This window comes from Salmo trutta, chromosome 35 (genome assembly GCF_901001165.1).
Source record: "Salmo trutta chromosome 35, fSalTru1.1, whole genome shotgun sequence".
Lineage (NCBI taxonomy): Eukaryota > Metazoa > Chordata > Actinopteri > Salmoniformes > Salmonidae > Salmo > Salmo trutta.
In genome coordinates, this window is record NC_042991.1 from 33985186 (window position 1) to 34056624 (window position 71439).

At 44.4% G+C, this 71439-nt stretch overlaps 4 protein-coding genes across 6 annotated transcripts in view; 3 read left to right on the forward strand and 1 right to left on the reverse strand.

Annotated features, from left to right (window-relative positions):
• LOC115175120 (adenylate kinase 7) overlaps positions 1-5872 on the reverse strand; it is a 6591-nt gene extending 719 nt beyond the window's left edge. Inside the window, exons 1-17 of the mRNA XM_029734326.1 lie at positions 5768-5872; positions 5503-5661; positions 5016-5130; positions 4247-4341; positions 4040-4150; positions 3860-3943; positions 3676-3764; positions 3454-3544; positions 3240-3317; positions 2897-3046; positions 2495-2623; positions 2141-2246; positions 1516-1644; positions 1329-1385; positions 1052-1249; positions 635-855; positions 203-361 (exon numbers count right to left, since the gene is read on the reverse strand). Of these exons, the coding sequence (XP_029590186.1) occupies positions 203-361; positions 635-855; positions 1052-1249; positions 1329-1385; positions 1516-1644; positions 2141-2246; positions 2495-2623; positions 2897-3046; positions 3240-3317; positions 3454-3544; positions 3676-3764; positions 3860-3943; positions 4040-4150; positions 4247-4341; positions 5016-5130; positions 5503-5661; positions 5768-5854 (2058 nt within the window). The 5' untranslated portion in view covers positions 5855-5872. The remainder of the gene's footprint in view (positions 1-202; positions 362-634; positions 856-1051; positions 1250-1328; positions 1386-1515; positions 1645-2140; positions 2247-2494; positions 2624-2896; positions 3047-3239; positions 3318-3453; positions 3545-3675; positions 3765-3859; positions 3944-4039; positions 4151-4246; positions 4342-5015; positions 5131-5502; positions 5662-5767) is intronic.
• Positions 5873-15959: 10087 nt separating this feature from the next.
• LOC115175121 (actin, alpha cardiac) lies at positions 15960-24340 on the forward strand. The gene is made up of 8 exons (XM_029734327.1): positions 15960-16084; positions 19356-19509; positions 19751-19879; positions 20252-20447; positions 21099-21260; positions 22213-22404; positions 23238-23419; positions 24085-24340. The coding sequence occupies exons 2-8, from the start codon at positions 19381-19383 to the stop codon at positions 24226-24228; spliced, it is 1134 nt and encodes a 377-aa protein (XP_029590187.1). The 5' UTR covers positions 15960-16084; positions 19356-19380; the 3' UTR covers positions 24229-24340.
• A 3897-nt stretch (positions 24341-28237) lies between these two features.
• Positions 28238-40702, forward strand: LOC115175122 (neuroendocrine protein 7B2). 3 transcript variants are annotated; one of them, XM_029734329.1, is made up of 6 exons: positions 28238-28386; positions 29013-29241; positions 32438-32587; positions 39298-39410; positions 39738-39791; positions 40120-40702. In XM_029734329.1, exons 1-6 carry the CDS (start codon positions 28270-28272, stop codon positions 40222-40224), a joined length of 768 nt encoding a protein of 255 aa, XP_029590189.1. In that variant the 5' UTR covers positions 28238-28269; the 3' UTR covers positions 40225-40702. The 3 variants fall into 3 exon arrangements, with proteins under 3 accessions (XP_029590189.1, XP_029590191.1, XP_029590190.1); XM_029734331.1 differs by having other exon boundaries at positions 28255-28424; XM_029734330.1 differs by lacking the exon at positions 28238-28386 and adding an exon at positions 28809-28883.
• Positions 40703-40744: 42 nt separating this feature from the next.
• On the forward strand, positions 40745-42336 carry LOC115175123 (gremlin-1). Its single transcript, XM_029734332.1, has 2 exons — positions 40745-40916; positions 41118-42336. Exon 2 carries the CDS (start codon positions 41124-41126, stop codon positions 41670-41672), a length of 549 nt encoding a protein of 182 aa, XP_029590192.1. The 5' UTR covers positions 40745-40916; positions 41118-41123; the 3' UTR covers positions 41673-42336.
• The last annotated feature ends 29103 nt before the right edge of the window (positions 42337-71439 follow it).

A 71439-nucleotide genomic window follows, 5' to 3' on the forward strand; every position in this document is an offset into this window, starting at 1 on the left:
GAGTAGAAGTAGGCTACTACTCTATTGAATCCATTTTCTTCTATGGAAGACATGGGTTTTGCTTATTTCACCAGCCATCAGTGCTCCGTCTACTGGTCTCTGATACAGTATATTATTATGTCTCTTGCTGGTGACAAGTCTGATTTCTCTTTGTGGGATTAATAAAGTTTATTTAAAAAAAAAGAAGGAATAATAACATTACCAGGAAGTCTATCGGGTCGTCTGGCTTGGCCTTGCAGCACTCCATCATGCCCTCAGTGAGAGAGGGCATTACGTAATTCATCAGGTAGTTCCTCAGGGGGGCGGAGCGAGCCTCCAGCAGCTCATGCTCCTGCCTCTTCACCTCAGTCACGTGACGGTTCTAGAGATACCCACACACAAGTCATGTACAGCTCAGCTAAACAGAAACTACAGCTCCAGGGTTTACATTGTTGCTGGTGGCCCACTCTTCCATGGTATAGGGTGATTTTAAAAGTGTATAGATCTGAGAGGACTGGATAGGGGTAAGCAATGTGGAGATGAGCCTATAAGGATTCCACAATGGAATCAAATCTCAATGAGTAATGTGAGAGAGATGTTTCCTGAAATGCCACCCCATTCTAGTATACTACTTCTGATGCAGCCCATCTCTTACCCACTGCTCTAGCTGGGTGGCCATCTTGGCAGCGGTCTCAGCCTCCCTCCTCTTCCACTCTGCTGTCTCCAGTACCAGGCGCTGTGCTGTCTCCTTTATGGACTTCCTCTCCATCTCCTCTCTCTCCTCAGGGGTGGGTCCGTAGTTCCTGGGACGCCCCACCAGCCTGGTGATTTTGTCCATCACAGCACCGTATTCAGGATCGACGGCATTGTTCACCTCTGACAGACAGACAGACTATGAAAGACTGACAGACTTCCTCTCAATGCGTTGAGTTCTAATCAAAACTATTTACTACACTATTTACTACAATTACTGGTTCTGATAATTACAGTTGAATATTAGGGTTTCAAAATGATTCTATCTATCGCATTATTCTCTTTTGGTAAATCAATATCTACAGTATTTCATCCTTACCAATGTGCTCTGGGTGAATCTCCAGCTCGTCAAAGTAGTTCAGAACCGTTTCATCTTCCACGTTGGCCTTTCGAAATTTCTTCAGCCGGGTAAGGTACTCGTTTTTAGAGTAGTGCATTTTCTCTACCACACTCTCAGGTAGGTTCTGCACCCGCTCCTTTAAAAAGTCATCAGATGCCTCCAGGGAGAAAATGAACTCTGCAAAAGAGACAGACGTGGGGGAATCAGTGATAGCCATGCAATACTGTGCAATTCAGTTAAATTTACAATTACTTACCAGGAATTATCTTCTTGTTGTAGGCAGGCATTTTGGACCTGGGATAATCCAGTTCATCTGGAAAACATCAGTGTTTAAGAGAACAAGCAGGATGACAAAGTTATCTTTTTCATCATTTATTTGTAAAGTATTTTACGATATCATCAACGCTTTAATTGTAAATAATGTTCATTTGATTTATGTTTACCATAGAAGATCTCCTTGGCCTGATCGTAGGACTTGGGGAAGCCGTCGAGGACGAAGCCATGGTTCCTGCAAGGCGTTGAGTTCAGCTTATCGCGCATGATACGGTAAACAAGCCCGTCGCTCAGGCGACCTGCAAGAATAATAATGACATTCATCAATAAGCACTAACCACTAACACTGCTTCAGAAATGTTAGAAAACAAACATCTTCATAACTATGAAGTCAAACAAATTATAGAGATGAGGGGCGGAGTCTAAATTCAATCTACAAACACGCATTCAGGAACAACTCATGGCTGTGTTGTGGAATAATACCTAAATTAAATCTACAAACACACGCATTCAGGAACAACTCATGGCTGTGTTGTGGAATATTACCTAAATTAAATCTACAAACACGCATTCAGGAACAACTCATGTCTGTGTTGTGGAATATTACCTAAATTAAATCTACAAACACGCATTCAGGAACAACTCATGTCTGTGTTGTGGAATATTACCTAAATTAAATCTACAGACACGCATTCAGGAACAACTCATATCTGTGTTGTGGAATATTACCTAAATTAAATCTACAAACACGCATTCAGGAACAACTCACGGCTGTGTTGTGGAATATTAATATACCTTCATTTTGCTCCATGCTGTCCTTCAGAGAGTCCAGTTGGTCCTGAGCGTTACTGACCGCCTCCTCACTCTCTCCCTCCTGCTCAGCCCCATTCACAGCCTCCTCCTGACATATAATGGACAACTCAAATGAATACCTGGATTAATATATTGTAAGATGTTGTTTTACAAAATGGTTCACACACCTATTGATACTGTAGAGCGTACGTGTATTGTACAAGAGAGACCTGTAATATCAGAAAATAACAAGGGTGCATTTCTTTTGATCTACCACAAGGGGGAGACATTTCCTATTTTACAAGAGAGAATAAATGTGAAGAGCTTTACAAGTGTCATTGCTTTGCTTTTACTGACCAGATGTTTCATCTTCTCATCAATGACCTCTTTGAGGTTGATGTGGTGCAGTTTGTAATGTTTACACAGTTTCTCTGCCACGCTGCTCTTCCCTACTGCTGGAGGGCCCAGGAGACAGATTCTGATGGGCTGATGAGAAAACCAAAGAGCATGTTAAATATTTTAACCATTTCTGACTTGAACATGAGTATATAATAACATATAAAATAATATAATGACACTATCTATAATCTATAATATCTATCTATCTATACATTCTCTGTATTGCTGTGTAACGAAGCTTTCCTTCCAATAAGAGACAATAAACATGTTCACCTTCTAAATTGATGCTGGGAAAATCTATTCAGACCCTAGCTAAGAACAGAAGAGGTACAGTAGTTGGTAGTTGATTTGGTCCCTCACCCATAGTAGTCTCAACAGTTTGTATTCCTCCACCACCCGGTTGATGTTATCAATGATGCCAGCCTCCGACACCCAGTGAAGGTTGAAGGTTTCCTTCAGAAAGATTGGCTCTATCCGCAGGTTGACACTCAGGTAATCCATATCAGCGTTCTGGAAAACAAGGTGAAATTGATGCTCCAACATTGACCAGACCCAGATCTACTGCTGTTCTGTCATGGTTTTCCCATGGTCAACCAAGACCACCAAACAGATCTGGGACCAGGTTAAGATATGTTCCAACTGACAACGGTCATTTCTGAATTAGCTTTCCTAAACCTGAGATGAGGGATGAAAACAGACAGACCGTCAGAACATTGGTGAGGTAGGCCTCCTCCTTAGGGACTTTCTTGATCTTCCCTGGACCGAGCACAAAGCTTATTATCTAGCAGGGGGAATACAGAAAAAAAAACACCAACCATTTTTGTAGATCTACAAATCTATTTAAAAAAGAAAGAAATGCAATAATTTTACCAACTTGAAATGATCAACAAGATGTCTGTCTGGCTTAGCCTATTTACCTTCACAATATCCTCAAAAGTATTATTGGAATCATCCACAGCGAGGAAATAATGTATCTTTGGCTTGTGGTCTATTACATTCTGAATAACCCTTGTAGACAAAAGTAGACAATATCATAGAATTATTATTTTTTTTTCTTCACCCAAACTCTAACAGATGCCCTTAAATAAGCAATAATTGAACATCGAGACAATGGAATGGACACATTGAAAAATACAAACCCTGCAAGGTCGTTGACATGAATGGTAGGGATAACATTTGTGCCAGGCCCAAAAACAGGAGCTCTTGAAAACTCTCCCAGCCAAGACGTCTTGAGGAGTCAAGCCAGAGAAAAGAGTGAGACAGAGAACATCCATCGAAGTATTGATAGAACAACAATGTCTCAGTTATATAGTTCAGATGTACCTTGAAGAAGTAGTGGAGGAGGTTTTCTCCCATTCCATACTGAATACCTGCTGCCACAACATAACTGGACAGCTTGGACTTTTTCTGTATGGTAAACAAAAGAGTTGTTGTTTTTGCCATTGTTTTTGTTGTTGTTGACATTGTTGTTGACAATTGCCGAACCCTACCCATTATACTTACAGTTTTGCCCAGTTTGAGCACCGTTTTCTCTGCGTTGGTGTGCTCCTTGAAGTTAGGATGGTGTTTTTTCCTCCTGTAGTCGTCCTCTGTCAGAGGAATCTCCGGGTCATTCTAAGGACAGAAAAGATATGAGTAACATTCAGAAAAGTGTATTGACACATAAATGATATAGTAGTTAGGAAACATAAGATTTGAATAGAAACTTACAGGATCGGCTGGCTTGCTCATTGCCCAGGTCATGACTGATGATATCAAAATGAATATCTTCTGAGACGCAAAACTGTCAATATCTGAGTGAAGAGCTGCAGCATAAAAGGAAGAGAAGAGAGCTTCTTACCGTAGGTACAGTAGGCTATAGGCCATGCAGTATTTGCAATGTAACTCAAAAGGTCCAGTGAGATAATATGACAGTCTGAGAGTAGGGCTGACAGACTGAGAGTAGGGCTGACAGACTGAGAGTAGGGCTGACAGACTGAGAGTAGGGCTGACAGACTGAGAGTAGGGCTGACAGACTGAGAGTAGGGCTGACAGTCTGAGAGTAGGGCTGACAGACGTTAAGAAAAGAACACATCTGGTTCATCGCAGATATTGCTGTGATTAATCACAATGGCAAATTCTGAATTTGCTCAAATTGAGCTGTAATTACATTTTTATTTTTATACAAAAAGCATTACAAGAATATTTACATTTTGATTTTGTCCAAAGTAATGGTTTGCAAAATCAAGCGAATTGATAAAGGTCACTTTTAACCTAAATGTCAACTTGTTTTGACATTGCATTGTTGTTTTTATCTGTATAGATTTTGTATATTTTGAATGCTTTCAGACTGCGATTAAACAAAAAAAATTTTTTTAAATGAGCGCACTAAAATTACAAAAAGTTAACTCGAGTAAAACTGATTAACTCTGACAACCCTATCTGACAGTGAATTTATCATGATGGTTTCATCCAACAGATGGACTGGTCTGTAGCCTACCTGAAATTGCCCAAGTCGCCTCATCTATCAGCTCTGCTGTTGCATGTTCTGAGATGTTGTAAACCACCACATCACATTCCAATAGGCTTGGCAGGAGCTGATCTCGCTTCTGTGACTGGAACGGACATGGAAAGACATCAATGACAGGCCTAGATGAACATTGCATGCCATTGCATAGTGCTGAATGATGAAGTGTGTGGTTATATCAATATTGTATATTTAAGAAATAAGGCAAGAGGGGGTGTGGTATATGGCCAATATACCACGGCTAAGGGCACAACACAATGCGGATACAGCCCTTAGCCGTGGTATATTGGTCATATACCACAAACCCATAAGGTGCATTATTGCTATTGTAAACTGGTTACCAACGTAATACGAGCAGTAATAATAAATGCCTTGTTACCCGTGGTATACCACGACTGTCAGACAATCAGCATTCAGGGCTTGAACCACCCAGTTTATAGTTGGTAATTAGCATACTCACTGTATAACATTCTAATGCAAAACTGGGTTTTTCCCCCTCGTTGTTTGAGATAGTGCCAACAATTTGAAAAGTCCCATCTTGCAGTGTTGTCTCATCCTCAGCGGGACCATCTTCATCTGCCTCCTCCAAGGAGCCGCCCACCATGCAGGTTGACAGAAACTATACACGGTCGCCAAATGTGTCAACAAAAACACTGTCAGCTACATTATGTAATATTTCACCACATCAAACTCTGATACAAAGACTTATATCGTTGCTATTTTACCTTTGCGATACATTTAGATGAATAGGTATCAATATTGTTGACGAAAACTCGTTTAGTTCGGTAACTTCCTTTCTTTTCATTTGCCATGTTTGCCGTTGCTGGGGAAACGCGTTGGGGTTGCTAACGTCACTTCCTCAGCAAATGAAATGAGTGCATTTGCAAAAGTGAGCAATGAGCAAAGACTGAGCACCAAAAGCGTCTTGCTTAAATACCAGTAAATAATAAAATAGATTTTTTTTTAAAATACATCATTCAATGTTCATTTCATATTAGAACAAATGCAATGCATAAATGTAAACTTTTTACCCGGGTTATTTTTGGTGGAGTTTTGTGCAGAAGATAGCGCTTGTTCTCCAGTTGTGGTGTAAAATATTAGCTATTTTTGTCAGTCACATAATAAAACTCTCCTCGTGACTTCTAACTTGTAACTCTCTGTCGTGTCCTGTCATGTGAATGATAAATGCCTTCATCATTTATCTTCCTCTGTGGGAAGGGTGTTGATTGTTTGGTGATTTAAAGTATGTCTTCCTCCAAAACTCACCGCAACTAGTCTTTTAAACTACTCTGTTACGAATAGTGTTGATATTAATGCAATTCACAATAGGACAGGTGATTGTAGGCTGTTATACAGTGAGCTCCAAAAGTATTGGGAGAGTGACATATTTCTTGTTGTTTTGGCTCTGTACTCCAGCACTTTGGACTTAAAATTACACAACAACTACGAGGTTAAAGTGCAGACTGTCAGCTTTAATTTGAGGGTATTTTCATCCATATCGGGTGAGCCGTTTAGAAATTACAGCACTTTTTGTACATAGTCCCCCCACTTTAGGGGACCAAAAGTATTGGGACAAATTCACTTACAGTGCATTCGGAATGTATTCAAATCCCTTCACTTATTCCACATTTTGTTAATTTACAGCCTTATTTTAAAATGTATTAAATGCATTTTTTTCCCTCATCAATCTACACACAATGCCCTATAATGACAAGTGAAAACTGTTTTTTAGAAATGTTTGCAAATGTATTCAAAATAAAAAACAGTATTCAAACCCTTTGCTATGAGGCAAAATTGAGCTCAGGTGCATCCTGTTTCACCAAATAAATTACTGGGAGTTTATTTGTATAGAGTGTGGTACTCTCTTTATTTTTAGAGCAAAAACCAAGCCATGAGGTCGAAGGAATTGTCCGTAGAGCTCCGAGACAGGATTGTATCGAGGCACAGATCTGGGGAAGAGTACTAAAACATTTCTGCAGTATTGAAGGTCCTAAAGAACACAGTGGCCTCCATCATTCTGAAGTTTTGAACCCCCAAAACTCTTCCTAGAGAGGGCCGTGTTTAAAAACATATTCTGTTCTTATTTACAATGGAAATGACTCCAAAATGACACAATACATTATTTACCATTAATTTCTATTGGCACAAAATAATCTGAAACCAAAACAAACAGCAAATGCATCCAACAAATTTGTAGAAAAATATGTCACTGTCCAATTAATTTTGTAGCTCACTGTATGTGCAATGCAACCCATAAACACACACACACACACACACACACACACACCCTCCCCAACCCCCACACACCTGTAGCAGCACAGGACAACAACAGGGTTAGTTAGCGATGACATGGAAACTTCATAAGCACTTCACATATTTATAGAGCTGACACTATCTGACAAACTGCTGGCACGGCTTCATCTGCCTTCAAACGGCTCAACTACCTACTACAGGTCTCTCTTTCAGCACACTGTAAAACACAACTACACAATGGAATGACTGTCAATGACAACACATTGTAAAACACAACCACACAATGGTATGACTGTCAATGACAGCACACTATAAAGCATCATTCCAGACATGGCACCTGGCAGTAAGTTGTAACACATATTCATAGAATAGCAAGGTAGAGTGACAAAATTAGGCAGTAGATGCCACTGGCAAACTGTTTAGATATTTCGATTGAGACCTCAGTTCTTATTCAAATAGGCAATACACTTAAATAACTCAAATAGAATACTATAAGTCAAAGTTATTTTCACCCTTTTCAAATTGCATGATTTCAAGCTCCTATCGTTCACCTAGTCATTCTTTACACACTACTCAACAAGTGGTCTAACTGCTCCTAAATCCTGTCTTTACACACTACTCAACAAGTGGTCTAACTGCATCTAAATCCTGTCTTTGAGAGAGTATAGAGCAGGGGTGTGCAAACTTTTTGGCTCGAGGGCCACGTCGGGATTTTGAAATTCAACGGCGGGCCGCATTTTGGGGGGGACCAATTGTTTGCAGGGGCCTCTGGAGTGGTGCAGCGGTCTAAGGCACTGTATCACAGTGCTTGAGGAATCACTACAGACCTGGGTTCGATCCCATGCTGTGTCACAGCCGGCCGTAACCGGGAGACCAATGAGGCAGTGCACAATTGGGCCCATTGTCTTCCAGGTTAGGGGAGGGTTTGGCCGGCCGGGATTTTTTTGTCCCATCGCGCTCTAGCGACTCCTTGTGGCGGGCCTAGCACCTGCAAGCAGACTGGTGTTTCCTCAGACACATTGGTGCGTCTGGCTTCCGGGTTAAGCGAGTAGTGTGTCAAGAAGCAGTGCGGCTTGGCAGGGTCGTGTTTCGGAGGACGCATGGCTCCCAACCTTCGCCTCTCCCGAGTCCGTAGGGGAGTTGCAGCGATGGGACAAGACTGTAACTACCAATTGGATACCACAAAATTGGGGAGAAAAAGGGGGACTCCTGATACTCTAAACTTTTGAAATGTTTTTATTTTTAAAATCCATCAGATATTGACTGAATTATAGCACATAAAACATGTTACTGGTACTGAGTTCAGGGATTTTGGTGGGAATATTGAATGGAGTTCAGGGATTTTGGTGGGAATTGAGGAATTCAATCTATTGTCATATTCCACTTTTTTTCTTAGAATGCACTCAAATATAAATGTTGTAATGATATCAGGTATTTTTTTTAAATATTTTGAGTTAAAATAAAGATAATGATATGCACCTCAATTGCAAAAACACACAGGGATCATTTGCATATATGAATGTATTAACATAAAGGGGTGGAACAGGGCTGCCACCACCAACAGCTTGCTCTGTTTAGGCCTTCCTGCACTTGCCTGTGCTGTCTAGACTGCCTCGTTAATTACAGTTGTTGTCACATACTGTTGCATCATTCAACAAGTGTGTCAATAGTAGGATAGCCTCTGATTTAAAAAATGTAAAAAATCAACACGCTAGGCTCTAGATTACACCTCTCTACTAAGGGCGAAATTGTGGTGTAGATATTGAGAGGGATTAATATATAGACAGGGAGTTCTCCCCCCATATCACTATAATCTGACTGTTAATTTTCAGGAAATTGCTTTCATTTCAGGGCGTCTAATTTGTAAAAATGTCAACTGTATTGACTATAACTTTTTTCAATTCCACAAAAAATGAACACCCATCAAAACAAAGTTTTCTCTCGTCTCTTTCTTGTCATGTAAATGTCAAGACAATGCATTAAATCCCTGACGAAGCTTTAGGGTTCTTATTGTAATGACCTGACTAGATCATAAAGGAACAATTGTCCAGACAGAGAGTTGAGTTTACGAATTTACGGTTTATTAACCCAACTTCACACAGGCTACTGTTTGGCCGTAGCCCACGCCAAATAAATGAAGGATACCCTACAAAACAACTGTGACCTTCTCTTGAGAAGGTCAGACGTAAGAGAGAGAACAATGGCTAAACCTGGTCTTAACTTCCAATGCTCCGCCTAACCCCCCTCCACAAACCACCAGGATGCCCGGCATCAGAACATTCCAGGCATTCCCGTGATTGGCAGATAGCAGGTTGATTGGCATGTCGGACCCCGCGAACACTGTGTACTGGTCAGTACAACACAACCAACTAATAGCCTAACACATAGCACACAGCTGTCTGTGCGGGTCGCTACATTATAGATGCAACGTAAAGACAATGTGTTCCATTGAGCCCATTTCATCCATTACCAGGGTGTGTTAAACAAACATTTCCATGGTCATAATGTTAACGGAGAAAAAAACAACAGGCACAAGCAAGAGTATGAAAGAGTCGCAGGAGTAAAATTAAAGCAATCAATCCAGCAGGATTTAAGTGACAAGTGGAATTTGCACCCCTCAAACACAGGAAATAGATGGTTGAAAAGGACAGATCCTCAGGTGGGTGGGGCATGCGTGTGCTAATGGTAAAAAGCATTTGAGGCCAACAGAACAGCTGCCAACGGTGATGACCACTGCTGCCATACGCACACACACACACACACACACACACACACACACACACACACACACACACACACACACACACACACACACACACACACACACACACACACACACACACACACACACACACACAATCCTTGTGGGGACCAAACAATCGATTCCCTTTCAAAATCCTATTTTCCCTAACCCTAAGCCTAAGCCTAACCCTAACTTTAACCCCAAACCCCTAAACCTAAACCTGAACCTAATGCCTAACCATAATTGTAACCCTAACTCTAAACCTAACCCCTAAGCCTAAAATAGTATTTTTCCTTGTGGTGAGCGGCAAAATGTCCAACTTGTCCGAATGTTCCTTGTTTTACTATCCTTGTGAGGACTTCTTGTCCCCACAAGGAAAGTAAATCCCAAAACACACACACACACACACACACACACACACACACACACACACACACACACACACACACACACACACACACACACACACACACACACACACACACACACACACACACACACACACACACACACACACACAGGGCAGGTCAGGCCAGGCCAGGCAGCTGTCAGAGACAGACACAGGCAGACATATCCTGGGCCTCCTGCGTTACCTTATAAGGAAGAAGGTCCCTTAAAATAATGACCTGTTTCAGACCTATTCTGATTATCCTGGTCAACTCACTGGGCTTGGTGTCACTTGACCGTGAAACAAGTAAAAAAAAGATTTTACAATGGTGTTCAAAGTGATTTTCTTGTTCCTTTTTCACCCCTGCTGGTATCAGAATATGGTATTTGTTTAGCCTCATTATTGGAGTGGTATTCGGTGTGTATCATTGCTTTGTTGTTTATCTGTTGTCTGCTAGCTCAGAATGCAATGTTTTATGTATTTATGATAAATGTAAAACATAGCGTAGTTTGGCTACATATAGTGTCTAATACATGTTGTTGAATGTCTGATATGTCTCCTCTGTGTCTGTCACGGAAGGATTCAACATGGATGTCAGCGCCGGAACTTTTGAGGGTCATAAAGGTTGAATGAATCAGAGACATATTTTCACTATTGCCATCCTTTTGGTGAATACCCTTCACATTTCACAGCAAACAAATGTATGGTGTTTCATAATGTTTTTATTCTCAAAGTAAATTATAATTGTTTTAGTTTTTTTTCTTAGACTTTAAACGGAAACTGTTGACCCTAGCTGTGAACAGACAGAGATCTGTTGTTCAGATCATCCCTCCACCCTCCCTACAGACAGTGATCTGTTGTTCAGATCATCCTTCCACCCTCCCTACAGACAGTGATCTGTTGTTCAGATCATCCCTCCACCCTCCCTACAGACAGTGATCTGTTGTTCACATCATTCCTCCACCCTCCCTACAGACAGTGATCTGTTGTTCAGATCATCCCTCCACCCTCCTTACAGACAGTGATCTGTTGTTCAGATCATCCCTCCACCCTCCCTACAGACAGTGATCTGTTGTTCAGATCATCCCTCCACCCTCCCTACAGACAGTGATCTGTTGTTCAGATCATCCCTCCACCCTCCTTACAGACAGTGATCTGTTGTTCAGATCATCCCTCCACCCTCCTTACAGACAGCCTCTCCTCATCACGGTATCTAGTAAATATATCCCCTAGCCTCTCCTCATCATGGTATCTAGTAAATATACCCCCCTAGCCTCTCCTCATCACCGTATCTAGTAAATATAGCCCCCTAGCCTCTCCTCATCACGGTATCTAGTAAATATACCCCCCCTAGCCTCTCCTCATCACGGTATCTAGTAAATATACCCCCCTAGCCTCTCCTCATCATGGTATCTAGTAAATATACCCCCCCTAGCCTCTCCTCATCACGGTATCTAGTAAATATACCCCCCTAGCCTCTCCTCATCACGGTATCTAGTAAATATAGCCCCCTAGCCTCTCCTCGTCATGGTATCTAGTAAATATACCCCCCTAGCCTCTCCTCATCACGGTATCTAGTAAATATACCCCCCCTAGCCTCTCCTCATCATGGTATCTAGTAAATATACCCCCCCTAGCCTCTCCTCATCATGGTATCTAGTAAATATACCCCCCCTAGCCTCTCCTCATCATGGTATCTAGTAAATATACCCCCCCTAGCCTCTCCTCATCACGGTATCTAGTAAATATACCCCCCCTAGACTCTCCTCATCACGGTATCTAGTAAATATACCCCCTAGCCTCTCCTCATCACGGTATCTAGTAAATATACCTCCCTAGCCTCTCCTCATCACGGTATCTAGTAAATATACCCCCCCTAGCCTCTCCTCATCTCGGTATCTAGTAAATATACCCCCCCTAGCCTCTCCTCATCACGGTATCCAGTAAATATACCCCCTAGCCTCTCCTCATCACGGTATCTAGTAAATATACCCCCCCTAGCCTCTCCTCATCACGGTATCCAGTAAATATACCCCCTAGCCTCTCCTCATCACGGTATCTAGTAAATATACCCCCCTAGCCTCTCCTCATCAAGGTATCTAGTAAATATACCCCCCTAGCCTCTCCTCATCACGGTATCTAGTAAATATACCCCCCTAGCCTCTCCTCATCATGGTATCTAGTAAATATACCCCCCTAGCCTCTCCTCATCATGGTATCTAGTAAATATACCCCCCTAGCCTCTCCTCATCACGGTATCCAGTAAATATACCCCCCTAGCCTCTCCTCATCACGGTATCTAGTAAATATACCCCCCTAGCCTCTCCTCATCATGGTATCTAGTAAATATACCCCCCCTAGCCTCTCCTCATCACGGTATCTAGTAAATATACCCCCCTAGCCTCTCCTCATCACGGTATCTAGTAAATATACCCCCCCTAGCCTCTCCTCATCACGGTATCTAGTAAATATACCCCCCTAGCCTCTCCTCATCACGGTATCTAGTAAATATACCCCCCCTAGCCTCTCCTCATCACGGTATCTAGTAAATATACCCCCCTAGCCTCTCCTCATCATGGTATCTAGTAAATATACCCCCTAGCCTCTCCTCATCACGGTATCTAGTAAATATACCCCCCTAGCCTCTCCTCATCACGGTATCTAGTAAATATACCCCCCTAGCCTCTCCTCATCATGGTATCTAGTAAATATACCCCCCTAGCCTCTCCTCATCACGGTATCTAGTAAATATACCCCCCTAGCCTCTCCTCATCATGGTATCTAATAAATATACCCCCCTAGCCTCTCCTCATCACGGTATCTAGTAAATATACCCCCTATTCTCTCCTCATCATGGTATCTAGTAAATATACCCCCCCTAGCCTCTCCTCATCACGGTATCTAGTAAATATAGCCCCCCTAGCCTCTCCTCATCACGGTATCTAATAAATATACCCCCCCTAGCCTCTCCTCATCATGGTATCTAGTAAATATACCCCCCTGGCCTCTCCTCATCATGGTATCCAGTGAGACTATACTGTGGTTGCATCCCAATGCCACTCTATTCACTACAGTGCATTACTTTGGACCAGGGCCATACAGGCTTAGGGAAATAGGGTCTAGGGCTCTGGTCCAATGTAGTGCACTACATAGGGAGAATGGTCCCATTTAGGACGCAGACAGAGAAATGCTTTCACATAATCGTGATGGAACAAGGTCAGGCCAATACCTCATAGTGCTGGTTCACTGTCTGAAACGGGACATAGTGTAACACACAACGCCTCGCCATCCTTCCACCATCTCTCATCTCTCCCATTTAGATGACTAGACAGGTGGAGGTATCTATACTGTCATGATACATTTCTAAAACAATGTGACCTTTTGTACTTAAGAGAGACTCCAACAATGACAGTTGTGAAGTAATGTTGTCGTGTGAAGAGATTCACCAGGAGATTTACATTTACATTTACGTCATTTAGCAGACGCTCTTATCCAGAGCGACTTACAAATTGGTGCATTCACCTTATGATATCCAGTGGAACAACCACTTTACAATAGTTTCTCAATATGTAATTAACCTAGCTATTATTCTCCAACATAGGTACAAGAAGAGTTGTAGGAAGCCTTGGTTTTAAACAGTTATCTTGTGTAAATGCTTAGAATAGACATATTAAAGTAGGTTGGCTACAGACGTTCCCTTTGGGAACATCAACATCACAACACACACAGTACAGCAGCTACAGATGGAATACCGCAGTTCAAAATGGCGACGGTGGGGGGTCCTCGCATTCCTATTGGGCCTTACCGGCCCAAGATTCTATATTGAAAAAACCTTCTCTGTCTCCTGATAAGATACAAAGCCAGAGTGTATGGGGGGGGGGATGGAGGGAGGTGACTAATAAGGAGCTGGGGCAGAGTACGTTACTTCCGGAAGCTTCCACAATGTGCAGCCGCCGACCTCTGTTACCCAGCATGCCCCTAAAAGGAGAGAGAGGAGCCAATCGGAAAGAGGCTATCACCCGGCTGCTGCCACAGGCTGGCCCCAAGACACGTTGAGCCAAGCAGACGGAGAGAGAGGAGGGTCTGGACTCTGGACACTGATTGTTATCCCCCTCCTCTCTCCTCTCTCTTGGCTTCCAACCCCCCCACTCCTCTCTCTCTCTCTCTCTCTCTATCATTCTCTGTGTGTCTCTCTCTCTTTCACTTCCCTCCCCCCTCTTAACTTCTAACCCCCCTTCCTACCCTCCTTTGCCCCCTCCTCCTCTCAGCTGTCTGGCATATTTTTGGGTCCTCACTCTCAAACATTCCACAACGGCTCTTGGTTGGCAAATATACACAGGCACTATCCCTCCACAGACACTATCCCACCACAGACGCTATCCCACCACAGATGCTATCCGACCACAGACACAATCCCACCACAGATGCAATCCGACCACAGACACAATCCCACCACAGGCCCTATCCCACCACAGGCCCTATCCCACCACAGGCCCTACCCCACCACAGGCCCTATCCCACCACAGGCCCTACCCCACCACAGGCCCTATCCCACCACAGGCCCTACCCCACCACAGGCCCTATCAGCAGACCCCCTAGGAGGTCTAAAGTTACACCCCCACATCATCTACCCTCTCTGACAGACACCCCATATCTCAGCTTAGTCATTATAACGTGACTGTATCTCGGTCATGGATAGGAGGATAGTTTCAGTTATGCTATGTAAATAAAATACAGTGTCTGTGTTAAGTTGTGACTTCAACATTTCACTCCGTGTTGGGATGAGATGACAGCCAGTAAGGAGTCAGTCATGATTGATGTGAATAAATAATGGTTTGCTTGTCTGTTATGAGCCAAAAGGTGTGGGAGAGGGTAAACAAATCATGCCATTCATCAACATGATAACAGACCTGACAGATAAGCAAGCTTCTGTCACATTCAGTGACAACACTTGTAGGCTATTTGAGACACATTCATACATAAAATAAAAATATCAACACTCTCAATGTATGCTTTAGTCATTTATAATCATTATCAATATGCAAATTATGTAAAAACATGGAGATTAATTGTGTGTCCTCCATTCTTTTCACTTCATTTTCTCTCCTTTATAAACACAATAACAAACAGGGTCAAATCTGATACAACAGTAAATTATTTTAGCTCCACCAATAGGAAGGGCCATAAATTCCTTGACAGTTTGAATGTATCTTAATACGGTCACGAATGGTCTAAGCTAATCACAGGTCTTCAAAGGTCAGTCTGTTAACACCTACTTCATCATGACACAACTACAATCAACCATAACACTATAATGGGAAAAAAATTGAGAAATAATCCCTTTCAGTTCACTCTGCCAAACAATTGTTATTTTTGTACCAGCCAGTCAGTCAGGGGTCGGTACTAGAACCCTCCGTCTCCTAGGTAACAACACTCAGTTTTAGATGGCGTCCCGTCACAAAGAAGGTCCTGAGTGACACAGGATAGACTTTCTAGTGAACCGTTTATCTAGCAGCTCTTATTTGGGCTTCTGTGAACTCCTGGTCCCGCCCACAGGCCCCAGGCCCCCGGCCCCGGGACAAAGGGGGAATATTTAAGGGACACCTTTCACCCTCACCCTTTGTCCCAGTGGAAACTCCAGTCTTGGCGTACAACTTGGTGAGTGTCTTCCTTCTGTTATTGTTCCTGTTCCAGTACGGATCGGTAAACACTGTTTCTCTATTGGACTCAGTACTGTTTATAACACTGTTTCTCTATTGGACTCAGTACTGTTTATAACACTGTTTCTCTATTGGACTCAGTACTGTCTATAACACTGTTTCTCTATTGGACTCAGTACTGTCTATAACACTGTTTCTCTATTGGACTCAGTACTGTTTATAACACTGTTTCTCTATTGGACTCAGTACTGTCTATAACACTGTTTCTCTATTGGACTCAGTACTGTCTATAACACTGTTTCTCTATTGGACTCAGTACTGTTTATAACACTGTTTCTCTATTGGACTCAGTACTGTTTATAACACTGTTTCTCTATTGGACTCAGTACTGTCTATAACACTGTTTCTCTATTGGACTCAGTACTGTTTATAACAGTGTTTCTCTATTGGACTCAGTACTGTTTACCTGTTTCTCTATTGGACTCAGTACTGTCTATAACACTGTTTCTCTATTGGACTCAGTACTGCCCTGTGCTTGTAGAAGATGTATTTCACTATTGGACTACCACTACTTCAGAGAGATGACAGAGAGAGGGGAGAGGAGGATGGCTAGATGACTTGGCGGTGTTAGGAAGGATTCACACTTTTTTGTGAGCTACTCTTGGGAAGCATGGTGCCGCTGTGTTGTTGTGGTTTTGGAAAGGGAAGAAGGATGTTGGTTTTATCAGCCGGGAGCTGCTGCTGTGGTTGAAAGAGAGAGCACATCACCGCATGTAGAGTTAATTCCTACAACGGATGTCTGTCTACTTCTAATTGGCTGTGAGAGAAGGATGTTTTGAGGTTGTTGAGAGAAGGAATAAAGGGTGGAGAAAGAAAGGAGCTGAATGGGGACACAGGAAGGCAGTGCATGTAGTTCAGCAGTCTGCAGCAGCTAGGCTTGTTGTCATTGATTGACAGGCCATGCTGGTGGCAACACGTGTGAACAGTGATCTGTGGCTCTGGTGGATTGACCAAGGGGTCAGACAGACTAACAGATCACCCGCTGTGGAGCGCCGGGCCTCCCGACTTCTGACCACTGGACACATCTACTAATGAAGGGAGCTGTCATGCCAGGGCTGGATGGCCGGTTGGCTGGATGGTTGGCTGGCTGGTTGGTTGGCTGGCAGGGAAGGAGGGATGAAGCGATGGAAACATACAGAAAGAGGATAATGGATTGAGGAATGGAGGGATAGAGGGATAGAGGGAGAGGGGGATGTAATGGAAAGATGGACTGGAGGGACAGAAACACATGCTCTGAAGGGAGCTGTTAGACCAAAGCTGGCTGAAGAGAGGGATGGAGAGGGACAGTAACAGGAGTATGGAGGGATAGATAGAGGGAAGCAGGGAGGGATAGATGGACAGTAACAGGAGTATGGAGGGATAGATAGAGGGAAGCAGGGAGGGATAGAGGGACAGTAACAGGAGTATGGAGGGATAGATAGAGGGAAGCAGAGAGAGGGGCGGATGAGGAGAGAGGGGAGGATGAGGAGAGAGGGGAAGATGAGGAGAGAGGGGAGGAGGTAGTGTTCCGTGTGGCTGCTGTTTGGAATGACAAGGGCCATGGTTAAGAATAGAGACAGTAGTGTGGGGGTCTACTATGTCCCTGTTTGGCTTTACAGGGCAGCTCTAACAAAGAGGGAGAAGATAGGTTATCAGTGGTCAGTAAGAGTACTAGGTTATTTCAATAACACTTTTGAAAAGTTATTTCTAGGAACATTTCAATTTATTTGCACTTTAAAATACTGAAATTAAGACAACAGAAGAAAAAAAATATATCATGGCACATTAGGCATTATATTAAACAATAATGATAACATATTAATTCACCAGTCACCTCCTTGGAGGATGTCTTTAACGTAACTGATTCGTAAATGTACTGTACAGTGCCTTCAGAAAGTGTTCAGACCCTTTGTCATTTTCCACATTTTGTTACATTACAGTCTGATTCTAAAACGGATTCAATAATTTTTTTTCACGTCGACAGTGAAGAGGCGACTCTGGGATGCTGGCCTTCTAGGCAGAGTTCCTCTGTTCAGTGTCTGTGTTCTTTTGCCCATCTTAATATTTTATTTTTATTGGCCAGTCTGAGATATGACTTTTTCTTTGCAACTCTGCCTAGAAGGCCAGCATCCCGGAGTCGCCTCTTCACTGTTGACGTTGAGACTGGTGTTTTGCGGGTACTATTTAATGAAGCTGCCAGTTGAGGACTTGTGAGGCGTCTGTTTCTCAAACTAGACACTCTAATGTACTTGTCCTCTTGTTCAGTTGTGCACCGGGGCCTCCCACTCCTCTTTCTATTCTGGTTAGAGCCAGTTTACTCAGTTATCTGAAGGGGAGTAGTACACAGCGTTGTACGAGATCTTCAGTTTCTTGGCAATTTCTCGCATGGAATAGCCTTATTTCTCAGAACAAGAATAGACTGACCAGTTTCAGAAGAAAGGCTTTGCTTCTGGCCATTTTGAGCCTGTAATTGAACCCACAAATGTTGATGCTCCAGATACTCAACTAGTCTAAAGAAGGCCAGTTTTATTTCTACTTCAATCAGAACAACAGTTTTCAGCTGTGCTAACATAATTGCAAAAGGGTTTTCTAATGATCAATTAGCTTTTTGAAAATGATAAACTTGGATTAGCTAACACAACGTGCCATTGGAACACAGGAGTGATGGTTGCTGATAATGGGCCTCTGAACGCCTCTGTAGATATTCCATTAAAAAAACAGCCGTTTCCATCTACAATAGTCATTTACAACATTAACAATGTCTACACTGTATTTCTGATCAATTTGATGTTATTTTAATGGACAAAAAATGAGCTTTTCTTTCATAAACAAGGACATTTCTAAGTGACCCCAAACTTTTGAACGGTAGTGTATGTAAATGTCATACTTCCGTTTTTAATTTTTTATAAATTACCAAACATTTCTAAAAACCTGTTTTTACTTTGTCATTATCGGATATTGTGTGTAGGTTGATGAGGAAAAAACAATTTAATACATTTTAGAATAAGGCTGTAATGTAACAATCTGGAAAACCTATAGGGGTCTGTATACTTCCCGAAGGCACTGTAGCAATAGTGCATAAATGTAACTGTTAATGCAGTGGTAGCCTCAACTAATGTACATGGTGTTTTCTATAGATAGATACACTTGGGTAAATACGGTATCTATGTACATCACAGTGTTAACGTGCTCAGACAGAGCTCTTACCAACGTGTCTCTCCTCCTAACAGAAGGCCATCTGAATCAAGACCAATCATGTGTGACGACGACGAGACTACCGCCCTCGTGTGTGACAACGGCTCTGGCCTCGTCAAGGCTGGGTTCGCCGGTGATGATGCTCCCCGCGCTGTGTTCCCATCAATCGTTGGACGTCCCCGTCACCAGGTATGCTACTTAAGAGAAAAAACGGATAGCCGTTGGCCGTTACTAACTGATTTGTTTGTTTACTTAGGTCATGACGTTAAAGATACTAGACTATATACAGATAATGTAGTGCAGTTTACGTTTGTAGCGTTACGTTGGTAATGAGACCAACGTCTAGCCATGCGTAAAAGTTTGCGTAAAGTTCAATTCATGTGTTGTGCGTATTGTGAACTCTCCTGACCCATGTTTGATCTCTATACAGGGCGTGATGGTGGGAATGGGACAGAAGGACTCCTATGTGGGAGACGAGGCTCAGAGCAAGAGAGGTATCCTGACTCTGAAGTATCCCATCGAGCACGGCATCATCACCAACTGGGACGACATGGAGAAGGTGGGTCCCAGAGACAAGACGCTACTAGAGATATTAGACATTTGTGAATGATCGTAAGATGATAAAAGCAGAACTTCATATCTCAAGATACACATATACTTAGAGACAAGAAGCTAATGACACTTGGGATACTATCCAATATGATGCAAATAGCCTTATGAAACTTAAGATATGGCGATATTTCAACACACATAACACATCCATATTAAAAATTTATAAATCAAAAAAAAGGAATATAGGAAATATTTTATGGCTACATTATGCAAAACAACATGACTTCCAACGGGACAGCGAAATCTTTCTCTATCTCACAATGTGTTCTGTTCTCCAGAACGTCTCTGACCATCTCTCTCCTCCTTCTTCTTCCATCAGATCTGGCACCACACCTTTTACAATGAGCTGCGCGTGGCCCCTGAGGAGCACCCCACCCTGCTCACTGAGGCCCCCCTGAACCCCAAGGCCAACAGGGAAAAGATGACCCAGATCATGTTCGAGACCTTCAACGTTCCCGCCATGTACGTCGCCATCCAGGCCGTGCTGTCCCTGTACGCCTCCGGTCGTACCACCGGTGAGTTTCCACAGGACACCCGACTATCACATACCATACCACAATACCATATACACAATAAATACCATACCACAATACCATATACACAATAAATACCATACCACAATACCATATACACAATAAATACCATACCACAATACCATATACACAATAAATACCATACCACAATACCATATACACAATAAATACCATACCACAATACCATATACACAATAAACAAATGGTATAATGCTACAGGCACAATATTTTCTACTCCTATGACGACATGGTTTGACATTAATAAGTGCTGTTTACATTACTCACATAATATTCTTTAGACCAGGTCTGGGTAACTCCAGTCCTTGGGTGCCTGATTGGTGTCACACTTTTCCCCCATACCCTAACAAACACAGCTGATTTAAACTAATTGCATTCTAAACTGAAGATCATGATTAGGTGATTATTGGAGTCAGGTGTGTTAGCTGGGGACTGGGGCAAAAGTGTGACACCAATCAGGCCCCCAATGGACTGGAGTTTCCCAGGCCTGATTTAGACACTTTAAGGGTAGTGATCCATTGCAGTCTCACAAGACATCCAACCACAAGCTATACGTGAAAAGCAGCAGGTCTGTGTCCACCTCCATCCTCATCTGATAATCCATCCTCTCCTCAGGTATTGTGCTGGACTCTGGTGATGGTGTGACCCACAACGTCCCCATCTATGAGGGTTATGCTCTGCCCCACGCCATCATGCGTCTGGATCTGGCCGGTCGCGACCTCACTGACTACCTGATGAAGATCCTGACTGAGCGCGGCTACTCCTTTGTGACCACCGGTAAGATGGCCACCAAGAACCAAGATTTCTATAGACAGGATCACATTATACAGAGACAAGTTGAGAGAACATTATCTTGGTAAGATAAAGTATAAGCCTATCTATGATATGTTATTTAGTATACTAGGATTCAACCAACATCAAGATAAGCCTATCTATGATATGTTATTTATTATAAACTGGGTGGTTCGAGCACTGAATGCTGATTGACTGACAGCCATGGTATACCAGACCGTATACCACGTGTATGACAAAACATTTATTTTTACTGCTCTAATTACGTTGGTAAGCAGTTTATAATAGCAATAAGGCGCCTCGGAGGTTTGTGGTATATGGCCAATATACCATGGCTAATGGCTGCATCCAGGCACTCCACGTTGCGTCGTGGTTAAGAACAGCCCTTAGCCGTGGTGTACAGTGCCTTGCAAAAGTATTCATCCCGCTTGGCGTTTTCTCCTATTTTGTTGTATTACAACCAGTAATTTAAATAGATTTTTATTTGGTTTTCATGTAATGGACATACATACACAAAATAGTCCAAATTGGTGAAGTGAAAAAAATGACTTGTTTTAAAAAATTCAAAAAAACGGAAAAGTGGTGTGTGTATATGTATTCACCCCCTTTGCTATGAAGCCCCTAAATAAGATCTGCTGCAATCAATTACCTAAAGAAGTCTATGAGGCTCTATGTAGCGTCTATGAGGCTCTATGTAGCGTCTCAGGCTCTATGTAGTGTCTATGAGGCTCTATGTAGCATCTTTGAGGCTCTATGTAGCGTCTTTGAGGCTCTATGTACTCGTCTATGAGGCTCTATGTAGCGTATATGAGGCTCTATGTAGCGTCTTTGAGGCTCTATGTACTCGTCTATGAGGCTCTATGTAGCGTATATGAGGCTCTATGTAGCACCTAACGTTGGACTTGATTCACCAACACTCTGAATCTCCCCACTACAGCCGAGCGTGAGATCGTGCGTGACATCAAGGAGAAGCTGTGCTACGTGGCCCTGGACTTTGAGAATGAGATGGCCACCGCTGCCTCCTCCTCCTCTCTGGAGAAGAGCTACGAGCTGCCTGACGGTCAGGTCATCACCATTGGTAACGAGCGTTTCCGTTGCCCAGAGACTCTCTTCCAGCCTTCCTTCATTGGTGCGTATCTCTCTCTCTCTCAATTCAATTTCAATGTAATTTAAGGGGCTTTATTGGCATGGGAAACATATATTTACAATGCCAAAGCAAGTGAAATAGATAATAAACAAAAGTGAAATAAACAATAAAAATGTAACAGTAAACATTACACTAACAAAAGATCCAAAATAATGAAGACATTTCAAATGTCATTTTATGTCTATATACAGTGTTGTAATGATGTGCAAATAGTTAAAGTACAAAAGGGAAAATAAATAAACCTAAATATGGGTTGTATTTACAATGGTGTTTGTTCTTCACTGGTTGCCCTTTTCTTGTGGCAACAGGTCACAAATCTTGCTGCTGTGATAGATATAGGAGTTTATCAAAATTGGATTTGTTTTCTGATGCTTTCTCTCTCTCTCGCTGTATCTCTGGTTTCTCTACAGTAGACCATGTTCACCTTACCATGTATCTCTTCACACACTTACTTTCAGATTTGACTCCATGTTGCCATACATCACGTGTCAAACTCATTCCACGGAGGGAAGGGTGTCTGTGGGTTTTCAATCCTCCCTTTTATTTGATTGATGAATTAAGGTCTAATTAGTAAGGAACAGGAAAGACCAAAAACTTGCAGAGACTAGGCCCTCCCTGCCATACATGTCACAACACTGTCCTTTAGTGTCCAATGGACATTGCCATTCTGTTACTGTTAGATTCCACACACATAGCCATTTAATGTAAGCATAATGTATCTATTCCTTACACGTCTAACTCCTGTTGGTCACCTACGTCCTGTCTGTGGAGGTGTCGTTGCTCACAAAGTGTCTCTTCTCATCTCACCTGCTCAGGTATGGAGTCCGCTGGTATCCATGAGACCGCCTACAACAGCATCATGAAGTGTGACATTGACATCCGTAAGGACCTGTACGCCAACAACGTCCTGTCCGGAGGTACCACCATGTACCCTGGTATTGCTGACCGTATGCAGAAGGAGATCACCGCTCTGGCCCCCAGCACTATGAAGATCAAGGTGGGGGAACATTTCTATTCAACACAGGAGGAACTAGGTTCCAATGTCCACCAGGGTTGGAGTCAATTCCATTTCAATTCTCTCCTATGCTTTTCACTTAGGAAAATGTGGATTTGATATTGGAATTTGGTGTACTTTCTGAATTGAAATGGAATTGACCCCAACCCTGATGTCCACAGTAGTGTACTACTGAATGAAGCCATGTCTTGGGTGTGTATTCTATGTGGTATGGTAGTATGGACATTGGAACATTGACTATTTCCAACAATGTCAGAGCCGTGGTTAGGCTGTAGGTTTACAGGAGTTGCCCCACTATCCTCCATGTTCAGCCAACTATCCTTTACTTTAAATAACAAACCATATTTGCCTAATACTGTACACACACAACGCTGGTTGAAATCAGCAGCACTGTCTGTCCACTGTGCTAGAGAGCACATAAGACTTCTGAAGAGTTCTTAACCAACCATCTTTCCATACACTTCACTACAATAACATGCTAAATTGCATTTTGACTAGAATGGCTAACTCTGTATACCCACAGCTCTGATTTAAATAAACAACACTTGTGCACTGAGCAGCAAAGAACCTTAGCCTCTGAGTTCTTAACCAACCCTCCACATCTCCTCCACCTCCTCCTCTCCTCTCCTCCTCTCCACCTCCTCTAGATCATCGCTCCCCCCGAGCGTAAGTACTCTGTGTGGATCGGCGGCTCCATCCTGGCCTCTCTCTCCACCTTCCAGCAGATGTGGATCAGTAAGCAGGAGTACGACGAGGCCGGCCCTTCCATCGTCCACAGGAAGTGCTTCTAAACATCCCATCTCCCCACACCTCCTCCATACACATACACCCTCCTTCTGTTGTCTGCCTTTGTACTGTATATACATGTTCTGTTGTAATAAAATAGTTGCTTGTAACAATAAGCATTGTTGTTGGATGTCTGTTTGGTTTGAGGGAACACATTCAGAATACATAAAATAGTGTTGTCTGATCTTCATTATAATTTCACTATCTGGGCCCTGAGGCTGTGTTTACACAGACCGCCCTACTCAGACTCCACCTCCCCACTCCCCCCCCCCATTGGTCTTTTGACCAATCAGATCAGCCCTTTTACCAACAATTGGGCTGCCTTTGTAAACACAGCCTAAGTAACATGAACTGTTGTAAATAATCAATCAACCACATGAGGAATCATAAGCATTGCTACCAAAACAAGATGACAGTAACAGTGTGCCCATGGATTTCAACGATTCCAACCACAACCTTCTTGCATCCCAGCACATCCATGCCCTTTTCATCAATCCTCTGACAAGCAGTAACCCTTCATTTAGCCAGTTTACCTCATCTGAAATAATAGTCGGGGGTCGGTTTCCCCAAAAACATCTTAAGGATAAATTCATCGTTGGAACCATTAGGATACATTGGTTCTAAGATTAACTTAGCCTTAAGATGCTTTTGAGAAAACAGGCCCAGGTTGGCTTGTATTACGGAACTACTTTGTTTTTGAATGTGATACTACAACGCCACCCTCAGTCTGACGGATGTATTGCATCTGCCAGAGAGGCGCTTAATTAAATGGAGTGTTTTCAAAGTGCCACAGGTGATTCTGATGGCAATAATGAAATAGCAGGAACAACTAGCGACTTCTCAGAATCGGCAGCAATCGTGTTAAAATAGTTTGCCTGGCATTTACTGGTCAATGACATTTAGGAAGACTGCTTTGTTTCCACCTGAAGAAAAAAAAGTGACAGAAATATTAAGATTTCAGATAGAGCCGAACCACTTCACTATGCCTATGTTTTGCAACGTCTTCGTGTGGTTCATGGGATAAAACTGGTGAAACTGTCGGAAGAAAGCGAGAGGAGTTAGTGGTGAAACACGGGTGTATGGAGAGACGCTACATAGCTGAGTATGGGCTGCTACCCTGGTAAGAACACACAGGTTACAATTTCAATAGACCTCCAATACCTGATTTTTTTTGTTTTTTTTTTTTTTTAAGTGACAAATGATTCATATCCATTTCAATGTGGATTCTTGTGAACACCAACATGCTGGTACTGATGGCCTGTTCAGAAGATCTGGCTCTGTTGTTCGTCTGAGGATCGTAAGTGGTGTGAGTTTAACCATAGGTTCTGTGGTGTAAAATGCATGGGTCGTGGTAGCCCAAGATGTGCTCTTACCGAGCCCGTTACTCTGTAAAATGCATGGGTCGTGGTAGCCCAAGATGTGCTCTTACCGAGCCCGTTACTCTGTAAAATGCATGGGTCGTGGTAGCCCAAGATGTGCTCTTACCGAGCCCGTTACTCTTTAAGGTCCAAGGATGTCATGATATTTATTTTCAGAGGTAGACTGGCTCTGGCAGCCAGAACAGCCAAATATTCCATCTAAATGTGACTCGTTTCTCAATTGCGATACGGTTCTATAAATAAAGCCCTTTCATATCACATCAAAACAATCACATGTAAAATACATATATATTTTTTTTAACTGGCTATCACAGTTGAAGCCAACAGTGTTTTTCAGTGACACGGCGGTTCTGGCAGCCTTCTTCCATTACACCCAGGTGTGGGGACCATGCTAGATAACAAATTAACACAGGCGGTCCCTCTGTCTTCCGTAAACGGGCTGTGTAACACGGAGATATGGCCGTGTGGGAACAGTAACCCTACGAAGTTGTATTTTTATGTGTTTCTAAAATTATTTCACACTTATATGAAAGATAAGGTCCTTATGATTCCAAAACCGTACTGAAAGAAATGCTTGGTAATGTTCAGACCGAGCGTCAGGGGGCCAAGTCCAAATTAAATTTTATTCGTCACATACACATTTTAGCAGATGTTATTGCGGGTAAACTCGCCCATACAGAAGACTCATTCATTCAATGACTTGTGTAATGGAACTGAGTCATGGTGGTTGATCCACTGGACTTCAACTCAAGCCTGTTTTGTTGTCTGCTACATCTATTTCACAGGCTAAGCTGGACCACTGGGAAGCCTGCCTATCCACAACCCTCCCTTGTAATGTGGCTAACCTACTGAAGCTGTTCTGTCTGGCGCTTCCATAACCTCTCTTTCCCCCTCCCTAGACATCCACTCTGCCCTGCTAAAGGCCCAGCTTCTGCCCACGGTGGAGGAGAGGACCTCGGGCCACCCAGCTGCTGTCCTGCATACTGCCTGACAAGAACTGTGCCTTCCTCAGACACTTTTTCCATTTCCTCTCAAAGGTCTCCCGCAGGTAATGTGTTTAGAGCAGCTCCTGTGCCATTAAGGTCCTGACCTCTTCGAAGAAGCTGTAGTATGCGTACATACTGGGAGCTAAGTTACCATTCTATTTTGGGACTCATGTTCGGTGCTGTGAAATATATTTAAATGCGTTTCCCAGATTGCGATGCGTATAAATTACAGTTCCTGCAGAGATCATGTAATTGTTTCCTCTCTGCCTTTCTTTCCCTTTCTCAGGTGTGCTGAGAACAGATGACTAGCAGTAACCTGGCTGTGGTCTATGCCCTGAGCCACAGCCTGCTTCCCCAGGCCAGGCTCCAGTCCCTCCTCATCCCTGTTGGCCAGGCTCCAGTCCCTCCTCATCCCTGTTGGCCAGGCTCCAGTCCCTCCTCATCCCTGTTGGCCAGGCTCCAGTCCCTCCTCATCCCTGTTGGCCAGGCTCCAGTCCCTCCTCATCCCTGTTGGCCAGGCTCCAGTCCCTCCTCATCCCTGTTGACCAGGCTCCAGTCCCTCCTCATCCCTGTTGGCCAGGCTCCTGTCCCTCCTCATCCCTGTTGGCCAGGCTCCTGTCCCTCCTCATCCCTGTTGGCCAGGCTCCAGTCCCTCCTCATCCCTGTTGGCCAGGCTCCAGTCCCTCCTCATCCCTGTTGGCCAGGCTCCAGTCCCTCCTCATCCCTGTTGGCCAGGCTCCAGTCCCTCCTCATCCCTGTTGGCCAGGCTCCAGTCCCTCCTCATCCCTGTTGGCCAGGCTCCAGTCCCTCCTCATCCCTGTTGGCCAGGCTCCAGTCCCTCATCCCTGTTGGCCAGGCTCCAGTCCCTCCTCATCCCTGTTGGCCAGGCTCCAGTCCCTCCTCATCCCTGTTGGCCAGGCTCCAGTCCCTCCCCATCCCTGTTGGCCAGGCTCCAGTCCCTCCTCATCACTGTTGGCCAGGCTCCAGTCCCTCCTCATCCCTGTTGGCCAGGTCAGGGCAAAAATGTAATTTTGTATGCTATTCTCTTTCCTACAAAGTGAAGGAAAACAGAGCAAGGTTGGGTCCTGCCCCACTGATGATAGGTGGAACCATGAACTCCCTTTCTTCACTTTCCTCAGAATGGATTCGGTGAAACGTTGGGTGTGTTTCGGCCAAAAGGCTGAGTGACGGTGTCCGCCTGTCTCCTGGTTTGGGGAAAGCTGTACCGAACCCCCCTGGAAGAGCAGGAGACATATGACTCTAGTCTCATCAAATGGATAGAGTTCTATTCATCACATGTTAAGGTCCATATGGCAGTTGTCATTGCATTTATGATTTTTGCATTGAAGATAAAAATAAGTCTTATCAATGTTAAATTTTATTGCAAAGACATTCTGTTATATTTTTGGAGCCTTTTTGACTGAATATTTAATGTATTACCCTTTACATATTACCTGTAACCCACCTGTCCAATATGTCTGTAAAACTAAAATGTTTTAATAAATAGGCCTATTTTAATTTTTCTTTGGAGTCAAATTTATGAAAATTGACTACTGTTTTAGCCACAGCTTAGGCTATTGCATGTTTGTCTACTCATTTTGTAAATCACACGAAAACGCCACCCTGATGCGCTAAATTATCGACATTGTTTAATGACATTCACGGAGATGCCAGGGATGGGATGTTTTGTTGTTGTTGTTGGTGCTTGGCAAGAGCCGGTAAGGTAATGATCCGTGGAGCGACGACTGCATCATCCGTCAGCGTCACAAGCTCTTTCTCACCGCATCCAGGACACACCGTAAGGAAAACGATACATCGTAAAGTCAGAAATATCGTGTAGGCCTTTTCGATATGTGTAACAGTAGCCTATGAGATTGAAAATATTGCATCTGTTGAATGTCGTTTATTGGTATATCCAGAATATTGTTGCGGCCTCTGTAGCATGTTTGCCCTATGGCGCACATCTGTGTTTTCACAGAAAAGAGGCTAACGCACGTATGCCTTAATTCCAGATATTAGAATTACGGATGCTACATTTTGCAATGTATTGGGCTATATTACATGTGTTTATGTTCTAAACATGATTTACAAATAAACACTTGGCGTACCTGCGTAGTAATGTATTTATTAGGTTAGTTCTAGGTTATGCCCATGTCTACATTAAATTTGCGCATCCGCTGTATTTGGACATCAAGCGATTCCTATGGCCGAATGGGGTGATTATTATTAGCCTACATGGGGAAGGAACAACAAGTGTCTATTTGCACCTGCCTTCTGTTAGTCAACTGTTTATATGTGGGTTAATGATGGTTTCTGTCAGGTGGACATCCCTCTGAAATATAATTAGAACAACGTATTTAGTAGGAAAATGCAACTGAAAACATGATTGATAAGCAACGTTATATTTGTGTCTCTCTATTGCAGACCGAGATGGGTTCGACGGTCAGGTTGAGTAGAACCGTGTTGCTGAGCGTTCTGGTGTGCGTGGCGGAGCTGGCATCGGCCCGGAGCCCCCGCACGGCAGACCAGGTATCTGAGGCCGACATTCAACGCCTCCTACACGGCGCCATGGAGCAGCTTGGCATCGCTCGGCACAGGGTTGAGTACCCCGCTCACCAGGCCACCAACATCGTGGGTCCCCAGAGTATCCAAGGTGGGGTCCATGGTTTAAAATAATAATCTATGAGTTAAAGGAGTTGTCTGTTTTATTCATAGTGCTGTAGTAGTTGGCTTGACATAAAGTATATTTCAGGCTTGTTGTTAATCGTACATTTTTTTGGTTGTCAATGAAGCAAAAAGTACAGAAACTGGATTGTATCTGAGAATTTGGTTGACAACTTGTTTAGTAATCAAACACTATACCTATAAAACAGTATGACGGTGTAAGACCACAAGCCTAGTCTGTGTATATCTGGGGTGTGTCATGATTTGGCACATGGGTTATGTCTAAGAAATACTCTCCACTCTATTGCAGGCAATTTTCCATTGTGAAATGAAATTACATCTGTTTTGAAATGTTCCCTACCAGTAATTACACCACAGATCTGTCTTGTGTCCAGTTCATAGCCTTGGATAAATCACTCAGCGACATCCCATATGGTCAAAAGTAGTGCACTTCATAGGGTTATGGGCCCTGGTCAAAAGTAGTGCACTTCATAGGGTTATGGGCCCTGGTCAAAAGTAGTGCACTTTATAGGGTTCCATTTTGTACATAGCTGTAATGGAGTTTAATAACAGGTCTACATCGATGTGGACCGGCAAGTCAGCTATTTTATATTATACCAAAGCTCCTGCCAAATGTTCAAGAGTATTGAGGGGATATATTCTGTGGGAGAGAGGGCATGCATCTCGGAGCGAGAAAATGTTTTGCCAATGGTTATAGTTCCCAGTACCATTGTGGAGATCACATTTACATTTCTGGCCTTGGGTTTCTGTACTTGGGATTGTGTTTGGAGATGGGACATGTACAGTGAATTTGCAAAGTATTCAGACTCCTTGACTTTTTCCACATTTTGCTACATTACAGCCTGCTTCTAAAATTTCTTAAATATTGTTTTTCCCTCATCAGTCTACACACTTCCCCATAATGACAAAGTGAAAAGAGGCTTTTAGATTTTGTTTTTTTACAAATGTATTCAGACCCTTTGCTATGAGACTTGAAATTGAGCTCAGCTGCATCCTGTTTCCATTGATCAGCCTTGATGTTTATACAACTTCATTGGAGTCCACCTGTTGTAAATTCAATTGATTGGACAAGATATGGGCTCCTGCGTGGCGCAGCGGTCTAAGGCGCTGCATCTCAGTGCTTGAGGCTTCACTACAGACACCCTGGTTAGATTCCAGGCTGTATCGCAACCGTCAGTGATTGGGAGTCCTATAGGGCGGCACACAATTGGCCAAGCGTCATCTGTTTGGCCGGTGTAAGCCGTCATTGTAAATAAGAATTTGTTCTTATCTAGTTAACCTAGTTAAATAAAGGTTACATTAAAACATGTGAAGGCATACACCGTAGAGCTCTGAGACAGGGTTTGAATACTTAAAACCTCTCTGGGGTATGTGGGACGATTTCGTCCCACCTACGTAACAGCTACTGGAATTCCAGTGGCGCGATTTTTGAATCGTTAGAAATACTATAACTTCAATTTCTCAAACATATGACTATTTCACAGCTATTTAAAGACAAGAATCTCGTTAATCTAACCCCACTGTCCGATTTCAAAAAGGCTTTACAACGAAAGCAAAACATTAGATTATGTCAGTAGAGTGCCCAGCCAGAAAAAATCTGACACCCATTTTTCAAGCTAGCATATCATGTCACATAAACCCAAACCACAGCTAAATGCAGCACTAACCTTTGATGATCTTCATCAGATGACACACCTAGGACATTGTGTTATACAATACATGCATGTCTGTTCAATCAAGTTCATATTTATATCAAAAACCAGCTTTTTACATTAGCATGTGACGTTCAGAAAAAGCATAACCACCGCAAACTTCGGTTGAATTTACTAACAGTTTGCTAAATTACTCACGATAAACGTTCACAAAAAGCATAACAATTATTTTAAGAATTATAGATACATTACCCCTCTATGCACTCGATATGTCCGATTTTAAAATAGCTTTTCGGATGAAGCACATTTTGCAATAATCTAAGTACATAGCCCGGCATTACAGGGCTAGCTATTTAGATACCCACCCAGGTCAGCATCCACCAAAATCACATTTCCTATAAGAAAAATGTTCTTACCTTGCTTGTTCTTCATCAGAATACACTGCCAGGACTTCTACTTCAATAACAAATGTTGGTTTGGTCCCAAATAATCCATCGTTATATCCAAACAGCGACGTTTTGTTCGTGAGTTCTAGAATGCTTCTTCGCGGTGTCGCGCATGGCGCATTGGCGTGTCAAAAATGTCTAAATATTCCATTACCGTACTTCGAAGCATGTCAACCGCTGTTTAAAACCAATTTTTATGCCATTTATGTCGTAGAGAAGTGATAATATTCCGACCGGGAGTATGCATTGAGCCTAAACAGCCGAATAAAATTTCTCCTCAAAAGCGACTCATGCACGCGCATCATTGAAAGGTCCTCCGAGCAGCCACTTACAAAAGGCGATAATATGTTTCAACCTGAGGCTCCCTCGTAAACCTTCAGTTATTTCGCGGGCTCTGAGAGCCTATTGGAGCCCTGGGAATTGTCACGTTACAGCTAAGATCCTTACTTTTCAATAAAAAGATGCAAGACGCACGACTCCTTGTCAGACAGGGTACTTCCTGCTTGAAACCTTGTCAGGTTTTTGCCTGCCATAGGAGTTCTGTTATACTCACAGACACCATTCAAACAGTTTTAGAACATTCAGAGTGTTTTCTATCCAAACCTGAACAATAATATGCATATTCTAGCTTCTGAGTTGGTGTAGGAGGCAGTTAAAAATGGGAACATATTTTTCCAAAATTCTCAATACTGCCCCCTAGCCCAGACAGGTTAACGAATGCACTGTACAGAAATAACATCTAGGCTTAGGATTGTATTCTGATATTGATTTCACTTTTGACTTATGCTAGTCAAATTTTTAAAGCAGCAGTCTGGGATCTTAAGCACAACAAATGTGAAACATATATGAATTGGCTGACATCGTACACAGTTGGATGACATGCTACACAGAAAACGGGGACCTGTTTTGGCTCGTGAGCGCCACTTTCAAAACTACTGGCTGAAATTAAACAAGTTCTGGAGCATCACTCTAAAATGTAAGAATGGTAGTAAACATGCCCCCTCTGTCTCTGTCCCTGTCATGACTAAAAATATATATTCTTGTCATATTCTGTTTCCTCCACTAGGTGGAGCCCATGAGGGGCTGCAGCACCTGGGTCCCTATGGAAACATCCCCAACATCGTAGCTGAGCTGACAGGGGACAACATCCCCAAATACTTCAGTGAGGACCATGGCTACCCCAACCCTTCCAACCCATGTCCACTAGGAAAGACGGGTAAACAAATGGCTATATTTCTGTTTGTGACAAGGATTTCTCCTTTAGGCTTGGTGCCTAACTTTCAGTACCATTAGTCTTGCAAGACCACAAGACATCAAGTTAGCTAAAGCAGGAACAGGCTAGCACTCAGCGAGGCTTTATCCTTTGTTTCTGTATGGTTGGTTCTCTGTCCCTGTATCAAATGTTATTTGCCACATGCGCCAAATACAACAGATGTAGACCTTACAGTGAAATGCTTACTTACAAGCCCTTAACCAACAATGCAGTTTAAAGAAAATACTGGCCCCAATTCTTTTTAAACGACACCGTCTGGTATTGAGGTCCTGGATGGCAGGAAACTTGGCCCTGGTGATGTACTGGGCTGTACGCACTAACCTTGCAGTCGGAAGGCTGAGCAGTTGCCATACCAGGCAGGGATGCAACCAGTCTGGATGCTCTCGATGTTGCAGCTGTAGAACCTTCTGAGGACCAATGCCAAATCTTTTCAGTCTCCTGAGGGTGAATAGGTTTTGTCGTGCCCTCTTCACGACTGTCTTGGTGTGTTTTGACCATGTTAGTTTGTTGCTGTTGGGGCGGCAGGTAGCCTAGTGGTTAGAGCGTTGGACTAGTAACCGAAAGGTTGCAAGATCAAATCCCTGAGCTGACAAGGTAAAGAAAGATATGTTGTTCTGCCCCTGAACAAGGCTTTAACCCACTGTTCCTAGGCCGAAAATACAAATTTGTTCTTAACTGACTTGCCTAGTTAAATAAAGGTAAAAAAAAGAATTGTGGACGCCAAGGAACTAAGTTCTCAACTACAGCCCCATCGATGAGAATGGGGCGTGCTCGGTCCTCCTTTTCCTGTAGTCCTCAATCACCTTTGTCTTGATCACGTTGAGGGAGAGGTTGTTGTCCTCGTACCACACGGTAAGGTCTCTGACCTCCTCCCTATAGGCTGTCTCATCATTGTCGGGGCTAAGACCACTGTCATCAGCAAACTTAATGATGGTGTTGGAGTTGTGCCTGACCGTGCAGTCATGAGTGAACAAGGAGTACAGAAGGGGACTGGGCACGCACCCCTGAGGGGCCCGTGTGTTGAGGATCAGCGTGGTGGATGTGTTACCTACCCTTACCTCCTGGGGGTGTTCTGTCAGGAAGTCTAGGATCCAGTTGCAGAGGGAGGTGTTTAGTCCCTGGGTCCTTAGGGATGAGCTTTGAGGGCACTTTTGTGTTGAACGCTGAGCTGTAGTCAATGAACAGCATTCTCACATAGGTGTTCCTTTTGTCCAGGTCGGAAAGGGCAGTGTGGCGTGCAATAGAGGTTGCATCATCTGTGGATCTGTTTGTGCGCTATGCAAATTGGAGTGGGTCTAGGATTTCTGGGATAATGGTGTTGATGTGAGCCATGACCAGCCTTTCAAAGCATTTCATGGCTACAGATGTGAGTGCTACATGTCGGTAGGCAGGTTACCTTTGCTTCCTTGGGCACAGGGACTATGGTGGTCTGTTTGAAACATGTTGGTATTACAGACTCAGTCAGGGACAGGTTGAAAATGTCAGTGAAGACACTTGCCAGTTGGTCAGTGCATTCTCGGAGTACACGTCCTAGTAATCCGTCTGGCCCTGCGGCCTTGTGAATGTTGACCTGTTTAAAGGTCTTACTCACATCGGCTGCGGAGAGCGTCATCAGTCATCCGGAACAGCTGATGCTCTCATGCATGTTTCAGTGTTACTTGCCTCGACGCGAGCATATATAGTTGAAGTTGGAAGTTTACATACACCTTAGCCAAGTACATTTAAACTCAGTTTTTCACAATTCCTGACTTAATCCTAGTAAAAATTCCCTGTCTTAGGTCAGTTAGGATCACCACTTTATTTTAAGAATGTGAAATGTCAGAATAATAGGAGTTAATTATTTCAGATTTTATTTATTTTATATTCCCAGAGGGTCAGAAGTTTACGTACACTCAATTAGTATTTGGTAGCATTGCCTTTAAATTGTTTAACTTGGGTCAAACGTTTCAGGTAGCCTTCCACAAGCTTCCCACAATAAGTTGGGTGAATTGTGGCCCATTCCTCCTGACAGAGCTGGTGTAACTGAGTCTGGTTTGTAGGCCTCCTTGCTCGCACACTTTTTTTCAGTTCTGCCCACACATTTTCTATAGGATTGAGGTCAGGGCTTTGTGATGGCTACTCCAATACCTTGACTTTGTTGTCCTTAAGCCATTTTGCCACAACCTTTGAAGTATGCTCGGGGTCATTGTGCATTTGGAAGACCCACGCTTAAACTTCCTGACTGATGTCTTGAGATGTTGCTTCAATATATCCACATATTTGTCCTTCCTCAAGATGCCATCTATTTTGTGAAGGGCACCAGTCCCTCCTGCAGCAAAGCACCCCCACAACATGATGCTGCCACTCCCATGCTTCACAGTTGGGATGGTGTTCTTTGGCTTGCAAGCCTCCCCCTTTTTCCTCCAAACATAACGATGGTCATTATGGCTAAACGGCTCTATTTTTGTTTCATCAGACCAGAGGACATTTCTCCAAAAAGTCCGATCTTTGTCCCCATGTGCAGTTGCAAATCGTAGTCTGCCTTTTTATTGGCGGTTTTGGAGCAGTGGCTTTTCCCTTGCTGAGCGGCCTTTCAGGTTATGTCGATATAGATACTTTTGTACCTGTTTCCTCTAGGATCTTCACAAGGTCCTTTGCTGTTGTTCTGGGATTGATTTGTTTTCGCACAAAAGTACGTTCATCTCTAGGAGACAGAACTCGTCTCCTTACTGAGTGGTATGACGGCTGCGTGGTCCCATGGTGTTTATACTTGCGTACTATTGTTTGTACAGATGAACGTGGTACCTTCATGCGTTTGGAAATTGCTCTCAAGGATGAACCAGAATTGTGGAGGTCTGCAATTATCTTTATTTTCCTTTGGTCTTGGCTGATTTCTTTTGTTTTTCCCATGATGTCAAGCAAAGAGGCACTGAGTTTGAAGGTAGGCCTTGAAATACATCTACAGGTACACCTCCAATTGACTCATATTATGTCAATTAGCCTATCAGAAGCTTATAGAGCCATGACTTCATTTTCTGGAATTGTCCAAGCTGTTTAAAGGTGCAGTCAACTTAGTGTAAAACTTCTTACCCACAGGATTTGTGATATAGTGAAATAACCTGTCTGTAAACAGTTGGAAAAATTACTTGTCATGCACAAAGTAGATGTCCTAACCGACTTGCCAAACCTATAACAAGAAATCTGTGGAGTGGTTGAAAAACAAGTTTTCATGACTCCAACCTAAGTGTATGTAAACTTCTGACTTCAACTAAGTTATTTAGCTCGTCTGGTTGGCTTGTGTCACTGGGCAGCTCTCGGCTGTTCTTCCCTTTGTAGTCTAATAATTTGCAAGTCCTGCCACATCCGACGCGCATCGGGAGGCGGTGTAGTACGATTCGGTCTTAGTCCTGTATTGAAGCTTTGCCTGTTTGATGGTTCATTGGAGGGCATAGCAGGATTTCTTATAAGCTTCTGGGTTAGAGTCCCGCTCCTTGAAAGCGGCAGCTCTACTCTTTAGCTCAGTGCGAATGTTGCCTGTAACCCATGGCTTCTGGTTGGGTTATGTACGTACAGTCACTGAGTGGACGACGTCCTCGATGCACTTATTGATGAAGCCAGTGACTGATGTGGTGTACTCAATGCCATCGGAGGAATCCTGGAACATATTCCAGTATGTGCTAGCAAAGCAGTCCTGTAGTTTAGCATCTGACAACTGGTACTTCCTGCTTTACTTCTTGCTTGTAAGCAGGAATCAGATTTGCCAAATGGAGAGCTTTGTACATGTCTCTGTGTGGTTAAAGGTGATCTATAATTTTTTTGCACTCTGGTTGCACATTTAACATGCTAATAGAAATGAAGTAAAACTGATTTAAGTTTCCCTGCATTAAAGTTCCTGGCCACTAGGAGCGCCGCCTCTGGATGAGCGTTTTCCTGTTTGCTTATGGCGGGATACAGCTCATTGAGTGCGGTTTTAGTGCTAGCATCGGTCTGTGGTGGTATGTAGACAGCTACGAAAAATACAAACTCTCTCGGTAGATATTGTGGTCTACAGCTTATCATGAGATACTCTATCTCAGGCGAGCAAAACCCTGACTCTTCCTTAGATATCGTGCACCAGCTGTTGTTCACATACATAGGCCCCCGCCCCGTGTCTTACCAGAGGCTGCTGTTCTGTCCTGCCGATAATGTATAACCCGCCAGCTGTATGTTCTTAATGTCGTCGTTCTGCCACAACTCGGTGAAACATAAGATATTACAGTTAATGTCCCGTTGGCAGGATATACGTGCTTTTAGCTTGTCCCATTTATTTTCAAGCGATTTGAACATTAGCTAGCAGGACGGAAGGCAAGGACAGATTAGCCACTCATTGCCTGATCCTTGCAAGGCACCCTGATCTTTTTCCACAATCTCCGTTTCCTTCTCCAATGAATCACGGGGATCTGGGCCTGGTTGGGTGTCTGTAGTAATATATCCCTCCCGTCCGACTCATTGAAGAACTCTTCGTCCAGTTTGAGGTGAGCAATCGCAGTTCTGATGTCCAGATGCTCTTTTCGGTCATAAGAGACGGTAGCAGCAACATTATGTAGAAAACAAGTTACGAACATCGCAAAAAAAACGAACAAAATAGCATGGTTGGTTAAGAACCGGTAAGACGGCAGCCCTCCCCTCCAGCGCCATCGACGTGTATGTTCTATCTAAGGAATACTCCTAGTACTTGTCCCTGACTTGTTGTAGCTGCAGATCAGTGGCGGTCAGTGCCGTTTGTGATGGAGTACAATTATTATTATTTTATCAGCATGGCCTTATTTCTATTACAGCATGTTGGATGACTGTCATTCATATTCCATTCACCCAGTTCAATGGAATATTGATAGGTTTAGGCTACTACATGATACTCACATTATACCCATCATGAGGTTGCTACAACAGCCTACAAATGAAAGTTTACAACGTAGGTGCACGCAGGTCGAGACGACAATGACACATGGACATACAGTGACACATTCAATACCGCCTTGCACACTCTTGTCTGCGTCTAGCTTATCAAGGGTGTAATCATTATTCCAACAGTTGTGAACGAGTTTCTATTGGACAAATTGAGTATTTTTATCCCTGTTTCATTTGCTTCTGTTTTAAGAAATGTTTTTCAACAGTTGGTGGAATGAAACACCCCTGATCATGCATAAACAGTCACTTTCATAGCAGCCACGTTGTATTCATTCTAGCCTCTGCACTCTCCTCCTCTCACTTTTTCCCTTTGTTTGTGGACTTCAATGAACAACACATCAGCTGTATGTGACCAGGTAAAAAAAAAAAAAAAATCCAAGCCAAACCATATCATAACCGCTGCACACAGCCTACATCGTTGTCTCCATATTAGCTAAAGTAACGTCTTAGTCAACATAGCTAATAAAATTAACGCGTTAGTAAACCCGCTACAATCATGCAGTAATATTAGTGTATAGTCAGGAAGCAGTTACACCGGCGGGGCAATAAATTTATAAAAGCTCACCTTGACTTGGAGTTCGTGTTGTTGGATAGTCATAGCCAGCTAACTAACATAGCATCCCTCTGTTTGAGCCAGGTGTTTGAGTAACTAAACTAGCCAGCTGCATTTGTTAGCTAATTGAGAGAAAAAAATGACTCTTGCTTCGCCTTCATTTTTGAAAAAGAATTTGTTAAACTCTTCATCTATTGTGTCTTTGAGTCAACTACTCAATATTTGATGCACTGCAGTGCTAGCTAGCTGTAGTTTATGCTTTCAGTACTAGATTAATTCTCTGGTCCTTTGATTGGGTGGACAACATGTCAGTTCATGCTGCAAGAGCTCTGATATGTTGGTGGATGTCCTCCAGAAGTTATAATTACGGTGCAAGTATATGGAAGGGGGTGAGAACCATGATCCTCCTAGGTTGTGTAATGAAGTCAATATACCAAGAGAAGGACGGAAACTAGCCGTCCTCCAGATACATGGTGCTACCCTATAGAGTGCTGTTGAGGCTACTATAGACCTTCATTGTAAAAGTGTTTCAATCAATTATTTGGTGAAGTGAATATATTTAGTTTCATTTAAAGGATGACTTTATCCACATTTTACAATAAATAAATGAAATTCACTGAGGATGGTCCTCTGAGGAGCCCCCACTGCTGCAGATGAATCTAGGGTTTGCCTTGTCTATGTCCTTTCCTCATTTTGGGAAAAAAATCCATCCTCCACCCCCTCTCCTCCGTAGCCCCAGAAACCGATGAGTTGTCGAGGCGATGTCCGTTTGTTAGTGTCCTCCCCTCTAACCACGTTCCATCAGGATAGTCGTGCATGTCCTACCGGAGTCCTTCACGGAGGAGTTCTGATATCTGCCACACCCCCTTTGAATCAGCTGTTTTTATCGGAGGAGAAAATCTTGCACACGTTTAAAAGGAAAAAGTAGCATATTGTTTTTATCTATAAAATGTCTTGAACTAACTTCGTTTGTTTTTGACTTTACACATTCATTTTGTGGATCCTTCCCCTGTAAACATAATTTGCCTGACGACACGAGTGGAGGAGTCATTTCATACAAGTGCATTTTTGTCCACATTCCCTCTCCTCGCCGCCTCCTCGATGGACGGATGCAGGAGTTACACAAATCCAATTTTGAAAAAGCTTGACTGTCCTCTCTTTGCTTGTACTGTAGCTGCAGATGGTTGTCTGGAGAACGTCCCGGACACGGCAGAGTTCAGCAGAGAGTTCCAGAAGCATCAGCACTTGTTCGACCCAGAACATGACTACCCTGCTCTGACTAAGTGGGTGAGTGACCTAGGGCAACTTGGTAAAATTGCCTTCAGAGTGTACGGGCAACTTCACCCTACTCCACTAGGCTCAGGTGGTTACAACAAAGCTGTGCCCCCTGTACTATTGAATAAGTCCATGTCCTTACCCTCTTTTAGGAAATGTTTTTCCGCTTGTATTAACTGACACCACACCCCATCTGTGGACACTAGACAAGTCAACCATGGAAAGGTCTTTGATCCCTGAAAAGGCTCAAGCTATGTGTTTATGATTACAGAAAATAAAATCATTTGCTCTAAAACAATAGAAACATTCTTTGTCACTAAACTAACTTTGTCATTTCAGAACAAGGAACTGTTGTACCAGAAACTGAAGGGAGGACCCAAAAGAAGACAAAGGGTTATAACAGCTTTTGTTTTTTTGTTTTAAGCTTTTGTAGAAATAGTTTTTGTGAAACCACATCACCACCATTGAGTTGTTATACCCTGAAGGGGATAATGCCCTTTTTAAACTCACATTTCTGGATTAAGTTGCATGTTGACCGACCAATGTCAATTTTGAATCCGGACTACATTGTGTCTCATTCCTCCGTCAATGATCACAAACACCTCCGGAACACCTATAGCTTACCTCTTTATCGACACCTTTTTCAAGAATGTAATAAGATTTTATTTTAAATCCCAGCACCACAATACAATGTCATATTTTCTCCCTTTTTTTATTCCAGAGTGTCAATAACCCCTATCTGATGGGTCAGAAGCTGGACAACGTTGTGGCCAAGAAGTCTGTTCCCCACTACCCAGAAGAGGAGGACTACAGAACATCTACCTGAACACACCCTGCTGTTCTAAAGTTACTACCCCACCATGTCATGTCACTCAAACTAAACTATATTCAAAATTACATCACAAAAGTATTGGGAGTGTTCTCTAAATTCTACTTTATCACCATGACATTTTGTTGAACTGTGTAGCCTACTAACAATGTTACATGCAGTAACAGCTGTCTATTGATATGTACAAGTTGTGTAACAAATAAGGTATTATACTCTGCTATGTTCAGTTCTCAATCAATAATTGATCTATCAAAATGATTGATACTCAGTTTATTTGTGTGCCTGTGGTGTAAGATTCACCCTATGAAGCTGAATTTTCTGTTTTTATCAAACAAATATGCTGTTGATGTTTTGATATACATTTAATCAAGTTGCTATGGTTTTGCTTTTTTTGTGGCTCAAGCCTTAACTAAGTCTCTTGCTGTTTTCTGATCATTTTCTCTTAATCTAAAATAAATGATTGAATCTGCAAGTTTCCCAGGTTTGAGTCGTTTTTACTAGGATCTATCAGAGAGGATGATGGGCGTTGGAGGGGGCGGGAACATCCCTCTACTGTACTTAAATCTGAGACAGTACAGCTAGACAGCAGTTTGTTTTGCCTATTCCAAGAAGAGATCATACAGGAATACTAAAGCAATATCTTAATCCCGCAGGGAATCTTTCTGTTGTGTCGTTTGTGTAGGACAACGGTGAGTTAATCTAGCTATTTATCATTTGCGCTCTACCAAATAGAATAATTTCAACATTGTATCAGTCTGTTTAACTGTACACTATAACCACTTAAATGTATTTGGTTTGACATTACTGCATAAACCTTGATAGAAGTTATGCGTAATTTGTTCTGTTGATTTCCACGACGGCTTTAAATGTAATTATTTAATATTCTATAGATCAGGATGAAGACGTCAGTCTTTGCCTCGGCCATGGTGTTGGGACTACTCTTCTGTCCGCAAAGGAGCGCAGCGGTAGGTGGCTTCCAGGGTTCCTTTCAGCACCCATACAAATACAACTCCAGTCCCAACCAGTCTGAGCGCTCACCGCAGCAGCCGCCGCCACAGAACGGATTTGTCTCCCGCCAAATGGGGCCAGTAACTGCCAATGACGAGGTTCTAGAATCCAGCCAAGAAGCCTTACACGTCACGGAGCGCCGGTACCTCAAACTGGACTGGTGCAAAACGCAGCCGCTGAAACAGACGATCCACGAGGAAGGATGCCTCAGCCGCACTATAATCAATCGTTTCTGTTACGGGCAGTGTAACTCCTTCTACATCCCCCGACACATCTACGAAGATGACGGGGCTTTCCAATCGTGTTCCACCTGTAAACCGAAAACATTCACCACCGTCACCTATACCCTCATATGTCCCGGACAATCACCCAGCTCTCGGAAGAAACGCGTCCAGCGCGTAAAGACGTGCCGCTGCGCTTCCATAGACCTGGATTAGGCCTAGTTAAAACCATAGATGGACACAGTCTCTGTTGGTTTGCTTTCCACGGGAAGAATTAAAAGGTACCGACCAATGCATACAATTAAATGTGCTTCCATTGCAAAAACCGAATATGCATGAGGGAGAGAATGTCCAATCTTAATCCTAAAAGGGGAGATCAAAAGACAGCGAAACCAAGGGATGGAACTGTTCAAAACCATTCCAAAACCCTAAACTGGTAGCTATGCCAACCCCAACAGACTCCCCAGTGTAATGTATGGGACTATAATGACTGTTTTGGCACATTGTAAATGGCTTATAGCTTCGAGCGTAATTGTTTTTTAATGATATTGCTGGCTTGCGCCTAATACAAATATAACAGTATCACTGTGGAAACCAGAAGATTTGCGCATGTTTGCCATTTAAAATAAGGCGAAAAAGCCACAGTGTAAGAATTTGAGACTCTTTTTGTAAACCGTTCAGAGAGCGTATATTGTTTCCACTGTGTGGAATATGAGTTGGTGAATGCGTTCACTTCCGGAGCGCTAGACGAGTGTGGTGTTAATGAATATTGGCTTTTCTTTTTAAACTTTGCCCTGTTAGACGTCACTTAATGTACTTGTTATTGTATTAATCATGTATATAAAGTGGTTGCTGAATAAACTCATGATTGTACACCTTATTGAACTAGGTTGTGTTGTTGGGGTTGCAATAACAGACTGATGGCAAGATAAATACATAGATGATATATATTAATATGATTGACAGTGGAAATGTAAGATTATAAACTTAAATGTATTATAAAACACAAACAAAACTTCTGATATTTAATATCAGAAAACAGACAACTGAATTTCAAATCTACATGATCAAATCTATATTTCATAGGAAGTTTACCATACAATCTAGATACATTGTCTTATTAATTTGTCCAGTTGTTAATCAGTTATCAGCCTTTTTTATGTGTTTTTTTTAACAGGGCAGTGCTAGGATGAGGTGCAGAATCAAAAAATCAAAATGAACTTAAATATGTATCATCCTATTGCCAGTATCCTGTTGGTCAGTGAATGCAACTTTGTGACCTCCGAACCATTGGGTTTCCTCTAGTGTCCAGCGAGGGCAGGGTCAAAGGGCATCCAGGACAGTACAGTGTTCCAGGCTTGGTCCATAACAGGGTGGGCAGGATCAGAGACTAGTATGATCCTGATCACCCCCCTGTGTGGGTGGCTAAGGGGCGATGGGGGGAGAAGTCCCCAGTCCTGTGTGGGTAGCTGAAGGGCGATGGGGGGAGAAGTCCCCAGTCCTATGTGGGCAGCTAAGGGGCGATGGGGGGAGAAGTCCCCAGTCCTGTGTGGGTGGCTAAGGGGCGATGGGGGGAGAAGTCCCCAGTCCTGTGTGGGCGGCTAAGGGGCGATGGGGGGAGAAGTCCCCAGTCCTGTGTGGGCGGCTAAGGGGCGATGGGGGGAGAAGTCCCCAGTCCTGTGTGGGTGGCTAAGGGGCGATGGGGGGAGAAGTCCCCAGTCCTGTGTGGGTGGCTAAGGGGCGATGGGGGGAGAAGGCGGGAGAAGTCCCCAGTCCTGTGTGGGTGGCTAAGGGGCGATGGGGGGAGAAGTCCCCAGTCCTGTGTGGGTGGCTAAGGGGCGATGGGGGGAGAAGGCGGGAGAAGTCCCCAGTCCTGTGTGGGTGGCTAAGGGGCGATGGGGGGAGAAGTCCCCAGTCCTGTGTGGGTAGCTAAGGGGCGATGGGGGGAGAAGTCCCCAGTCCTGTGTGGGTGGCTAAGGGGCGATGGGGGGAGAAGTCCCCAGTCCTGTGTGGGTAGCTGAAGGGCGATGGGGGGAGAAGTCCCCAGTCCTATGTGGGCAGCTAAGGGGCGATGGGGGGAGAAGTCCCCAGTCCTGTGTGGGTGGCTAAGGGGCGATGGGGGGAGAAGTCCCCAGTCCTGTGTGGGCGGCTAAGGGGCGATGGGGGGAGAAGTCCCCAGTCCTGTGTGGGCGGCTAAGGGGCGATGGGGGGAGAAGTCCCCAGTCCTGTGTGGGTGGCTAAGGGGCGATGGGGGGAGAAGTCCCCAGTCCTGTGTGGGTGGCTAAGGGGCGATGGGGGGAGAAGGCGGGAGAAGTCCCCAGTCCTGTGTGGGTGGCTAAGGGGCGATGGGGGGAGAAGTCCCCAGTCCTGTGTGGGTGGCTAAGGGGCGATGGGGGGAGAAGGCGGGAGAAGTCCCCAGTCCTGTGTGGGTGGCTAAGGGGCGATGGGGGGAGAAGTCCCCAGTCCTGTGTGGGTAGCTAAGGGGCGATGGGGGGAGAAGTCCCCAGTCCTGTGTGGGTGGCTAAGGGGCGATGGGGGGAGAAGTCCCCAGTCCTGTGTGGGTGGCTAAGGGGCGATGGGGGGAGAAGTCCCCAGTCCTGTGTGGGTGGCTAAGGGGCGATGGGGGGAGAAGTCCCCAGTCCTGTGTGGGTGGCTAAGGGGCGATGGGGGGAGAAGTCCCCAGTCCTGTGTGGGTGGCTAAGGGGCGATGGGGGGAGAAGTCCCCAGTCCTGTGTGGGTGGCTAAGGGGCGATGGGGGGAGAAGTCCCCAGTCCTGTGTGGGTGGCTGAAGGGAGAAGGCGGGAGAAGGCAGGAGAAGTCCCCAGTCCTGTGTGGGTGGCTAAGGGGCGATGAGGGGAGAAGTCCCCAGTCCTGTGTGGGTGGCTGAAGGGAGAAGGCGGGAGAAGGCAGGAGAAGTCCCCAGTCCTGTGTGGGTGGCTAAGGGGCGATGGGGGGAGAAGTCCCCAGTCCTGTGTGGGTAGCTAAGGGGAGAAGGCAGGAGAAGTCCCCAGTCCTGTGTGGGTGGCTAAGGGGCGATGGGGGGAGAAGTCCCCAGTCCTGTGTGGGTAGCTGAAGGGCGATGGGGGGAGAAGTCCCCAGTCCCTTCACACAGCAACTCTTCTCATTAATCTCTTCTCTGTCCTGTTCGATCTCTCAGCTTGTGGCCACCATGTTTGCTTCTTTCTGACGCAGTCTCTCTTTCTGTCAGGGCAGCGAAAAAGGGTTATTGTTTTCCATTAGGGACAGTAAGCAAATTGTCTCCACATACTGTACTGTACTGGCTTTTAAGTAAGCCTTGTCCAACTAAGTCATTAAGTAAGCCTTGTCCAACTAAGTCATTAAGTAAGCCTTGTCCAATTAAGTCATTAAGCCTTGTCCAACTAAGTCATTAACATTTACATTTTAGTCATTTAGCAGACGCTCTTATCCAGAGCGACTTACAGTAGTGAATGCATACATTTCATACATTTCATTTCATGCATTTTTATTTAAAAAAAGAAAAAATTGTACTGGCCCCCCATGGGAATCGAACCCACAACCCTGGCGTTGCAAACACCATGCTCTACTAACTGAGCCACAGGGAAGTAAGCCTTGTCCAACTAAGTCATTAAGCCTTGTCCAACTAAGTCATTAAGTAAGCCTTGTCCAATTAAGTCATTAAGTAAGTCTTGTCCAACTAAGTCATTAAGTAAGCCTTGTCCAACTAAGTCATTAAGTAAGCCTTGTCCAACTAAGTCATTAAGTAAGCCTTGTCCAATTAAGTCATTAAGTAAGCCTTGTCCAATTAAGTCATTAAGTAAGCCTTGTCCAACTAAGTCATTAAGTAAGCCTTGTCTGAGCCAGAACAGCCCATAGGGGGAGGAGAATTTCACACTTTTGAGGCCCATTGGAAGAGTTTTTATGCATGTAACAGTAATTCAATTATTCAATCAAAACCAGGTTCCTGAGATCAAAAATATAATTGCACTGTTTTGTTGAGCCTGAATCCAAAAATCTATAAAATGGATGATGCTTATAACTTAGCCCCAAAACCTGGTTAGCATGATGGATGATTGATTATGATCTATCGTACTGTGCAGTGCAATGGTGTTGCTTTAAACCCATAGAATTACATAACTGTAATATATCACTATATACACTGAGTGTACAAAACATTAAGGACACCTGTTAAATCCACTTCGGTGAAGGTGAGGAGACAGGTTATAGATATTTAAGCCTTGAGACAATTGAGACATGGATTATGTATGTGTGCCATTCAGAGGGTAAATGGGCAAGACAAAAGATTTAAGTGTCTTTGAACGGGGTATGGTAGTAAGTGCCACGGGCATCGGTTTGTGTCAAGAGCTGCAACGCTGCTGGGTTTTTCACACTCAACAGTTTCCCGTGTGTATCAAGAATGGTCCACCACCCGAAGGACATCCAGCCAACTTGACACAACTGTGGGAAGGAAGCATTGGAGTCAACATGGGCCGGCATCTCTTTGGAACACTTTTGACACCTTGTAGAGTCCATGCCCTGACGAACAGAGGCTGTTCTGATGGCAAAAGGGGGTGCAACTCAAAATAGGAAGGTGTTCCTAATGTTTTGTCCACTCAGTGTATATCTCTATACTCTCACCAGACTGTTAGGGTGTACTTCATATCTTTATACCACAGCATTGTTGAACAGTCGTTTCTGATTGGCTTGAAGGGCATCCTTATTTCTCTTTATAAACTGGGTGGTTCGAGCCCTTATGCTGATTGGCTGACAGCCGTGGTGTATCAGACCATATACCACGGGTATGACAAAACATTTATTTTTAATGCTCTAATTACGTTGGTAACTAGTTTATAATAGCAATAAGGCACCTCAGGGACTTGTGGTATATGGCCAATACACTACGGCTAAGGGCTGTATCCAAGCACTCTGCATAGCATCGTGGCTAAGAACAGCACTTAGCCGTGGTATATTGGCCATAATGTTTATCTTGCCTATGTCGCTCTGTCATTGCTGATCCGTATATTTATATATTCTTATTCCATTCCTTTACTTAGACATGTGTGTATTAGGTAGTTGTTGTGGAATTGTTAGATTACTTGTTAGATATTACTGCACTGTCAGAACTAGAAGCACAAGCATTTCGCTACACTCGCAATAACATCTGCTAACCATGTATATGTGAGCTATAAAATTTGATTTGATATACCACACCACCTCATGCTTTATTGCTTAAGTAATGCACGGCAATAACAAACAGCTATGAAATTCATTCTAACATGTTTTCTGTTTGTGTTGAGTTGAGTGGTAATGTTTCCCTGAGCCTCACCACACTGGTAAGGTTAATCAGATGTGATGGATAGTGGATAGTGGTGCTCAAAGCTCTATACTGTATGCAGGGGCGCAGCTTTCACTGCGGACGGGGGGATTATGACCCCCCCCCCCCCCCCCCCCCCCCATATTCTGAAATTGCATTTTTGTCCCCCGCCCCAGTTTTATCATTGGAATGTGATACAAAACGAGGCAACAGTGTGCTTTAGGACCATGTGGACGCCTCAGAGAGGTTGGATAGGATGTTTGGAGTATTTATCCAACCGGATAAAACATCTATGTCCCTCCCACTTCTAAGACCAAAGTTGCGCCCCATGACTGTATGTCTATCTTAAGTTTGAGTTGTGTTGTTCTCACCAGACTGTTAGGGTTGATCTTCCTAGTCTCCACCTTCTTGTCTGCTGTAATCTTCTTCACCGACAGCTGAGCCTCTTTCAGTCTGGGAGAAGGAGGGAAGGATGGGGAAAAGAGCAGGTTCACATCAGTTTCATAGTGAGAGTGCTGATCTACAGTCGTGGCCAAAAGTTTTGAGAATGACACAAATATAAATTTTCACAAAGTCTGCTGCCTCAGTTTGTATGATGGCAATTTGCATATACTCCAGAATGTTATGAAGGGTGATCAGATGAATTGCAATTAGTTGCAAAGTCCCTCTTTGCCATGCAAATGAACTGAATCCCCCAAAAACATTTCCACTGCATTTCAGCCCTGCCACAATAGGACCAGCTGACATCATGTCAGTGATTCTCTCGTCAACACAGGTGTGAGTGTTGACGAGGACAAGGCTGGAGATCACTCTGTCATGCTGATTGAGTTTGAATTACAGACTGGAAGCTTCAAAAGGAGGGTGGTGCTTGGAATCACTGTTCTTCCTCTGTCAGCCATGGTTACCTGCAAGGAAACACGTGCCGTCATCATTGCTTTGCACAAAAAGGCAAGGATATTGCTGCCAGTAAGATTGCACCTAAATCAACCATTTATCGGATCATCAAGAACTTCAAGGAGAGCGGTTCAATTGTTGTGAAGAAGGCTTCAGGGTGCACAAGAAAGTCCAGCAAGTGCCAGGACCGTCTCCTAAAGTTGATTCAGCTGCGGGATCGGGGCACCACCAGTACAGAGCTTGATCATGAATGGCAGCAGGCAGGTGTGAGTGCATCTGCACGCACAGTGAGGCGAAGACTTTTGAAGGATGGCCTGGTGTCAAGAAGGGAAGCAAAGAAGCCACTTCTCTCCAGGAAAAACATCAGGGAGAGACTGATATTCTGCAAAAGGTACAGGGATTGGACTGCTGAGGACTGGGGTAAAGTCATTTTCTCTGATGAATCCCCTTTCTGATTGTTTGGAGCATCCAGAAAAAAGCTTGTCCGGAGAAGAGAAGGTGAGCGCTACCATCAGTCCTGTGTCATGCCAACAGTAAAGTATCCTGAGACCATTCATGTGTGGGGTTGCTTCTCAGCCAAGGGAGTGGGCTCACTCAAAAGTTTGCCCATGAATAAAGAATGGTACCAACACATCCTCCGAGAGCATCTTCTCCCAACCATCCAGGAACAGTTTGGTGGCGAACAATGCCTTTTCCAGCATGATGGAGCACCTTGCCATAAGGCAAAAGTGATAACTAAGTGGCTCGGGGAACAAAACAGATATTTTGGGTCCATGGCCAGGGAACTTCCCAGACCTTAATTCCATTGAGAATTTGTGGTCAATCCTCAAGAGGCGGGTGGACAAACAAAAACCCACAAAGTCTGACAAACTCCAAGCATTGATTATGCAAGAATGGGCTGCCATCAGTCAGGATGTGGCCCAGAAGTTAATTGGCAGCATGCCAGGGCAGATTGCAGAGGTCTTGAAAAAGAAGGGTCAACACTGCAAATGTTGACTCTTTGCATCAACTTCATGTAATTGTCAATAAAAGCCTTTGACACTTATGAAATGCTTGTAATTATACTTCAGAATTCCATAGTAAGATCTGACAAAAATATCTAAAGACACTGAAGCAGCAAACTTTGTGGAAAATTAATATTTGTGCCATACTCAAAACTTTTGGCCACGACTGTAGGATCACCCCCCCCCCCCCCCCCCATGTAATCCTAGGCACTGTGATCTTAATTGATCCTAAATCAGAACTCTGAGACACTTGATACGTACGGCCCCCCAGGACACAAGTTCACATCAGCCTCGGACCCAGTAACATACAGGAGATTCAACCGATGTTCGAGATAGAACAATGTTTTCCACAAGATCACAATCTTCAGACAGACAGACAGTCTCAGTCAGTCAGTCTGGTCTCGTGTAGCTCAGTTGGTAGAGCATGGCGGTTGCAACTCCAGGGTTGTGGATTTGATTCCCACTGAGGGTCCGGTATGATGAAAATGTGTACACTCACTACTGTAAGTCGCTCTGGATAAGAGCGTCTGCTAAATTAATAAAATGTAGAACAGTGTTACTCAACCGTCAGTCAGTCCGTGGACCGGCAGCGTCTTTGTGGGATGTAGCAGATGGGTGATGGCGGCCATCTTAGATAGCCATCTTCCTGATTTAGTCAATTCTCAAGGGGATATAGTTATATAAGCAAAATAATCCACAGCTCAATCCAAGTAATATATATTGTATATGTCAATTAGATGTTTTTATCCAGTATGTGTAAGTGATCCCTGTGGGAATTAAATTACTCTAGTCTTGGAGCTATAGTAGTTCACTGTGTTTGTAGCCGTATCTGACCAGGGTTTTGAACCCGGGTCTTCTGCACGCCACAAGACTGAGCTTGGGGAGCTAACACAAGTCATCAGTTCTTTGGCAAGGTTACATCACACAAGTGTGGTTCCAAATTACTTCTTTTGCATGCACGCACACACACACACACCTCTCTTTGGAGATATTCTTGTTCTCTCTCCTCCACCTGGTCATGAAGTCGGTACAGAACTCAAACCACAGCATAAAGAAGTGACCTGTCGCCACCTCGGTCTCTCCTGTCTTGGGCTTCAGCCCTAAGAACGTCACCAGCTCGTGGAAGCTGAGGAACAGACAGAGATAAGGGAAGATGGTGTTAGAACTTCTGGAATCTCTCGTATAATAATTGAATTATTGTCGACGGCAGTATCGCCTTGTGGAGCTCTTCAATTAAACTTATTTCGTCGTACTACAAAGGCGATGTAGAAGTAGAAAGAGAGAGGTGTGTTTTCAAACCTTTTTTGTGCAAACATCAACTGGGCATGCACTTCATCTTGTTCTTTATGCGCTGCAAATGAAATATATACAATTGTATAACATTTCAATTAACTACATACACCGGCATGCAAAGACAAGCACTGAGAAGGTATTGTACTGTACAATGGTCTTGACAAATGCAAGTTAAATGGAGCCAGACAAACTTTTTCTTCTTAAAAACACGCAATTCTCCCACAAAGGGGCTGTTTTGCTGCCTTAATTGTAACAAGCCCTATCCTTCGGTGTTTCTATAATGGTCTATGATTCTATTTCAATCCAAAGACTTAGAGCCATGCAGAACAGAAGTATCGCTCTCTCTCTCTCTCTCTCTCTCTCTCTCTCTCTCTCTCTCTCTCTCTCTCTCTCTCTCTCTCTGAACAGTTTCTCCCACCGAACGTTTCTCCTATCTGTCTCTCTCCAGAGTCCCAGTACGCACCGCCTGATCCCTATCTGTGTGTCTAGCCTCTGAACTTCACCGTAAGCTGTCTATCTTCTCCTCAGACCCATATCAAACCTCTAAAAAAGACAGATAAGAAATTTGTCATGGCAACAGGATGTATGCGTCCTTATCTGAGAGCTAGAGACAATTGAATAATTATGATAGGAGGGAGGGAGAGAGAGAGCAAAAGAGAGAGAGAGAGCGATATATATATAGAGAAAGAGAGAAATAGAAATAGATAAATTAAAAGGGAGAGAAAGAGATGAAGAGGTATATACAGTTGAAGTCGGAAGTTTACATACACCTTTGCCAAATACAGTTAAAATTCCTGACATTTAATCCTAGTAAAAATTCCCTGTCTTAGGTCAGTTAGAAGCACCACTTTATTTTAAGAATGTGAAATGTCAAAATAATAGAGAGAATTATTTATTTCAGCTTTTATTTCTTTCATCACATTCCCAGTGGGTCAGAAGTTTACATACACTCAATTAGTATTTGGTAGCATTGCCTTTAAATTGTTTAACTTGGGTCTAACGTTTCAGGTAGCCTTCCACAAGCTTCCCACAATAAGTTGGGTGAATTTTGGCCCATTCCTCCTGACAGAGTTGGTGTAAATGAGTCAGGTTTGTAGGCCTCCTTGCTCGCACACGCTTTTTCAATTCAGTCCACATATTTTCTATAGCATTGAGGTCAGGGTTTTGTGATGGCCACTCCAATACCTTGAATTTGTTGTCCTTAAGCCATTTTGCCACAACTTCGGAAGTATGTTTGGGGTCATTGTCCATTTGGAAGACCCATTTGCGACCAAGCTTTAACTTCCTGACTGATGTCTTGAGATATTGCTTCAATATATCCACATAATTGTCCTCCTCATGATGCCATCTATTTTGTGAAGCGCACCAGTCCCTCCTGCAGCAAAGCACCCCAACAACATGATGCTGCCACCCCCGTGCTTCACGGTTGGGAGACGAGGAGCGTCCAGGATTTCGCCCTGGAATTCAGAATCCTGGCAGCTGGTACGGGATGGAATCACAGGGCCCTGATTGACCATTACCGCTGCAGTCTAGGTGAGGACGTCCGTCGGGAGCTGGCCTGCAGAGACACCACCCTCACCTTCGACCAGCTGGCGGATCTGTCCATCCGGCTGGACAACCTGCTGGCTGCTCGCGGACGTCCAGATCAGGGTCTGGTGGTTCCATCCTCCCGCACCCCCTCTCCTATTCCCATGGAACTGGGAGGGGCGGTGCGCAGGGAGACTGGAGGGGGTTCCCGCTCGTGCCCCATTGGTGGCCGCAGAGTCGGTGCTGGGTGGGTTCCTCTGGGAATCGAGGTAACAGGCAGGGCGCTCTGGCGCCACCCCAGGTGAGTAGGCACCATTCTCATCCAGAGCCCTCTGTTGCTCATATATTTGTGTCTGTTACTTTTCCAGATTTTTCCCCACGTTCTCAGCATAAGGCGCTAGTAGATTCAGGCGCGGCTGGGAATTTCATTGATCAAGCTCTTGCTCGTAGTTTAGGGATCCTCATTGTACCCGTGGATGTTCCATTCCCCGTTCACACCTTAGACAGTCGACCATTAGAGTCAGGGTTAATCAGGGAGGCCACAGCTCCTTTGAGTATGGTGACGCAGGGGGGTCACAAGGAATTTTTTTTTATTTTCCTTATTGACCGTGGTGCTGGGTCTACCTTGGTTAACTAGTTATAACCCCACTTTTTCTTGGCCACAAAGGGCTCTAACGGGGTGGTCGCGAGAGTGCTCAGGTAGGTGTGTAGGTGTTTCCGTTGGTGCTACTACGGTGGAAAGTCCAGACCAGGTCTCCACCATGTGCATTCCCCCCGAATATGCCGATTTGGCTCTCGCCTTCTGTAAAAGGAAAGCGACTCAATTACCACCCCATCGACAGGGGGATTGTGCGATAAATCTCATGGTAAACGCTGCACTTCCCAAGAGTCACGTGTATCTCCTGTCGCAAGCGGAGAAGGTGGCTATGGAGACATATGTCTCTGAATCCCTGCATCAGGGGTACATTAGGTCCTCCATTTCACCCATCTCCTCGAGTTTCTTTTTTGTGAAGAAGAAGGGTGGAGGTCTGCGCCCGTGCATTGATTATCGAGGTCTAAATAAAATCACGGTGGGATACAGTTACCCACTACCTCTGATCACCACGGCGATAGAGTTAATGCACGGGGCGCGCTTCTTCACTAAACTGGATATCAGGAGTGCGTACAATCTGGTGCGTATCCGAGAGGGGGATGAGTGGCAGACAGCTTTTAGTACCACCTCAGGGCACTATGAGTACCTCGTCATGCCGTACGGGTTGAAGAATGCTCCATCAGTCTTCCAATCTTTTGTAGACGAGATTCAGGGACCTGCACGGGCAGGGTGTAGTGGTGTATATCGATGACATTCTGATATACTCCGCTACACGCGCCGAGCATGTGTCACTGGTGTGCAGAGTACTTAGTCGCCTGTTGGAGCATGACCTGTATGTCAAGGCTGAGAAATGTCTGTTCTTTCAACAGTCCGTCTCCTTCTTAGGGTATCGCATATCTACGTCAGGAGTGGAGATGGAGAGTGACCGCATCGCAGCCGTGCGTAATTGGCCGACTCCAACTACGGTAAAGGAGGTGCAGCGATTTTTAGGGTTTGCCAATTACTTCCGGAGGTTTATCCGTGGTTTTGGTCAGGTAGGGGCTCCCATTACCTCACTATTGAAGGGGGGTCCGGTGCGTTTGCAGTGGTTGGCTGGGGCGGACAGGGATTTTAGGAAACTGAAGGCTCTGTTTACCTCGGTTCCTATGTTGGCTCATCCGGATCCGTCTTTGCAATTCATAGTGGAGGTGGACGCGTCTGAGGCTGGGATAGGAGCTGTGCTCTCGCTTTTCTCATCTGGACTGACCACCGCAATCTGGAGACTGAATCCTCGCCAGGCAAGGTGGGCCATGTTTTTCACCCGTTTTGTGTTTACCCTCTCTTACAGACCAGGTTCCCAGAACGTTAAGGCAGACGCACTGTCCTAGCTGTATGACACAGAGGAGCGGTCCATGGATCCCACTCCCATAATCCCAGCCTCATGTTTGGTGGCACCGGTAGTATGGGAGCTGGACGCGGACATTGAGCGGGCATCACGTACAGAGCCCGCTCCCCCCCCAGTGTCCAGCTGGGCGTCTGTACGTTCCGTCTGCTGTCCGCGACTGATTGATGTACTGGGCCCACACGTCACCCTCCTCTGGTTATCCTGGGATTGGGCGGACGATGCGCTGTCTTAATGGGAGGTACTGGTGGCCCACCTTAGCTAAGGACGTGAGGGTTTATGTTTCCTCCTGCTCAGTGTGCGCCCAGTGCAAGGCTCCTAGACACCTACCCAGAGGTAAATTACAACCCTTACCCGTTCCACAACGGCTGTGGTCGCACTTGTCGGGGGATTTCATAACCGATCTTCCACCTTCACAAGGTAACACCACGATCCTGGTCATTGTGGATCGTTTTTCTAAGTCCTGTCGTCTCCTCCCTTTGCCCGGTCTCCCTACGGCCCTACAAACGGCGGAGGCCCTGTTTACACACGTCTTTCAGCACTACGGGGTGCCTGAGGATATAGTGTCTGATCGGGGTCCTCAGTTCACTTCTAGGGTCGGGAAGGCGTTCATGGAACGTCTGGGGGTCTCCGTCAGCCTTACCTCGGGTTTTCACCCTGAGAGTAATGGCCAGGTGGAGAGAGTTAACCAGGATGTGGGTAGGTTTCTGAGGTCTTATTGCCAGCACTGGCTGGGGATGTGGGCGGAGTTTGTGCCCTGGGCAGAGATGGCTCAGAACTCACTCCGCCATTCCTCCACTAACCTCTCTCCCTTTCAGTGTGTGTTGGGGTATCAGCCGGTTCTGGCCCCTTGGCATCAGAGTCAGACCGAGGCTCCTGAGGTGGACCACTGGTTCCGGCGCGCGGAGGAAACAGGGGACGCCGCTCATGTTCACCTTCAGCGCCGTGCGGCGCCAGTGTGTTCACACCGGAGGACAGGGTCTGGCTCTCGACCAGAAACCTGCCCCTCCGCCTGCCCTGCCGGAAGCTGAGTCCGCGGTTTGTGGGGCCGTTTAAAGTCCTGAGGAGAGTGAACGAGGTATTTTATTGGTTAAAGCTCCCCTCCTATTACCGCATTAACCCCTCGCTCCATGTGTCTCTCCTCAGGCCAGTGGTGGCTGGCCATCTCCAGGAGGCTGAGGTGCGGGAGGTTCCTCCGCCCCCTCTGGACATTGAGGGGGCCCCGGCGTACTCCGTTCGATCCATCCTGGATTCAAGACGTCGGGCGAGGGGTCTTCAGTACCTTGTGGACTGGGAGGGGTACGGTTCAGAGTGAGAGATGCTGGGTTCCGGTGGAGGATGTGATAGATCCTTCCCTGCTTCGAGAGTTCCATCGTCTCCATCCGGATTGCCCTGCACCTCGTCCTCCAGGTCGTCCCCGAGGCCGGTGTCGACGCGTGGCTAGAGCCTTGCGTCAGGGGGTGGGGGTACTGTCACGACTTCTGCCAAAGTCGATGCCCCTCCTTGCTCGGGTGGTGTTCAGCGGTCGACTTCACCGGCCTTCTAGCCATCATTGATCAGTTTCTCATTTTCCATCGGTCTTGTCTTGTTTTCCTACACACTTGGTTCCAATCCCATCAATTACATGTTGTGTATTTAACCCTCTGTTTCCCCTCATGTCCTTGTCGGTGATTGTTTTTGTTATGTTATGTTACGTGTGTTTTGTATCGGTGTGCGACTGGTATTATGTTACCCATGTTATTTTGTACTTTGGTTGTGGAGTTTGATTTTCAAATTAAATACTCCAGAATAACCAATTTGGTTTCTCCTGCGCCTGACTTCCCTGCCACCAACATACACGAATATGACAGGTATGACAACTTCGTGGTCCCATGGTGTTTATACTTGCGTACTATTGTTTGAACAGATGAACGTGATACCTTCAGACGTTTGGAAATTGCTCCCAAGGATGAACCAGACCTGTGGAGGTCTACAATATTTTTCCTGAGGTCTTGGCTGATTTATTTTGATTTTCCCATGATGTCAAACAAAGAGGCACTGAGTTTGAAGGTAGGCCTTGAAATACATCCACAGGTACACCTCCAATTCACTCAAATTATGTCAATTAGCCTATCAGAGGCTTCTAAAGCCATGCCATCATTTTCTGGAATTTTCCAAGCTGTTTAAAGGCACAGTCAACGTAGTGTTTGTAAACTTCTGACCCACTGGAATTGTGATACAGTGAATTATAAGATAAATAATCTGTCTGTCAACAATTGTTGGAAAAATTGTTGTTGGAAAAATGTCCTAACCGACTTGCCAAAACTATCGTTTGTTAACAAGAAATTTGTGGAGTGGTTGAAAAATGAGTTTTAATGACTCCAACCTAAGTGTATGTAAACTTCGGACTTCAACTATATATATATATACTATATATATATACTATATATATATATATATATATATATATATATAGAGGGAGAGGGAGAGGGGGAGAGGGGGAGAGAGAGTAATTATGGAATGAAAACCAGGTGTGTAATGGAACAAGACAAAACAAATGGAATATGAGAAATGGAGTTGCGATGGCTAGAAAGCCGATGACGTCGATCGACGAACGCCACCTGAACAAGGAGAGGAGCCGACTTCGGTGGAAGTCGTGACAGAAAGATATATATATATATAGAGAGAAAGAGAAAGAGAGAGAGAGCGAGCGAGAAAGAATAGATAGGCGAGGAAAACAAGGATAACCCATGGACACTGGGAGGCATGTTGAGATATTGGCTTTGTGGAGGACCTTGGTACAGTGAGGGAAAAAAGTATTTGATCCCCTGCTGATTTTGTACGTTTGCCCACTGACAAAGAAATGATCAGTCTATAATTTTAATGGTAGGTTTATTTGAACAGTGAGAGACAGAATAACAACAAAAAAATCCAGAAAAACACATGTCAAAAATGTTATAAATTGATTAGCATTTTAATGAGGGAAATAAGTATTTGACCCCTCTGCAAAACATGACTTAGTACTTGGTGGCAAAACCCTTGTTGGCAATCACAGAGGTCAGACATTTCTTGTAGTTGGCCACCAGGTTTGCACACATCTCAGGAGGGATTTTGTCCCACTCCTCTTTGCAGATCTTCTCCAAGTCATTAAGGTTTTGAGGCTGACGTTTGGCAACTCGAACCTTCAGCTCCCTCCACAGATTTTCTATGGGATTAAGGTCTGGAGACTGGCTAGGCCACTCCAGGACCTTAATGTGCTTCTTCTTGAGCCACTCCTTTGTTGCCTTGGCCGTGTGTTTTGGGTCATTGCCATAGTGGAATACCCATCCACGACCCATTTTCATTGCCCTGGGTGAGTGAAGGAGGTTCTCAGCCAAGATTTGACGGTACATGGCCCCGTCCATTGTCCCTTTGATGCGGTGAAGTTGTCCTGTCCCCTTAGCAGAAAAACACCCCCAAAGCATAATGTTTCCACCTCCATGTTTGATGGTGGGGATGGTGTTCTTGGGGTCATAGGCAGCATTCCTCCTCCTCCAAACACGGCGAGTTGAGTTGATGCCTAAGAGCATCATTTTGGTCTCATCTGACCACAACACTTTCACCCAGTTGTCCTCTGAATCATTCTAATGTTCATTGGCAAACTTCAGACGGGCATGTATATGTGCTTTCTTGAGCAGGGGGATCTTGCGGGCGCTGCAGGATTTCAGTCCTTCACGGCGTAGTGTGTTACCAATTGTTTTCTTGGTGACTATGGTCCCAGCTGCCTTGAGATCATTGACAAGATCCTCCCGTGTAGTTCTGGGCTGATTCCTTACCGTTCTCATGATCATTGCAACTCCACGAGGGGAGATCTTGCATGGAGCCCCAAGCCGAGGGAGATTGACAGTTCTTTTGTGTTTCTTCCATTTGTGAATAATTGCACAAACTGTTGTCACCTTCTCACCAAGCTGCTTGGCGATGGTCTTGTAGCCCAATCCTGCCTTGTGTAGGTCTACAATCTTGTCCCTGACATCCTTGGAGAGCTCTTTGGTCTTGGCCATGGTGGAGAGTTTGTAATCTGATTGATTCCTTCTGTGGACAGGTGTCTTTTATACAGGTAACAAACTGAGATTAGGAGCACTCCCTTTAAGAGTGTGCTCCTAATCCAGCTCGTTACCTGTATAAAAGACACCTGAGAGCCAGAAATCTTTCTGATTGAGAGGGGGTCAAATACTTATTTCCCTCATTAAAATGCAAATCAATTTATAACATTTTTGACATGCGTTTTTCAGGATTTTTTGTTGTTGTTATTCTGTCTCTCACTGTTCAAATAAACCTACCATTAAAATTATAGACTGATCATTTCTTTGTCAGTGGGAAAACGTACAAAATCAGCAGGGGATCAAATACGTTTTTCCCTCACAGTACATGAGGCCTACCTGCTGATGAAGAAGGCCTTGTACAATGGAAGTTTAAGAACATAAGAATTTGACTGAAAAAACTATTGTGGAAAGTTGGTTGGTAGTTCAAGGCTTAGAGATGTTCCATGATCTACATGTATCTGAGACAGCTCAAACAGCCTTTTTCATTTCTGTTGTTGTGTCCCTATACTACTAACTACTGTTGTTATGTCACTATACTACTAACTACTGGGGACTACTGTTGTTATGTCACTATACTACTAACTACTGGGGACTATTGTTGTTGTGTCACTATACTACTAACTACTGTTGCTATGTCACTATACTACTAACTAATGTTGTTGTGTCACTATACTACTAACTACTGTTATTATGTCACTATACTACTAACTACTGTTGTTGTGTCACTATACTACTAACTACTGTTGTTGTGTCACTATACTACTAACTACTGTTATTATGTCACTATACTACTAACTACTGTTGTTGTGTTACTATACTACTAACTACTGTTGCTGTGTCACTATACTACTAACTACTGTTGTTATGTCACTATAATACTAACTACTGTTGCTGTGTCACTATACTACTAACTACTGTTGTTGTGTCACTATACTACTAACTACTGTTGCTATGTCACTATACTACTAACTACTGTTGTTATGTCACTATACTACTAACTACTGGGGACTACTGTTGTTATGTCACTATACTACTAACTACTGGGGACTACTGTTGTTGTGTCACTATACTACTAACTACTGTTGCTATGTCACTATACTACTAACTACTGTTGTTGTGTCACTATACTACTAACTACTGTTATTATGTCACTATACTACTAACTACTGTTGTTGTGTTACTATACTACTAACTACTGTTGCTGTGTCACTATACTACTAACTACTGTTGTTATGTCACTATAATACTAACTACTGTTGCTGTGTCACTATACTACTAACTACTGTTGTTATGTCACTATAATACTAACTACTGTTGCTGTGTCACTATAATACTAACTACTGTTGTTGTGTCACTATACTACTAACTACTGTTGCTGTGTCACTATAATACTAACTACTGTTGTTATGTCACTATAATACTAACTACTGTTGTTGTGTCACTATACTACTAACTACTGTTGCTGTGTCACTATACTACTAACTACTGTTGTTGTGTCACTATACTACTAACTACTGTTGTTGTGTCACTATACTACTAACTACTGTTGTTGTGTCACTATACTACTAACTACTGTTGTTATGTCACTATAATACTAACTACTGTTGTTATGTCACTATACTACTAACTACTGTTGTTGTGTCACTATACTACTAACTACTGGGGACTACTGTTGTTATGTCACTATATTACTAACTACTGTTGTTATGTCACTATACTACTAACTACTGTTGTTATGTCACTATACTACTAACTACTGTTGTTGTGTCCCTATACTACTAACTACTGTTGCTGTGTCACTATACTACTGACTACTGGGGACTACTGTTGTCCTCATTACTGTCCAGTGCTATAGGCTACTCACCAATCAGAATGAACGCCTCCATCTTGTCCTTAAACGGCTGGAGGTGTTCCTCTGGAGAGCTCGAACACACCTTCTGAACTCCTTTCTCACACACTGGAAAAACATATATTGTTAGACTTCTCTCGTACACTTTTTCCAAATAAACACATAGAGACATAAGGACAGACAGAGAGGTAGCTTCAGTCAGCTCCACCTGTACCAGAGGGGAAGGTTATCGTTATGGTTTCCCTTTTTGATAACAACTGTTTAGATGCACTGATGAACATACATCTGGCGGCAGCCGATATCTCTCTCTCTCTCTCTCTGTGGCTCCTAGACCTGTCCCTGTTCTGTTTGTTCCCTCTGGCTCACTGTTCGTCCAATCAGGGCATCACAGGAGAGCCAGAGGAGCCAGTCTCCAGGCCCAGTCATAATACAGCCTGCTGGGAGTCACAGTAACACACCCCCTCCCTCCTGCCCCCCACACCACGCTCCATCATCACCACCCAGATAAAATTACAAAGAATACTGTTTTCATTGAGGATTTGTGTAAACTGTGGAGGCGGGTATCTTCATTGTGGCGAGTCTTTCTTTGCTTTGTTTGTTTTTCTCTCTTTTGTGCTGGAGAAGAGTTTGTTCTTGTCAGACTTGAAGAGGGTAATTCCGTCTCAGGTAAACAGAGGCCACATGCCTACTTGACATTAAAAGTGTACTGTAACTACGGTGTAGTAGTGAAGCAACTGTTTGACACAGCAAAACCAACGTAGCCTCTTCACACAGCCAACGTGGCAAAGTGAGACTAAATCAAACCCACTTTTTGAGTTGTGTTTTTGGGTGATTTGTTTCAGGTTACAATTCTTCTGTGATAGGGCAGTCCCTCTTAGAGCTCTTGACCTGTGTGACCAATCAGTGCTGCCACAAAGATGTGATTTCCTTCCTGACAATGGAACAGCTTTGATTCTACAACCTAGGGATTTGACATGCTCGGTAAGGGTTGTTATGACACTTAATGGAAACTCCTTCAGGAAAATATAACAACTACATTCAAAATGTATTTTGCATGGGCAGACACCCACACAAAGTGAGTCATTCGTTTGCTACGGCAGTTCATATTTCCCAGCATAATGCTCTGGGATAAACGCCACCACCAAAACCACTGTCCAACAACAACAATACAAGAAGGTGGAGAAGAGAGTAACACACACACACACACACACACACAAACACACACACACACACACACACACACACACGCACACACACACACACACACACACACACACACACACACAAACCCACTAACCGAAGCAAAACAAAAGCACGGTTCAATCCAGGCATGAGGGAGGTTGAAACAGCAGAACAAAAGGATCCTGAGATAGATGGAGAGATGTCATGGTGGCTGAGCGTCTCAGTGATAAGACCTAGTCGTGTTGAGAGGCTGAGAAAGGAATCTGGGACACACATCTGGGGGCCACAGGGGATGCCGTGTGATACGGAGAAGCAGGGTAGAATAGCGTATCTCTGCAGAGCCCCAAACAGAAGATAAGGGGTGTGCGTAGGGTGTTCCGTGCGTGTGCGTGCGTGTGTGTGTGTGTGTGTGTGTGTGTAGGGCAGTCCGATTGGGTTGATAAGGAGTACCCCCCTCAGATTACATACGGACAGAGCAGCAATGTGAAGCTGTTCAGCTGGCAACATACAGTACAATCACACAAAGACACGCAGGAGCAGGAGAAGGAGGATGCGGATGAGGGGTAGGAAGAGGAGGAGGAAGAAGAGCAGGATGAGCAAGATGAGGAGGAGGAAGAGGAGCAGGAGGAGGAGGAAGATCAGGAGGAGGAGCAGGAAGAGGAGATGGAGGAGCGGGAGGAAGAGGAGCAGGATGAGGAGCAGGAGAATTAGGAGGATGCGGACCAGGAGGAGAATTAGGAGGATGAGGAGCAGAAGGAGCAGGAGGAGGAGGAGGCACAACACAGAGACAGATCTGATGGGCAGGATAAGAGCTGTATCTGAAAGGCGCCAGGGCAGTATCACAGAGACTCCAAGAGAGACTCCAAGAAGTCTCCACACGACACACATGCAGACTTGCACGTGTGTTCACACACGCATGCACATAAACAGTAACCTAAGAAATATCAAAGCACACACACAATGGCAGAGAGAGTGAGCCATACATTGTCCTCAGGGGGACCATAGTTGGGGCTGGTTGGCTGGCATATGGGCACACTTAAAGACATTCCAGGATGACTGAGGTGGAATAAAAGAGAGGAGGAGGAGAGGAACTATTTTGTTCTGAAGCTGAGTGGACTGTGGAGGAGAGGAACTCTTTTGTTCTGAAGCTGGGTGGACTGTGAGTAAGTCAAAGATGGTACTTTATCATTAAAACAGTTTTTTTTTAAATGGCTGCTGTGGCCAGTAATGTCTGACGGGAAACCACCCTTATTGATGTGTGAATGAATGAATGAATGAATGAATGAATGAATGAATGAATGAGGCCTGGTGAGAACAGAACACTGCCAGACTGACTGAGTCTGAGGTTGCGGCTGTGAGGAATCTGTAGCAGCACTAACTACAGAGATAGAGTTACAGAGGCTCTCAAACACTAACACATAACACACTAACCTCAGAGTAACACCATTCCATTCACATAAATGCAAAAAACAATCAGTTATTCAAGTGGGTATTGTGATGCCTAAAAGACCTCTCACCATTGGTGGTGGATCAGGTGAGTTTCTCTCTTAAAATAGTGAGTTGAATGCCTGGAAAAGGGCTATATCATCCAATCAATAATGAATAATGTATTATGATTCCACCACCTGTCAGGTCCCGTCTCAGCTGCCTCAGCTCCTTGGTGATGTCTTCAAACTTGACCTGGGCTGACAGGAACACATCCTGAGGCTCGGGGAGAGGGAAGACACTTTTCTCTGTCCCAGCGTTCTGGAGGGAAACAACAACAACATCAGCAGAGTGACAACATCAACAACAACAGCAGAGTGACAACATCAACAACAACATCAGTGACAACAACAACATCAACAACAACATCAGTGACAACAACAACAGCAATAACAACGTTGATCAACGTTCTAGAATGGAAGCAAAAAATCTAAACCAGAAATCTACCAAACCACCATAGACCAACCAAACCACCATAGACCAACCAAACCACCATAGACCAACCAAACCACCATAGACCAACCAAACCACCATAGACCAACCAAACCACCATAGACCAACCAAACCACCATAGACCAACCAAACCACCATAGACCAACTTTGTGTAAAAACGTTCATCACAATAAAGTGACATTACCTCATCCAGGTTGCGGAGATAGTATGATACCACGTAGTCGATCAGACTGATTCGATTGTCCTGAAAAGAGCAAAGACACGACACATCAAAACGACATCAAACAGAATGTTAAAAAACACAACTCACATAATCAAAAGAAAGATCACTGCAAACAAACTCCACATTTGTCTGTCTTCTGCCTCAGGTAGCCTAGTGGTTAGAGGCAGGTATCCTAGTGGTTAGAGGCAGGTAGTCTAGTGGTTAGAGCAGGTAGCCTAGTGGTTAGAGCAGGTAGCCTAGTGGTTAGAGACAGGTAGCCTAGTGGTTAGAGCAGGTATCCTAGTGGTTAGAGCAGGTAGTCTAGTGGTTAGAGCAGGTATCCTAGTGGTTAGAGGCAGGTAGCCTAGTGGTTAGAGCAGGTAGCCTAGTGGTTAGAGCAGGTAGCCTAGTGGTTAGAGCAGGTATCCTAGTGGTTAGAGGCAGGTAGTCTAGTGGTTAGAGCAGGTAGCCTAGTGGTTAGAGCAGGTAGCCTAGTGGTTAGAGCAGGTAGCCTAGTGGTTAGAGCAGGTAGCCTAGTGGTTAGAGCAGGTATCCTAGTGGTTAGAGGCAGGTAGCCTAGTGGTTAGAGCAGGTAGCCTAGTGGTTAGAGCAGGTAGTCTAGTGGTTAGAGGCAGGTAGCCTAGTGGTTAGAGGCAGGTATCCTAGTGGTTAGAGGCAGGTATCCTAGTGGTTAGAGGCAGGTATCCTAGTGGTTAGAGGCAGGTAGTCTAGTGGTTAGAACAGGTAGCCTAGTGGTTAGAGCAGGTAGCCTAGTGGTTAGAGCAGGTAGCCTAGTGGTTAGAGCAGGTAGCCTAGTGGTTAGAGGCAGGTATCCTAGTGGTTAGAGGCAGGTAGCCTAGTGGTTAGAGCAGGTAGCCTAGTGGTTAGAGCAGGTAGCCTAGTAGTTAGAGCAGGTAGCCTAGTGGTTAGAGTAGGTAGCCTAGTGGTTAGAGACAGGTAGCCTAAGGGTTAGAGGCAGGTAGCCTAGTGGTTAGAGGCAGGTAGCCTAGTGGTTAGAGCAGGTAGCCTAGTGGTTAGAGCAGGTAGCCTAGTGGTTAGAGCAGGTAGCCTAGTGGTTAGAGCAGGTAGCCTAGTGGTTAGAGCAGGTAGCCTAGTGGTTAGAGTAGGTAGCCTAGTGGTTAGAGACAGGTAGCCTAGTGGTTAGAGCAGGTAGCCTAGTGGTTAGAGCAGGTAGTCTAGTGGTTAGAGCAGGTAGCCTAGTGGTTAGAGCAGGTAGCCTAGTGGTTAGAGCAGGTAGCCTAGTGGTTAGAGGCAGGTAGCCTAGTGGTTAGAGCAGGTAGCCTAGTGGTTAGAGTAGGTAGCCTAGTGGTTAGAGGCAGGTAGCCTAGTGGTTAGAGGCAGGTATCCTAGTGGTTAGAGCAGGTAGCCTAGTGGTTAGAGCAGGTAGCCTAGTGGTTAGAGGCAGGTAGCCTTGTGGTTAGAGCAGGTAGCCTAGTGGTTAGAGCGTTGGACTAGTAACTGAAAGGTTGCTAGATTGAATCCCTGAGCTGACAAGGTAAAAATCTGTCGTTCTGCCCCTGAACAAGGCAGTTAACCCACTGTTCCTAGGCCGTCATTGTAAATAAGAATTTGTTCTTAACTGGCTTGCCTAGTTAAATGAAGGTAAAATAAAAAATGATGCTATTGGATGGTACTGGAGAGGAACAGCATTTAGCTGTGAATGTGTACAAGACAAACTAATAATTAAACCTTGGTATGTGTGTATACTGGGTTACAATGTACACTATTCTGATTGTACACTATTCTGTGATTATGATTGTCAGTCCAACACTTTATCCATTACACCAAGGGGTTTGAACCTTTTTACATGAGGTTGTTAGGATTTATACTAAAGTTACTACAATACTGTAGAGTTGAGAGTTCATTACCCTGCTTTTGACGTCTTTTAGTTTGGGAAGGATCTCCAGTCCGAAGCCGTCAGCCTGTCCTCTGGTCCTGTTGCCTCCGTTCATATGGTTCCCCAGAGCTAGAACTAGACCCATTACATCCCTCACACTGGAGGTCTCCAACAGATCCTACATTCAGAGATACCAACCTCCTGTTAACTTAGAGACTTTTCACTGCACTTCAGAACACTACAGATTCTTTTGAGTCTTTTGAACAATGTGATGTACAGTACACACGCTTCCTGTGGTTACTCTGTTACCGAGCCACCGAAATAGACCATGGAAATGAGGCCTGACACAGGCTTGAATGTCGTTTAAATGAGCACAGCACAATTGAGCTCCTCAATTCATCTGGTAGGGAATCGGGAATCTCTTAATATTCCTTATTATCTTGGAACTACCTTGCAGACGCGAGAGACAATGTCAACCTTCCGCTGTACGGAGGCGATGGCGTCTATGAAGACAGACTGGAAGATGATACATGAAGCTCTGCCTGGGAAGTCTGGTATCTGAGATAACTCATAAAGGAACCTAGAGACAACACAGGGAGACAGGAAGAAGACATGATGTAAGTTACTTTGATTCTACAACCATCTTTGTTAAGTCATTTTCCTACATTAGAGTTTAGGGCAGGCACAATTACTGTTTAACCGACGGTTACGGATGAAGACCGTCCTGAAAAATGAAATAACCGTCATAACCATCATAACCGTTTAAGCTAAGCTTCCCCTAAAGTAAATTGAATAATATTTGCCAAAATTATAGAGCTTAAATAGCCTATACAGAAATAAATACAATCATTCAAAATAGGCTACTACACCAGAAAGCCTGATTTGGACACAATAAAATAAAGCTGTTTATTGTGTTAAATCACATAGTCTGAAGGACCCGCAATTTGGGCCGCGCACGGCAAACACCAAACAGACGATTGTTGAGTTGCGACTGTCAGTGAAAAGTAGAGCGGCCCAGTCAGGCATATCGCTATATTTCTAAATACAATCGCGGGAAAACATGGTTTGGAAAGCAAATGGCTATTGCTGTAAAGAGATGACAAAACAATGAAAAGACTCCAATCTGTCTTTTAGTTATCAAAATTCTCAACTTAATTGAATGAACAGTAGCCTGTCTTATTGGCACCAGCAGAGAGCATCGGCCATATCCCTGCTGAGTGGACATCTTCACTGTCTTCATCATCGTTGGCTCAGTGCCCCTTGAAGATTTGTTTTTGGATAATAATGTTCTCCTCCAGGTTAGATCATATTGTATTTGTGTCTCCCCTTCACATAGACCGATTATATGGATCAGACAACGTTGCTTTTATTGATCTGTGTGTCAGTGTCAGCAGAGTAGGCTACCCTGTCATTATTTTATCAGATTAAAAATGATTCTGCTAATGTCTCCAGTCATATCAACTACAGTAGAATTGCATGAAATGTGTTTATAAAAGGCCCCATTGTTTCCCACGCAAAGAAAGGAGCAGAAACATATGTGATATAGCTTAGACCTCCTCTACATCACTACGTGCTGTATTGAACAGTAAATGAGTTATGTTATTAGCCTAGATTATGACTATCCAATCTGTTCATCACATTACGAATAGTAAGCTACACTATATATACACAAAAGTATGTGGACACCCCTTCAAATTAGTGGATTCGGCTATTTCAGCCACACACGTTTCTGACAGGTGCTTAAAAATCGAGCACATAGCCATGCAATCTCCATAGACAAACATTGGCAGTAGAATGGCCTTACTGAAGAGCTCAGTGACTTTCAACGTGGCACCTTTCCCAAAAATGTCTGCCATGCTATAGCTGCCAATGTAAGTGTTGTTATTGTGAAGTGGAAATGTCTAGGAGCAACAGCGGCTCAGCTTCAAAGAGGCAGGCAACACAAGCTCATAGAACGGGACCGCAGATTGCTGAAGCTTGTAGAGTGTAAAAATCGTCTGTCCTCGGTTGCAACACTCGGTTGCAACACTCACACAAACTGCCTCTGGAAGCAACGTCAGCACAAGAAGTGTTCATCTGGAGCTTCATGAAAGGGGTTTCCATGGCCGAGCAGCCGCACACAAGCCTAAGATCACCATGTGCAATGACAAGCATCGGCTGGAGTGGTGTAAAGCTCGCCGCCACTGGATTCTGGAGCAGTGGAAACGCGTTCTCTTGAGTGATGAATCACGATTCACCATCTGGTGGACGAATCTGGCTTTGGCGGATGCCAGGAGAACGCTACCTGCCCGACTGCAAAATGCCAACTGTAAAATTTGGTGGAGGAGGAATAATGGTCTGGGGCTGTTTTTCATGGTTCGGGCCCCTTAGTTCCAGTGAAGGGAAATCTTAACACTACAGCATACAATGACATTCTAGAGGATTCTGTGCTTCCAACTTTGTGGCAACAGTTTGGGAAGGCCCTTTCCTGTTTCAGCATGGCAATGCCCCTGTGCACAAAGCGAGGTCCATACAGAAATGGTTTGTCGAGATCAGTGTGGAAGAACTTGACTGGCCTGCACAGAGCCCTGACCTCAACCCCATCGAATGCCTATGGGATGAATTGGAACACCGACTGTGAGCAAAGCCTAATCGCCTATCATCAGTGCCCGACCTCACAAGTACTGAATGGCTGAATGGAAGCAAGTCCAATGTTCCAACATCTAGTGGAAAGCCTTCACTGATAAGTGGAGGCTGTTATAGCAGCAAAGAGGGGGACCAACTCCATATTAATACCCATGATTTTCTAATGAGATGTTTGACGATTAGATGTCCACATACTTTTGATCATGTGGTATATCTTACATACAGTAAGTCTGCAAATGCAAGGATGCATAGAATGCTTTATTATAAAAGGGAATTGCAGAATTGCTGGCTGGTACTGTGATGCAATCATTTTCATGGTAAAATAGAATTTTCATTCAAATGATGCCAACTGATGTGGCTCATGAAATTAAATGTATATTTTGGAATGTCAGTTGAGTTGAACCAACAAATCACAGCACGTACTTTTACTTCCCGTTTTGTTCCTATGGGTACACTTACAATCAAATCAAATGTTATTTGTCACATGCTTCGTAAACACCAGGTGTAGACTAACAGTGAAATGCTTCCTGACGGGCCCTTCCCAACAATACAGAGGAATAAATACACAATGAGATACGATAACTTATCTATATACACGGGGTACCAGTACCGAGTCCATGTGCAGGGGTACGAGGTAATGACTTATCTATATACACGGGGTACCAGTACCGAGTCCATGTGCAGGGGTACGAGGTAATAACTTGTCTATATACATGGGGTGCCAGTACCGAGTCCATGTGCAGGGGTACGAGGTAATGACTTATCTATATACACGGGGTGCCAGTACCGAGTCCATGTGCAGGGGTACGAGGTAATAACTTGTCTATATACACGGGGTACCAGTACCGAGTCCATGTGCAGGGGTACGAGGTAATAACTTGTCTATATACACGGGGTACCAGTACCGAGTCCATGTGCAGGGGTACGAGGTAATAACTTGTCTATATACACGGGGTACCAGTACCGAGTCCATGTGCAGGGGTACGAGATAATAACTTATCTATATACACGGGGTACCAGTACCGAGTCCATGTGCAGGGGTACGAGGTAATAACTTGTCTATATACACGGGGTGCCAGTACCGAGTCCATGTGCAGGGGTACGAGGTAATAACTTATCTATATACACGGGGTGCCAGTACCGAGTCCATGTGCAGGGGTACGAGGTAATAACTTGTCTATATACACGGGGTACCAGTACCGAGTCCATGTGCAGGGGTACGAGGTAATAACTTGTCTATATACACGGGGTACCAGTACCGAATCCATGTGCAGGGGTATGAGGTAATAACTTGTCTATATACACGGGGTACCAATACCGAGTCCATGTGCAGGGTTACGAGGTAATAACTTATCTATACACACGGGGTGCCAGTACCGAATCCATGTGCAGGGGTATGAGGTAATAACTTGTCTATATACATGGGGTACCAGTACCGAGTCCATGTGCAGGGGTACGAGGTAATAACTTATCTATATACACGGGGTACCAGTACCGAGTCCATGTGCAGGGGTACGAGGTAATTGAGTTAGATCCAGTATGTACATATAGGTAGGGATTTAGTTACTAGGCAACAGGATAGATAATAAACAGTAGCAGCAGGAAATGGGATGAGTCAAAAGAGTTAGTGCAAAAATGGTCAATGCAGATATTCTGGGTGGTTAACTATTGGTTAACTATTTAACTAACTATTTCTTAAGGCTTGGGGGTAGAAGCTGTTCAGGGTCCTGTTGGTTCCAGACTTGGTGCATCGGTACCGCTTGCTGTGCGGTAGCAGAGAAAACAGTCTATGACTTGGGTGGATGGAGTCTTTGACAATTTTTAGGACCTTCCTCTGACACCACCTGGTATAGAGGTCCTGGGTGGCAGGACGCACTACCCTCTGCAGCGCCTTGTTGTCGGATGCCAAGCAGTTGCCATACCAAGTGGTGAGTCAAGATACTCTAAATGGTGCAGCTGTATAACTTTTTGAGGATCTGAAGGCCCATGCCAAATCTTTTAAGCCTCCTGAGTGGGAAGAGTCATTGTCGTGCCCTCTTCACTACTGTGTTGGTGTGTGTGGGCCATGATAATTCCTTAGTGATGTGGACACCGAGAAACTTGAAGCTCTCGACTTGCTCCACTACAGCCCCATTGATGTGGATGGTGGCGTGCTCGACCCTCCATTTCCTGTAGTCCACAATCAGCTCCTTTTTCTTTTGACTGGTACTATATAAAAATGTGGAGATGGTGCCCTGACGTGGAGACGGTGCCTTGAGGTGGAGATGGTGCCTTCATCTCCTTGAGGTGGAGATGGTGCCTTGAGGTGGAGATGGTGCCTTGACGTGGAGACGGTGCCTTGAGGTGGAGATGGTGCCTTGAGGTGGAGCTACACACAAGGTTTCCCCAGCTATCACCCTCCACAGAAAGTTAAAAAGGTGATGAGAAGGGAAAGGAGAACACTCACTGTTCAGGTTTGTCCAGCAACTTGACCAGTTCCTCCTCTGAAGTGTGGTAGTGTCTCTTTATCAGCTCCAGCTCATCGGGCTGGGCTCTCTGGTAGGGGCATCAAACAACACTTAACAAACTGAAGAGAGCTCAAAATCCAAAAAGGACAAGACAAGAAAGGATTTGTACTCACGTTTTCGTATAAAGCCTGGATGGTTTCCAAGTCCACTACGGAGTTGTCCACCGTCAGCACAGCTACAGGAGTAAACAGGTTCATTGAGTCATGAGCGAAGGTACTGCATGGATGGATACACAGTACACAGTGAATTGCATCTCTACAGGCCTGTGGGGTCACATAAGGGTATTTCTACGACTGGCGGGAGGCTGTAGGGGTAATTGTAAGATTTTTTTCCATAATCACACAAAAAACTGAAGCCAACTCTCCTACACGATTCCCAAAGGTGTATTTTCACAGAGCTGAAATCCAACAGGACTGGATCAGATGAAACATTTCAACCAAACATGGATGTTTCCCTGTTCTTAAACATGTTGCTGAAACTGATATATCCATGATAGCCCAGTGGACAAGGTCTGTCAATGTTGGGCTGGTGAGAGGTGTGTGAGGGCCAGATGCGCGCGCACACACACACACACACACACACACACACACACACACACACACACACACACACACACACACACACACACACACACACACACACACACACACACACACACACACACACACACCAATTCTAAAACCTCTCCACTTCTGGGAAACTAATTGCTCGCTGTCACAGAAACCAAAGAGACCCACAGTGTAGATTCCTTCCCCTTAAGGTACTGTCTTTCCCAGTTCAAATGGTAACTCTCAGAATCTGTTCCAAGTGGCACACTATTCCCTAGATAGGGTGCCATGTAGTGCACTATTCCCTATATAGTGCACTGCTGGGCCCGGGTCAAAAGCAGTATTCAGGGAAGTATTCAAACCTCTTGACTTTTTCCACATTTTGTTACGTTACAGCCTTATTCTAAAATGGATTAAATAGTTTTTTCTATCTATACACAATACCCCATAATGACATCACAATACCCCATAATGACATCACAATACCCCATAATGACATCACAATACCCCATAATGAAAAAGCAAAAACTGGTTTTTAAAACTTATTGCAAATGTATTCAAAATAAAAAACTGAAATATCACATTTACATAAGTATTCAGACACTTTATTCAGTACTTTGTTGAAGCTCCTTTGGCAGCGATTACAGCCTCGAGTCTTCTTGGGTATGACGCTAAAAGCTTGGCACACCTGAATTTGGGGAGTTTCTCCCATTCTTCTCTGCAGATTCTCTCAAGCTCTGTCAGGTTGGATGGGGAGCGGTTAGTTTTACCCTACTGATGATGTGTTGTTGCAATAGTGAGGTTGGATGGGGAGCTATTTTCAGGTCTCTCCAGAGATGTTCGATCAGGTTCAAGTCCGGACTCTGGCTGGGCCACTCAAGGACGTTCAGAGACTTGTCCCGAAGCCACTCTTGCATTGTCTTGGCTGTGTGTTTATGGTCATTGTCCTGTTGGAAGGTGAACCTTCGCCCCAGTCTGAGGTCTAGAGCGCTCTGGAGCAGGTTTTCATCAAGGATCTCTCTGTACTTTGCTCCGTTCATCTTTCCCTCGATCCTGACTAGTCTCCCAGTCCCTGCCACTGAAAAACATCCCCACAGCATGATGCTGCCACCGCCATGCTTCACCGTAGGGATGGTGCCAGGTTTCCTCCAGACGTCAAGCTTGGCATTCAGGCCAAAGAGTGCAATCTTGGTTTCATCAGACCAGAGAATCTTGTTTCTCATGACCTG

Excerpts from the sequence above, each read along its gene's own strand:
- LOC115175121 (XM_029734327.1), top strand. The coding sequence starts at position 19,381 with ATGTGTGACGACGACGAGACTACCGCCCTCGTGTGTGACAACGGCTCT. Across the intron at positions 22,405-23,237 it reads CTTCCAGCCTTCCTTCATTG|GTATGGAGTCCGCTGGTATC; the intron begins GTGCGTATCTCT and ends TCACCTGCTCAG. Across the intron at positions 23,420-24,084 it reads CCAGCACTATGAAGATCAAG|ATCATCGCTCCCCCCGAGCG; the intron begins GTGGGGGAACAT and ends CACCTCCTCTAG.
- LOC115175122 (XM_029734329.1), top strand. The coding sequence starts at position 28,270 with ATGTTTTGTTGTTGTTGTTGGTGCTTGGCAAGAGCCGGTAAGGTAATG. Across the intron at positions 29,242-32,437 it reads GGGTCCCCAGAGTATCCAAG|GTGGAGCCCATGAGGGGCTG; the intron begins GTGGGGTCCATG and ends TTCCTCCACTAG. Across the intron at positions 39,792-40,119 it reads GACCCAAAAGAAGACAAAGG|AGTGTCAATAACCCCTATCT; the intron begins GTTATAACAGCT and ends TTTTTATTCCAG.
- LOC115175123 (XM_029734332.1), top strand. The coding sequence starts at position 41,124 with ATGAAGACGTCAGTCTTTGCCTCGGCCATGGTGTTGGGACTACTCTTC.